Raw genomic sequence first — 70,937 nt, 5'->3', positions numbered from 1 at the left:
GGTACTCTTCCAAGCTCCACCCACAAAATAAACTCCACCCACACAACACACCATTCACAGTATAGTGTGTAGATGTTCAAAATATGATTATACATGTTCTCTGGGTTTAGCTTCCCCTAATGCGGTCTGCATACATCCATGGGTTCTGGGGACTCCTCAGGCTTAGTTACCTCTTGGGGAGGCTTGAATGCCTTAATAGGCTTCTTGACATTGGCTCCCATTTAGCGGCTTCAGATGCCTCACTGGGCTCTTGCTAGGTTCCTTAGACTCAGCATCTTTTTTGGCTGGGAGAGGTGGAAGTGGTGGTATCTCCATCATAGAGTTGTAGTGTAGACACTTACTACAGCAATGGAAGGGTTTTTTCTGGCTCTAGTAAATCAACCCCTCAAGAGGCAGTAGCTAGGCTGACAAGAATTTTTCCATTGACCAAGCTGTGTCTACAGAAGGGGTTATGTTGACCTAACTATGCTGCACAGGGTGTGTCATTTTTCACAGCCCCGAGGGATGTAGCTATGTCTACATAAGTTTTAGGTTTTTAGCCTGTTAACTTGTCATGCCAAAATGAGTTTTCATGCAGATCAGATTATGCAGAACTTCATATTATGATCCTTCCACACCTTTCTACCATGCCTTGATGAGCAGTGAAATAGTTAATACTTTAAATATCAACATTGTTATCATTTGGCATATCAGCTGGCCCACATTCAGATGAATAGGACAGTTCACACCTTTTGGAGTTATTGTTTCGATTCTGGAAATGCAGGCAGATATCAATGCAACAGTTACACTAGGTTCATATTTTCAAGGCAATCTCAGCAACCGTAACACCTAGAGACCTACTTTTTTTCTACTTTAGCACATACCTACCAAATCCAAGCCCTATCAGGAAGATAAGTTTCTTTTGAGAAAAGCTGGGTATGTGAGTGTGTGAAAATAAGCCTTAAAATAGGAACCAACTCCATGAGAGCTCCAGAGCTCAAGCATCCATGGAAACAAATAGGGGGTGCTCAGCACCCACCAGCCACAGTGGATGGCCCGGGGCTGGCCGTTGATGAGCTGTGTCCTTCCTGGTCATCTGTGATGTTTATAGTAGGCTAAACTATTGCAATGCACTCTAGAGATAGGCCAAATTCCTAGATAAGTTGATATTAATGAAACAGAAAGCATCTCTGGGGAAAAGTTGGTAAACATGTTTTCTTTCATAATTTCAATGTCCTGAATTGAAAATTATGTTTACCAAGCTGAATTTTGAACTTTAAGGCAAATAAAAAGAAAAGAGATAATGGCTACCATTAGTAACTTAAAAAAATCAATAGAAAGTAAAGGCAAGGTACTAAATATGTAATATCTTCCAAATCTGGAATACTGTGCTATCACAAAATGCAAGGAGCAATCTCTGTCGAAGATCATACTCTGTGATTCCTCTAGTCACATGATGATGCACGCTTGAATTTTGTTGGTTTTGTAGTAAGGATAACATTTAAAATTAAGTAAACTAACTGCTTGTCAGGTATTTTTTATATGTGAAAATTAAATGCACTGCTGTGCGTTACACAAATATCATACAACATAGTATGATTAGTTTTATTCTGTAAGTTCTACTATTTCAAATATATAAATTATTAGCTAACTATTAGCCCTAACCACTAACCTAACCTAAAGCTGATATTTGCTAATAGTGTAAGTGAGTTGAGTATTGATTTGGATAATTAAAAAATTAATTGTGATTAATTTCATGATTAAAAAAAATAATTTGTTAAATAACAGAATACCATTGATTTAAATATTTGTGGATGTTTTCCACATTTTCAAATAGATTGATTTCAATTACAACACAGGATACAAAGTATACAGTGCTCACTTTATATTTATTTTTATTTTAAATATTTGTACTGTAAAAAACAAAATAAATTGTCTTTTCAATTTAACCAAATACAAGTACTGTAGTGCAATCTCTTTATCATGAAAGTTGAACTTACAAATGTAGAATTATGTACAAAAAACCCTGCATTCAATAAAACAATGTAAAACTTTAGAGCCTACAAGTCCAATCAGTCCTACTTCTTGTTCTGCCAATCGCTCAGACAAACAAGTCTGTTTATATTTGCAGGAGATAATGCTGCCCGCTTCTTGTTTACAGTGTCACATGAAAGTGAAAACAGGAGTTCTCATGGAACTGTTTTAGTCGGCGTTGCAAGATATTTATGTGCCAGATGCACTAAAGATTCATATGTCCTGTCATGATTCAACTACCATTCCAGAGGACATGCTTCCATGCTGATGACAGGTTCTCCTTGATAGCAATCCAAAGCAGTGCAGACTGACAAATGTTCATTTTCATTATCCAAGTCAGATGCTACCAGCAGAAGGTTGCTTTTCATTTCTGGTAGTTTGGGTTCTATAGTTTCCGCATCAGGTGTTGCTCTTTTAAGACTTCGGAAAGCATGCTCCACACCTCATCCCTTTCAGATTTTGGAAGGCACTTCAGATTCTTAAATCTTGGGTTGAGTGCTATAGTTATCTCTAGAAATCTCACATTGGTACTGTGACGTTGCACTTCATATTTTTATAAAAAATATGTTTATAAGTAGATATGATGTAACTGGAATATGCTTTATGCAAAAGGTCTCATTAAAAAGCTTATAATCTACTCAGTGTGGTTATCCTATTTGTATGAATGTATCATTCTTGTATCTAAAACTAGGAATATGAAATATAACTCTGAGGTCGTATTATAATTATGCCAAGTGTGCACCATTAATGGTGGTTTGAAATCTTAATGGCTCCCATTATCCAGGACAACTGGTTGTAAATGGCTCTGCTTACTTCTAAGACTTCCTGTATACATGGGTGCCAGTGCGTGGGTAATGTAGTCTCACAGGGTGTCACCTGAACTGGAATTCATCTTTAACCTGGTGTTTTTCCATTTAGATGGAGGGGTGGGAACCCAGAGAGACACAAAGGATCCTCCCCTTGTGCCAAAGCTATTAAAGGGGGTGGAACAGAACAAAGGGCTCCCAGTCATGTGAAATCCCTGCTTTCACCTAAAATGGCTGCTGGAACTAACAAGGTCTGTACGAGGGGAAAGGATTGGGCCCAGACTAGGAAGGAGTCTAGTCTGTGAAAGAAGCTTATTAGAACATCTCTAAGGGTGAGATTTACCTGTATTCAACTTCTTAGGGTATGTCTACACTACGGGATTATTCCGATTTTACAGAAACCGTTTTTTTAAAACAGATTGTATAAAGTCGAGTGCACGCGGCCACACTAAGCACATTAATTCGGTGGTATGCATCCATGTACCGAGGCTAGCATCGATTTCCAGAGCGTTGCACTATGGGTAGCTATCCCATAGTTCCCGCAGTCTCCCCCGCCCATTGGAATTCTGGGTTGAGATCACAATGCATGATGGAGCAAAAACAGTGTCGCAGGTGATTCTGGGTAAATGTCGTCACTCAATCCTTCCTCCGTGAAAGCAATGGCAGACAATCATTTCTCGCCCTTTTTCTCTGGATTGCCCTGGCAGATGCCATAGCATGGTAACCATGGAGCCCATTTAGCCTTTTTTCACTGTCACCGTATGTGTACTGGATGCTGCTGACATACGCAGTACTGCAGTGCTACACAGCAGCATTCATTTCCTTTGCAAGGTAGCAGAGACGGTTATCAGCCCTATTGCACGTCTGCTGCTTTGGAAATTGGCGATGATGGTTACCAGTCACATTGTACCGTCTGCTGCTGTCATGGGTGCTCCTGGCTGGCCTCACTGAGGTTGGCCGGGGGCGCATGGACAAAAATGGGAATGACTTCCCAGGTCATTCCCTTCTTTATGTTTTGTCTAAAAATAGAGTCAGTCCTGCCTAGAATATGGGGCACGTCTAATAGAGAACCAGAGAGCACAGCCGCTCCGTGTCAGAGCCCCAGAGATCCCGCAGAAATGATGAGCTGCATGCCATTCTAGGGGGTGCCCCTGCAACAACCCCACCCGTTGCTTCCCTCCTCTCCCACCCCTCCTAGGCTACCGTGGCAGTTATCCCCCCATTTGTGTGATGAAGTAATAAAGAATGCAGGAATAAGAAACACTTACTTTTTAGTGAGATAAAATGAGGGGGAGGCAGCCTCCCACTGCTATGATAGTCCAGTATCTCCATTAGACATGAAAGGGGGGGGAGAGGAGCTCAGCCTCTAGCTGCTATGATGAGGACGGTTACCAGCCCTATTGCACCATCTGCCAGGACTGAATCTCCAGGACACAAAGCTTAAAGAAGGGAATGACCAGGAGTCATTCCCATTTTTGCCCAGACGCCCCCGGCCGACCTCACCGAGGCCAGCCAGGAGCACTCACAGGATGATGATGAGGACGGCTATCAGTCATATTGTACCAGACCGTCTGCAGGAGGGGAGGGGAGGGGAGAGGATGCTGCTGTTTAGCGCTGCAGCACCCCGTCTACCAGCAGCATCCAGTAGACATACGGTGACATTGAAAAGAGGCGAGAAATGATTTTTTTCCCCTTTCTTTGGGTGGAGGGAAGGGGGGTAAATTGACGACATATTCCCTGAACCACTGGCGACAATGTTTTTGACCCTTCAGGCATTGGGAGCTCAGCCAAGAATGCAAATGCTTTTCGGAGACTGCAGGAATTGTGGGATAGCTCGAGTCCTCAGTCCCTCCTCCCTCCCTCCATGAGCGTCCATTTGATTCTTTGGCTTTCCATTACGCTTGTCACACAGCACTGTGTTGGGTACCTGCTGTGGCCTCTGTCTATCATAGCCTGGAGATTTTTTCAAATGCTTTGTCATTTTGTCTTCTGTAACGGAGCTCTGATAGAACAGATTTGTCTCCCATACAGCGATCAGATCCAGTATCTCCTGTACGGTCCATGCTGGAGCTCTTTTTGGATTTGGGACTGCATGGCCACCTGTGCTGATCAGCGCTCCACGCTGGGCAAACAGGAAATGAAATTCAAAAGTTCGCAGGGCTTTTCCTGTCTACCTGGCCAGTGTATCCGAGATCAGATCGCTTTCCAGAGCAGTCACAATGGTGCACTGTGGGATACTGCCCGGAGGCCAATACCATCGAATTGCGGCCACACTAACCCTAATCCGACATGGCAATACCGATTTCAGCGCTACTCCCCTCGTCAGGGAGGAGTACAGAAATCGGTTTTAAGAGCCCTTTATATCAATATAAAGGGCTTCGTTGTCTGGACGGGTGCAGGGTTAATTCGGTTTAACACTGCTAAATTCGGTATAAACGCGTAGTGTAGACCAGGCCTTAATGTATTAGGCTTAGACTTGCGTGTTTTGTTTTATTTTCCATGGTAACTTACTTTGTTCTGTCTGTTATTACTTGAAACCACTTAAACCCTACTTTTTATACTTAATAAAATCACTTTTGTTTACAGATCAAAGCAAGCATATCTATCACACTGAGAAGATTTAAACTTCAAAACTCCTTATAAGAAATGAAAAGGGAGGTGGATATTTTTTGCTGTTTTTAAAATTAAATAGGCAGCTAGTATTGTTTTTAAAATTATTAGGAAGAACAAGTTTAAGCTTTGTTGTAACGTGCGTTGTTTGCCTAGATTGCTCAAGACCTGAAGGCTTGTGTAGGAGGAACTCTTTGAGTTGGTTTCTTAACTACCTTCATCAAGGAGTAGCAGATGTGAAACAGCATGAAACATAGGAGCCTTGTCTTATAACAGGCTTATTCAAAGTGATACAAGCTACAAAAGTAAGATCTTGGAAGAGTGTTGCCATTTTCATAATGTAATAAAAATACTGTAATGATAAATAATAATTAATAATAAAGTGTGTAATAAACATGCCATAAAACAAATTTTATATTTCCAAGATCACTGTTTTTATAATGTGGTAAAGGAGAAAATCCCTGGAAATATTCCTTTTAAGGAGGAGGTTTGCCCCTCTTGACATTTTAGTGAAAAGGGTTCACAGGTTGTTAAAGTTTGGGAACCACTGATCTAGAATGAGAATACGGTATCTTCACCATCCGGGTCCAAAATGGGGTAAATGCACACAAGGCAGACTTTTAATAATCATTGGACAATACAAAGCCAACTCCCTCCTCCATGCAAGTTCTGCTGGTTGGATGTGAAGATACAAAGGTGGGGTTGCAGTTGTGGAGGTGATGTTTTATAAACATGCTCCTGGAAGACCAATAAACAGCCACTTCCTAGGGGAATCCAAAGAGACTAGGTTTCATTTGGGACACCTTCCAGAAAGCAGCTAAGGAGAGAGGCGCTACAGCTGCCTTGGGAACATGTACTTCCAACAGATTCTCTACCACCCAACTGGGAAAAGTCTCCATGTATGTCAAAGATGGGACAGCTTACGGGCCGAAACATCAAATTCCTGGAAGCTGAGAGTGAGAAGTTCACCCCTTGGTGAAACTACTCGGATTACCAGACAATGGCAGGATTAACTGCCTCAAGTACCATGTCACTAATCCAGCATGCCAGGGACATCACAGAGTGCAAAGGCAAAGGCAGTGGTTTATGAGCAGCTGTTTTGCTTGACCTAGATACAGAATTCTGGTTTTGCCTGGGAGGGGAAGGAACAACAGATTCTTAAAGCGCTGCAGCTTTAAGCACCAGAGAGGCAAAGGGTTCCTCAGATTTTCAGCCTTCAGTAAGATGTGGCAGCCCTTACAGAGACAAGCAAGAAACTGCCTGGAGACACAGAATGACTACCCTGAAGTCACAAACCTTTGCTGACCTGTCACCAGCTGCTGGCGAAGGAAGCTGCACACGCTGCAGTGCTCCTGGTCTGGCCACACAAACGCACTTGGCATCATCCCTGAGTCAAGACAGCACTTGCCAGATGTTCTGGCTCCCTTGAAAGTACTGCAAGGACCAGCTTTACAGACATGCATGTGGGGCAGTGTCCCAGGAAGGCAAATCTGAGGTGTTTTTTTGGGGGTGGGGGTGCAACAGCCTCCAAACTCAAAGAACGGGAGGAGATGGACGAATGACTCAGCTGAACTGAAGCCTGTGGGCTGCACTTCCGCACATGTATCTTTTTTTTTTTTTTTTAAAGCTGCAGTTCCAAAGGAATGTTTTTGGGGAAGTTCTGGATTATACAGGCAGTCAGACAAAATTCTAAGGCCAGAAGGGATCGTTGTGGTCTATGACCCTTGCTTGCCGGCATCCCTACATTCAGGGTACGTCTACACTACAAGACTATTTCGAATCTACTTAACTCGAATTTGTGGAATCGACCTTATGAAGTCGAATTTGTGTATCCACACTAAGTACACTAATTCGACTGTCTGAGTCCACAGTAACGGGGCCAGCGTCGACTTTGGAAGCGGTGCACTGTGGGAAGCTATCCCACAGTTCCCACAGTCCCCGCTGCCCATTGGAATGCTGGGTAGAGCCCCCAATGCCTGCTGGGGGAAAAAATGTGTCGAGGGTGGTTTTGGGTAACTGTCATCATTGAACCGTCAATCACGCCCTCCCTCCCTGAAAGCGCCGGCGGGAAATCTGTTCGCGCCCTTCTCTGGTCGGTTACAGCTCGGACGCCACAGCACTGCGAGCATGGAGCCCGCTGCGATCATCGCTGCACTTATGGCCGTTGTCAACTCCTCGCACCTTATCGTCCACCTCTTCCACAGTCAGCTGCTGAGAAATCGGGCGAGGAGGCTCCGTCAGCGCAGTGAGGACAGGAAGTCACAGAGTGGCGCAGACCTCTCACAAAGCAGGGTATGCCGTGCAGTGGAGATCATGGTGGCAATGGGTCAAGTTCATGGTGTGGAACGGCGATTCTGGGCCCGGGAAACAAGCACGGACTGGTGGGACCGCATAGTGCTGCAGGTCTGGGATGAATCACAGTGGCTGCGAAACTTCAGGATGCGTAAGGGCACTTTCCTTGAACTCTGTGACTTGCTGTCCCCTGCCCTGAAGCGCCAGGACACCTGGATGCGAGCAGCCCTGACTGTGCAGAAGCGAGTGGCCATAGCCCTCTGGAAACTTGCAACGCCAGACAGCTACCGGTCAGTAGCGAACCACTTTGGCATGGGCAAATCTACCGTAGGGCTTGCTGTGATTCAAGTAGCCCACGCAATCGTTGAGCAATTGCTCTCAAAGGTAGTGACTCTAGGAAACGTCCAGGTCGTCATAGATGGCTTCGGCACGATGGGATTCCCAAACTGCGGTGGGGCTATAGATGGGACTCACATCCCTATCCTGGGACCGGCCCACCAGGCCAGCCAGTACATTAACCGAAAGGGCTACTTTTCTATGGTGCTGCAAGCACTGGTGGACCATAAGGGACGTTTTACCAACATCTACGTCGGGTGGCCGGGCAAGGTTCATGACGCGCGTGTGTTCAGGAACTCTGGTCTGTTTAAACGCCTCCAGGCAGGTACTTTCTTCCCGGACCACAAAATAACGGTTGGGGATGTGCAGATGCCTACAGTGATCCTCGGGGACCCAGCCTACCCGCTAATGCCCTGGCTCATGAAGCCCTATACAGGCGCCTTGGACAGTGAGAAGGAACTCTTCAACTACCGGCTGAGCAAGTGCAGAATGGTGGTGGAGTGTGCTTTCGGACGTCTCAAGGGAAGATGGCGGAGCTTACTGACTCGCTCGGACCTCAGCGAAAAAAATATCCCCGTTGTTATTGCTGCTTGCTGTGTGCTCCACAATCTCTGTGAGAGCAAGGGGGAGACCTTTATGGCGGGATGGGAGGTTGAGGCAAATCGCCTGGCTGTTGATTACGCTCAGCCAGACAGCCGTGCCGATAGAAGATCCCAGCGGGAAGCGCTGTGCATCTGGGAGGCTTTGAAAGCTAGGTTCCTCGGAGAGCAGGGTAACCTATGACTCTCCAGTTGATTTACAGAGAAGCTGAACCTGAGCCTGTTTCAGTGACTGTTGACTTCGATCTGCGGTTACATACCCCATTCTCCAGGTTTCCCCCCTTCCAACACACGTTTTTAAATAAATTTAATGGAACACTGATTATTAATAAAGTTTTCTTTAATTATGAATTCCTGTTCAAGGGTTGAAACATGGACGCAGACTGTGGTGGGTACGGTGTGCACTGATGTACAGACCGCTTCTACACTAGAGGAATGACAGGCTCCTGCTCCTACAGCGGTCTCTGGGGGGAGGACGGTTGCAGGTGGGTATGCAGGAAGGGGTGGGTTTGCAGGAAGGGGTGAGGGGTGGCGTCTTTGGGACGGAGTTTGCATGCAGGCTCTGGGCTGGGGGTTGGGGCGTAGGAAGGGGTGAGGGGTGTGTGGGAAGGGTGAGTATGTGTCCGTGGATGAGGGCTCTTGCTGGGGCTCAGGGCATCGGAGAGGCTCGTGGCTAGGGTGGAAGGGCATGGTAAGGGCAGCCTGCCTTGCCATTTGTGGATGGCAGGCGCTAGGACCCTGGGGCAGCATACACCTCACAGACTGACCCGGGGCAGCATACACCTCACAGACTGACCCTGGTGCCTAGTGACTGCAGTCTGTGTGTGTCCTGCTGTTGATCCTGCCCCCAAGTCTGTACCCTGGTAATGGAGGCTGTCCTATGCAATTAAAAAAACCCTCCCCCCTTCACACAAAGTCTTCTGACAAGGAAAACGTGACGGAAACAGTGAATAACAACAAACTACTCTTAATACTCAACTACACAGTGGGGGGATGAAACTTGGATTTGGGACTGGGTGATCCAGGAAGGGAAGCACTTCTCAAAATTTATGGCATGAGAGCTGTTTGGTACATGAGCCCTCTGCTGGGGTGGAGTGACAGTTTTCACAGCCCCTAGCGCCCCTCCTTCTTGTGATTTTGGGTGAGGGGGGGACAGGACTTTGTGGCGGGGGAAGGCGGTTGCAGATACAGTTCAGGGGGGCTCTCTGCTCCTGCCTGCGGTCCTGCAGAACATCTACAAGGCGCCAGAGCGTGTCCGTTTGCTCCCTCATTAGCCCAAGCAGCGTTTGAGTCGCCTGCTGGTCTTCCTGCCACCACCTGTCCTCCCGTTCGCTGTGTGAGCGCTGGTGCTGACATAGGGTCTCCCTCCACTGTCTCTGCTCGGCCGCCTCGGCTCTGGAGCAGGCCATCAGTTCCGAGAACATGTCGTCCCTAGTCTTTTTCTTTCGCCGCCTAATCTGCGCCAGCCTCTGTGAGAGGGATGCCGGGGCAGTTCGTGAAAGAGCCGCAGCTGTGTGATGGGAAAAAGGAAGTGATTTCCTTGAAAAGATACATGTTTGCGAACACTGAACACAGTCTACTCAGTTTCTGTGAACAAGACCATACAGGGCACCTAGTCTCACGAGCTCTCAGGACAAGTTCGAGATTTCGGAATACGCTTTCATTGGCTGCGGTCTTGCACAGGAGATCGGACAAGCGGGGCGGTACAGCTGAATCCGTGTAGCAGCCAGGCCAGGTAAGCACTACAGTATAGGCTGCTTAACAGTTAATGGATAGCTGTGCCCTCCCGCTGAAGGCAATCTGGAAAGCATAAAGTCTGACCCTGTTCCAGCCCCTCGCGGCTGTGCCCGGGAAAGATCACTGTTTGCTTTTCCTCTGCGGCCTCCAACACGTGGCTGTTAAACGAAGGTCATTGCTATGCAAAGTAAAAGTCAAGCATTCACAATAGTAACCGTACACTAATTGCCCTAATTAGATGCAGCAGTCGCCGAACGAGATTACCCTGAGGCGGGTCACTCGGAGAGAGAGAGAGAGGATGCTGCGAGAATCCCTGCACAGACCAGGACCGTATGCTGCCATGCTGGTCGAGGCAATGATTCCGCTGTACGTTAGGATGGCCTGGCGCGGAAGAGTGTGCTTCCACGGAGCACCAAATAAGGCACCTCTCCCCAGGAACCTCCTGCGGAGACTTTTCGAGCTCCTCTACGAGAGCTTCGTGGAAGTGTCCCAAGAGGATTTCTGTTCCATCCCTATATGTGTGGACCTTCTTTTTATATAGTTTTATATGGAAAAGTTTTTATATAGTTTTTATATAGATTTTATTCCTGTTTTTTAAAAAATAAATGTTTTCATGTTTATAGCACTTACCGACTGATCCTTCCCCTGATTCTGAGTCCGGGTTAACGGCCGGGGAGGGTTGGTAGGGGATCTCTGTGAGGGTGATGAAGAGATCCTGGCTGTCGGGGAAAGCGGTATTGTAAGCGCTGTCGCCTGCGTCGTCCTCCACAAACCCTTCCTCATCTTCCCCATCGGCGAACATCGCCGAGGAACTGCCCGTCGACACTATGCCATCCTCAGAGTCCACGGTCACTGGTGGGGCACTGGTGACAGACGCACCTAGAATGGCATGCAGTGCCTCGTAGAAGCAGCATGTCTGGGGCTGGGCTCCGGAGCGTCCGTTTGCCGCTCTGACTTTTTGGTTGCCTTGTCTCAGGTCCTTGATTTTCATGCGGCACTGTGTTGTATCCCGGCTGTATCCTCTGAGTGCCATGGCTTTGGAGACCTTCTCGTAGGTCTTTGCATTCCGTTTGTTGGAGTGCAGCTCCGAAAGCACAGACTCATCGCCCCACACAGCGATCAGATTCAGGACTTCCCGGTCTGTCCATGCTGGGGACCTCTTTCTATTCTGGGATTGCATGGACTCCTCTGCTGGAGAGCTCTGCATCGTTGCAGGTGCTGCTGAGCTCGCCCCGATGTCCAACCAGGACATCAGATTCAAAGTGCCCAGACAGGAAAAGGAATTCAAATTTTCCCGGGTCGTTTCCTGTGTGGCTGGTCAGAGAATCCAAGCTTGGACTACTGTCCAGAGCGTCAACAGAGTGGTGCACTGTGGGATAGCTCCTGGCGCTACTAAGTTCGATTTGCATCCACACATAGCCTAATTCGAGATAGCCATGTCGAATTTAGCGCTACTCCCCTCGTCGGGGTGGAGTACCGAATTCGAACTAAAGAGCCCTCTAGGTCGAATTAAACGGCTTCCTGGTGTGGACGGTTGAGCGGTTAATTCGAATTAACGCTGCTAAATTCGATTTAAAGTCCTAGTGTAGACCAGGCCTCAGAGTCCAAAAGGGAAGAGTTCAAAGGGAGGCTCAAAGCACTATTGAAAACCAATCAGACGGGCTCTCCAGTAACTTAGAGCACCTTCAGACATTGCCACTATTTGCATCTCTCGGGTCCCCCATTCATTATTAATGGACTTGCAGTCTGTATTCAGTGCTCCTTAGCATGTGGCTTTGGATGCCCAATGACAGCTGGCTGAGCTTTTCTGGTAGTTCCACCTGTGTATTTATACAACCCAATTACCTCATGGGGCTTCCTCACTCAACGGGAAGAGACAGAAAGCAGGGAAGAAAAACTATTAAACTGTTCCACAAAATACTGAACCATATAAAGTGCAATGTTACCATTGAGGCTAAAAAAATTCAGCGTTCACATCAGGGTGGCTGGGTGTTTAGTGGCCCTAAACACCATGACTGTGGATGTGATAGACCTCAACCTCGAAGCACTGGATGTAGGCAAAGGGAGTGCTGAAGACAGCTCTAAATCAACAAAGAATCAGGCTAAAGACAACTGTTAATGTGTTAAGGAACCAAAAAGGATTGATTTGTTATTTAACAGCCCTGCTGCTAACAAGACGGAGGGGGGGATTTTTTTTTGACATTTCCACTGGCTGGGAAATTGTATTACCCCATTTCCCAGTCTGATTCAAGACTGCCGATTTCCTGTAAAAACTGAAATTAAGAACTTAACTCAAGGGATGGGTCAACCCCTTCACCCAGCAGCTTTAGTGGAACTGAAGTTTACAGGGCTGATGATAACTCCCTTTGGTAAACAGTGTAATAAATGTCTCCATAGGTCTGTTTGTAGGTACTAACTCTCAAGCCACCTGGTACTATGGTACACAAGAAGCTGGTACAGTTATGCTAACACATCAAGCATACTTCCTTTAATCAAAAAAAATTGACAATATGTACATTTATTTACAAAAAGGAAGGGGAACATGTTAAAATTGTGTTGTTTCTGCTGTGTGTGCATATGTGTGTGAAAAGCTGGTGCATGGCACTAGGAGAGACCAGTAAAGAAGCAGGTACAAAACAATCCCACTGGCACTAGAAAGGACAGACCAATCTGAACTGGTTGAATCAGGAGTTGACTCAGGAGTCCAGCAGGGTGAAGGAGGGAGGAGTCACGGGTCAGATCCAGGAGACAGTGTTCTCGACAGCCGGACTGCAGAGCTGGGTGACCCCGGGTGAGATCCTGGCAAACCTGCAGCAACCTAACAGAGGAGAATCCAGTTGTGATAGGCACCTCTGGGTTTCACGACATATCTGAGCATGTAACTTTAAATGCACCACTCTGGTCAGGATGTATGCAACATTCAGTTCTCTTCCCTTGAAGCTCAGGCCATTGAGGAGTCTCAAAACTGCTGGCGTGTACGAGTTAGCTGCATTTCCCTAGGATCACTCAGTTCTGAAAAGGGTCCTTCCCTCCACAGTGCACGCTGAAGTCAGAAGCCTGTTGGCAACAGTTCCAGCTTAGGTTTGTAGAGATCCATTTTTCTAAACCGAATCCCACTGGTGACAGGCTGTACCAGCTGCACACTAGTCAACTGGCCATGTTACGGAGATACACAGTGAAGGGAGAAAGGCATCTTCCTTGTTTCCTTGATATATACACACACACACACACACATGATCTTGCCTCATTCAGGGACTTTACGGTGTCTTGAATATTGTGCCATATTTGAGATGGCACTTGTTAATGCTCACAAAGTGCAGAGTCTCTGTATCACAGGTAGTGGTACAGGACACTAAAGCCTCCAACTTTTCTCCCATTAGCCACTTGTTTGTCTCAGCTGCCATTTCATGGGTCACATGTTCCTTGGTCCATTTGTCCACCCAGGCTTGGAACCGCTGGTGCGGCTGCTTGCTCACTCTTTCATGGGACTACAGAAACGGGAGAGACAAAATAAATAAATAAATAAAAGGCTACAGCCACCAACATTCAAGATCACGAAACACTTAAAAAGTGAAAACAAATCCACTTCCCTAGGCCAACAGATTTGGGATGTTTAGCTCTGCTGGGGAACTGGCAATACAAACTCTGACCTTGCCGACTGACCAAGGGAAAGCCTCAGTAAATTGGAGGCAGTGTCTGAACAAGCAGGCACAGCCATCCTTATTCCCCAACTGGAAATCCCCAAAAGCCTCATGTTAATGAAAATTAAGTCTGTGAAATCAAGTGCTCAGAAGTCATCAAATTAAAAAATCATCAAATGTTTGTTGAACTCTGAACTGAAAAGAAGACAATCTCCTAAATTACCTAGGCTAACCAACTGTACCATACTTTTGAAACTTGACCTCAAAAGTTAGATGCTTTCCCTGACTCTTTCTTTATATAGAAAAGAAGCCTTTAATTCAAAGTGTTGTGTTTTTGTTTTTGTTTTTTTGTTTGTTTGTTTGCTTGGTTGGTTGGTTTTTGTTTTTTTTAGAGAGGGTCATCGATTCAGCATATTTATTTGTTATTTAAATATCTTTTTATAATCTTCTAACTATTTTTTATTAAATTCTGATTTCATTTTAAACTGGCTCATTTTTAAAAAGAAAAACTTATAAGTAACAAGAAATTTTAAAAAGGAATTTTATTTAATTTTTAAAAAAAGCCTTCCAATTTTTATCCACCTTGGACCTTTCTGTAATTATGACATCACTGCGGCTACCCTAGTCACAGACCCAGCGCTTTCAAGCAGCTGGTACATTTGTTTGCAGTGCTCCGCTGCCCGGGAGCAACCCTGACTCCCACTCTCAGTGACTGCAGGGACAAGGCACAGTTCCTTGATGAGATGAGCTTGGAGGGCCATGTCAGAGCACGTGTCAGCTTTTCAGCATTTTAGTTCTTTGCTATCCCCCTTTTTAGGCCCACCCTGACAAGGGGATTAGCAACCAATGTGAGGTGCCCCTAGGCAAGGAACCAACGAGTAAAAGGATGCTAACAGCTGCCTACTCTAACAGGAGAGTTTGGGAAATGGAGGGGGAGGAAAGGGAGGGTTACATCTCAGAAACAGTCAGAGGAAGTTTACAGCGTCCAGTGGACTAAACCGTGTCGTGTCCTGTCCTCAAAGTAATATGACGAGTGCTAAATGTTACAGGAGAACAACCCCCCTCCCACCCCGGAAACTTTATCTGACTCTCCCTAGACGCCCTTTGGGAGCAAGAGATTCAGGGAAACACCAGCTGCTCATCCCATTCCTTTCACTCAACTCCTACCTGCTGAGCACGCAGAGCGGACCTCCTGTACATATAATCCTCCGATTTGATCACATACACCAGCTTATAGGAGTTCAGTTTGAATTTACACTCCAGTTTATCCAAGCTCTTCACATTCTCCATGGACTTCTTACTGTTTCTTACTGTTTCCCTCCTTCCCTTCCTTCTCCTGCTGCTGCCGACCACGCTGACACTTACGGATCCGCCTCAGGTTCCTGTAAACCAGAGAATCCCTGCTGGGATTAGTGCTCATCCTCTGTCCACTAGGCTGGACATATCTGGTGGCTCCAGGCCAGCCCTTCGGAACCCAAAGTATTGCTCAGAGTGGAATGGTCTCAAATTAAAGTCATTTAGGCTCATGTGCCTACCATGAGCCAACCCACTGATCTCAGCTGTTTACAGAGAGTGGGGGCCTTTCACAGCTATTTCGCAACCAACTCTCTGCTAGTGAAAAGCACTGACTCAGCACCTCCCGCACTCAGCTAGACGGCTTCTGTCAGCAAAGGCAGGATTGCCAAAAACTGGGGCTGGTGACTCCCCAAACCTCTGACCTTCCTGCTGCCTGTGGTGGCCTATGCCCTCTCTCAGTCACTGGAGAGCAGGAGCCCAGGGTGGGCTCTTGGAATAAACAGCAGCACTGTGTCTCTATATGCTACTCCCAGGTTAATGTCTTCTGAAGTGGCAGAGTACTAAAAACAAACAAGAGACTGCAACAGCCAACACTGTGATGGAGTAAGATTTTCTCCCTCTGCTGACATGGGTACTTATGGCTTGTGTATCACTTTTCACAGCCACAGCTTGTTCACTCACCTTGGCAGGAAAACCGGCTTCTGGGCCAGGTGTTCCCGAAGTTCATGAGAGGTAGAATCAGAGTTGACGTACCGCTCTACGTAGTCTGACCAACGCTGAAATTGGGCACAGAACACAAGGGGTTAACCAACATCTGCCAAATCAAACAATTCAAACCCAACTCTGAAGGGGTTTGGTTGGAAGTGGATGAAAGAAAAGCAATCTTTGGAGACTCCATATATTTCACACAGGTCCCACTCACTCTTCCCCCATGGACGGACATGCACCTGTACTGTCTGGTTTTTGAAATTGTTAATAAGAGATGCAAACAAGCCTTGTTCAACCCAATTCACTGAGTGCACTGTGTCACATAATGAATGTGCCCTGAAGGACTAGAAGCAGCTCATAAACTATAGCATCTGAAACACTGACAGCTCTGCCATCTTCATCCAGTTATACCCCTGTTTAAACTTTACATGCTTAATAGCTGCAGCTGAACTCCGAGGACAATCGGCTCTTACCTCTGCCTCTACAGGGTCATCTGAATTCTCCCCTTCGGTGTCCAGCAGCTCGATGGTTAATTGGTCCTGGCCCCTGCTCTGAATGAACATCAGCTACAAAGCAGAATGCGGAAGGGGACTTAGTAACAAATGATTCAGAAAAATAAATCCCTTTCCACCAGGGAAAAGGGGAGTATCCTATGAACTTCATGCAACTATCCAGCATAATCCTGTGCCTTCCTCTTTGCTGGGAACAACGGGAGGTTACTAGCCCCAATTACACAATCTGAACACAGAAGGAGTTTTGACAATGAGTGGAAAGTTCTAGATCACTAAGGAGCTAATCTAACAGAGGGTAAAAGGATGAAGAAATTATTCTACTTATATGGGCAGAAGAGAATTCCTGGATAGAGAACCATGACATGCTTAAAGAGAGTTGGAAGAAAAAAGCATGAACTGCTGCAGTGAACAGTTGGTCTTTTATTAACGATCGGACAAAATCTCTCTGTTACCCACAAAGTTTGCTCGAAATTGGGATGTTTATAAAGGCAAAGCAAGGAGCTGGACCTCTTTTAGCAGCATGCTGTTTTCTGATCAATTTATGCAGTTTCAATTCTTTGCTTCCCTGCTTATTTTGAGACTCTCAGTGGGAACACAGAGACACCCTATAAATGTCAAAGCCATTATCAATGAATTCCACTAGTTAAAGATGGGACCAGCCACTTCTGATTTCACAGTGACGGAAAGTATTAATTTGATTTGAACTGTGAGTCTGGTTTATTTAATGTATAGGTGACAAATATTAGTAAGAGACTGTTACAGTCTACAATGGATGAGATGGAGAAAAAGGTGGAAAGCTTCAGTCACTCACCCCGGGGCATGGAGGAGGAGAGAGAGAGAGAGATTAAAAGCCCAGTGACGGCAATCAAGCAATACAGTATTACTCTGGCTTTGGGACACTGAGAAACATAGGGAGAAATCCCAGCTTTACTTCAGGATATGAATTTTTCCATCTTCCTTGCAAATGTCCCATTTCCGAGGAGCTCTTTCTAGAAATATTTATCTGTTTTTTCTGTTCGTTCTACAGTTCCTGTCTGGATTTATGCAAGCCCCGCCAAGGGCTATATTCAGACCAACAGTCACAGAGCAGGTACTTGGCAGCTCCTCCAGGCTAGAATGGACAATCAGGTCGCCCTGTCAAGCTCTAGGACAGCTGGGGAGCACACAGGTGTCCAGAGGTCCTTGGCATATTTGGATAGTCACGTAAAATGAAAAGCTGATCCCATTCTCCTTTCTCAACGAGCCTTCGTACTTCCCCTCCTCTCTCAACAAGCTCCTCCAGGAGTCCTCCTCCAAGCGTCAGTGCAGGCAGATATGGTTCTTACCTTGAAACAGTTCTCGTCTGACATGAGCTGCTCAGCTTTGCGCTGGTACGTGGCCTCCACAAGGGCCCAAGATGACTGTGAGGACAGCAGGCCTCCGGTAGCTCTGTTGCTATTCTCTGACAGGTGAAGGTCTGTCACCTGCACATAGATCTCACTATGTGCTGAAGCTGGGAGCAGGAAGGACACAGAGAAGAGGACTTAGGGAAGAGGGTTTTAAATGCCTCTGGACTCAGTGCACTGTATACTGCAGTAGCACCCTTTCCCCAACCCAAGTCAGTCAGAGGGCTTTGCACTAGTGTGAAGTATGGACAGCCTGCCTTCTGCAGTCAGGCCATAGACAAAACAGAACACTAAGAAAGTCTCCAAAATAAACTTCTCCATGTGGCATAAAGCAGAGTTTGACATTGATCAAAACAAGCATGGCTGAGCCTTCATCATTTGCCTGCACTTCTAGACTTGAATGTTTGCATGCAAACACTTATGTCAAAAGCTATAATTGATGAGAGGGAAACTATTTTATCTCCCCTGCATACATACACGCTGTGGCAGAATTGGTCAGATTTCCAGTTCTTCTCCATTATGCACCATGCAAGTCTCAGAACCAGCTAAAGAATATGTCCAGCAATGCAGATTAGAAATGAACATACCCTTAAAAATTGCTGCTTCAAACCTCTGTCTGGTCAAACCACAGCAAAAAAAATTCTAGCCATCTAAGTATTAAAACTAAAAACTAATTATTTAGGTTACGAACATGGTAGCCTCTTCTATTGTGAATTACTACTACACCCATTGAAAAACATCATGTCCTTTAAAATAAATAATGATGCAGGCAAAGTACAGTTACACATACCAAGTAACTACGGATTAATAACCGTTAAGTGAGCATTATGAAGGAAATGCCTGACAGCTGGCAAAGATTTAGACCATCGAGGTACATGGGAAGGGCTTGTTAGGCAGTTCTCTTGCCATGAAATCGCTACATTAAATCCAAAAGTTGATTAGCTGATTGTTTGTGGAGGGTAAATTAAAAATAATTAAATCCAATTCTAATTATTAATTATATTCCAAAATTTAAATAAAGAGCCAGTTGGCTGCCAATTCCCTATCAAAACTGAAACTAAGAACTTGTTTTTAGCCCTGTCTTCATACTCCAATGTGTGTTTAACAATTCTCCATAGAAATGGGATCATCAAGGTAGCAAGCATGTGAGAGTGAGCTTACACAGTTCAAAGTGACAACTAGCAGCTGCTGCAAGAGGCAAGCTACTGGAGTGGACTGACACAGAATGATTTTACACCTTGTGGTTGAATCTCTTTTTCTCATGACACATTATACAGACAGGGTTTGTGGGGAGGCCCCGGGGCTCCATTAGATTAAAATTCCCAACAAAAGCCAAGAGCAATGCTCCCTTAATCCAGCCTGGGGGATGCAAACCCCAAGGGCCCTAGCCAGACAGCCCCAGCCCACCTTGCCTCTGTGATGTCAGCAGTGGCCCTGTGTCACAAAGGGGGTAGGCCCTGTGTCACAAAGGGGTAGGCCCTGTGTCACCAAGGGGGTAGGCAGCCTGTGGCTCAGTGTGCTCTGGGAGCTGGAGGAGGGAGCACACGGCTGTCTGGGCTCTGCTTTTCAGACAGTTGGGAGCAATTTTTCAAGCGTTTCGCACCTGTTTATACAGAACTCACGGAGGAATCCACATCCTCACTGTCATCTGCGATTATATGTGAGACATCAACATTCTTCTGTGGCTCGACCATCCCAGCACAGAGGTGAGGGACTTTCCTAGCGTATCCTCAGGGTTAGGAAAGAGAAGGACGAAATTATACCAAGCTCTGACAATCAGCCTTTCTTTAGGTAAATATCTAAACAGCAAAAATGAAAAACAAGGTTAAAATCACTGATTTAAATCAAGATTTCTTGTGCTTGCTGATTTAAATCACAGTGAAAATAATTGATTTGACTCGCTCTGATTTAAACCAGTCCATGCTGCCGTGAACTCGGTGTGGGGTGGAAAGGGGTCATTTTAAATTGTGTTGGATGTCAAGTAATTTTATCCCAAAACTTAGTAAAAATATTTAGTTTAGAGAAACAAGCAATGCCAGGCTAGCTCTTCCTATCTCTTTTTCTGACCATTCAGGGGGTGACTCCACTGTTTTAGTCACAGGGGCTCTTTTACATACCTTAGGGGACACCAGGATTAAAGCCAAGCAAAAGAATCTCTGTGAGTAACCATGGCTATTTGATTATTAAAGAAAAGAAAATACTAAACAAAACAACAAAAGACTGAACACAAATGAGAAAAGGCTGATTTCTGTTCAGTCTCATCTGTGTGCTTCTCTCTGGAGCGCTTTTAACAGATGACACCTTTGTGAGCAGCCCTGCCTTTGATTGGGCACTTTTCTTTTGGAAAGTTGAAACCAAGGTCTTATTTCCCAAAATTATTGTGAGTCAGACATACTAAGACTGTTTATGGATGGGCAAAATAATTTTAAGAGCAGGCAGATCCTATTAATAACTAGACTGTTTATCTAGATGGGCAAAGTAAGCAATTTTAACTAAATCCTCGGAAATAGAAGAAAATAGTAAAAGTACTGAGTTAGAAGAAAGCATTTAAGGAGCTATCTTAAATTACAACAGTATTTCTATATCATGACCAAACTGTTACAAGAGTTTATAACTCTAATCCCTTGGCCCTAGCCAGACAGCCCCAGTCCACCTTGCCTCTGTGATGTCGGCAGTGGCCCTGTGTCACCAAGGGGGTAGGCAGCCTGTGGCAGGGTTATAGTTAACTTCTCTTACCAACACATGCTGAAGTTTTGGGGAGGTTGCCTTGGGCTGGTTTCTTCCCGAGGCTTCTCTCTTCTGTCTGTGTCAGCTTGCTTGTAGCGAGGGAGAGGACGAGTTGAGTTTGAGCAGGGTCGCAGAGCATGTGCAGGGAGCTCACTTAGAGATTTTATACTCGCCTCTTCCCTATTTCCGTGTAATGTTAGAAAAACACACCTCTCTCGCCCTTTCCTTGGCTCCGTACATTCATGGAGCCTCTTCATCTTATGCGTAGGTAGTTTGTTAATGGGTATATGGGTTGGGGCTGTAAGTCTTTCTTGGCAGTTCTATTTCCTTTGTTTATGTGGGGGAGATTCTCGGAACAGCTTCAAATTTAGCCTTTTAACTCTTCTTATTCAGTTCATTTTCTGAGATATTTCTTCAGTTTCATTAGGGTTCAGCAGGAAATGAAATGCCATTTTTAAAATGTCCAAACATGCCTGTTCTTTGTGTGAAGGTTTTTAGTTCTTGAAGCAGTCTTTTAAAATCAAATCATTCTTAGTAAGTCTTTAGCTTAAATAGTGATTGAAGAAGTTGTTGATTCTTTAGAACAATTGTTGGAGAGATGATTCTTCTCATGTTTCTGAGTTGGGAGAAGGAGTGGCTGGAGCTCTGCTAGTAATGAATTAATTCCCCATTAATATAATAAATAGTCTAGACTTAAATGTCTTCTTATATTGGTAATCAGCTGAGCAAGGTCATTTGATTTCATGTTAGTACATAATGCATTTTACCACACGTAGCAATGATATTAGAAAACCACATTAGATGCTTTTCATTCCGTTAAAATACTTTGCAAATATGCCCTCCAAAACAGTTTGCCATTTCAATATTTTAGAAATCAGCTAAGGTTTTCTACAAAACTTTTTCTCAACTACACACATTTTTCTCTAAAGTTTGAAGGACCCAAGCAGAGGGTTTTGTTGCAAAGAGGGGCTGGTAGAGTGCACTTTACAGCCTAGATTTATTGTTCTAACGTATATGGAGATATACCTATCTCATAGAACTGGAAGGGACCCTGAATGGTCATGGAGTCCAGCCCCTTGCTTTCACTAGCAGGACCAAGTCTTGATTTTTGCCCCAGATCCCTAAGTAGGACCCTCAAGGAGTAACCTCACAACCCTGGGTTTAGCAGGCCAATAGCTCAAACCACTGAGCTATTCCTCCCCCACAACCCAGCTCTAAATTCCTTTTGAGAATATTCAACATAAATAACATCCTCACCTTCTACAGGGTCAGATCTTTCCTAAAATATTTTTCTTTCTAACATGTGTTTTACTGAGATAAAGGATTAGATCTATACTAAACTGGCAGTTTATAGAAGAGGGAGGTTTTCTAGTGTAGATAAAACATTCTTTTGGGTGCTTTGATTCTTGACCCAAGTTCCTTACAGTTACAAGTGGTTTGTTATAGCAATTAAACTTCTATTCAATATTTTGTACAAAGCCCAAATGCCAATAATCAACACCTATTTTAAACAGAGCACAAAAAGAAAATAGTATAAAAGTTAAAGCAAATTAAAATGAGGACAGTTGCCTTTGAATGTTTGTACAGATACTTGTGCGGGACATAAACAGTTTTATGGTTAAGGAGATGTTATTTTCTGGACATTTGCTTGTTTCTGGATGACAAAAAGCTGAAGCCTCCTGCAATTTCTTTGATTAGCATGAACATTTCATAACCTAGCTAACTAAAACTGGGCTACTCTTCTATTTTCAAGCATCCTGGTGATATTATACTTATAGGTATATTTGAATGTTCAGTAAAGGCACAAACATGTTTGTAATGACCTAACATTATAAACATAAGTTATAATAATGCTATTCATAAAATGTTTACATCAATATTGAGGTCTCGCCACCTCATAGCGGTCTTGTTTCTCCAGCCAGGCAGGCAGCAAAAAAACTAAGTCTGGGTCTCCTTGGCCCATCTAGAAGCATGTGTGAGTATGGTGGGGTCTGTGTCATGGGAAGGAAGCCCCAGGGACTCATTCGTGTTGGTTCTTGTCTTAGGAACCAATATGGATCTTTATGGCTACCTCCGCCGACTGCTGGTCCTGTCTGGAGGTGAGTAGGAATTCTCCCCAGAAATGGACCCTCCTTTCCCCCCATTGCTGTCCTCTCCAGAGCTATCTGCAGGGGACTGCTGGGAATCTGCATGGAATCTCCATGTGCTTGGGGAGTCAGGGTCTCCTGATGGAGGAGGTTTGTTTTCTCCAAGGTTCCTTGGAGCATTTTAGCTTTATTTAAACCCCCAAACATTTCTAGCCCTTCTGGACTGGCAGGAAATTCTCTGATGGGACCCCAATGCAGCACTGCCATCCCGGCCTTGTCTGCACTCTCCTTGTCTCCTGAGGGAGATCTCTTATTAACTAGAGTAGCGGGGACAAGCAGAGCTGGGGAAGTTCTGGCCTCTAATGGAATCCTGCTGGTTAGGAAAGAATTTGGGGCAGATTCTCCACAAATTTCCCCCGTCCCCTATTGCCGCTACCCATGTTATCTCAGCTCCCTACCTGTGGGGTGAGATGTTTGTCAAATGCCTTGGAGATGGGTGTGCAATATAAATGCTCTGGGCTGTGACTGGTGGCAGTCCCTCTCCAGAGGTGCCCTGCAGTGTCATTAGTTCTCCACACAGCTGTATTGTCTACCTCATCCCCTGTGACCAGGAAAGGAGAAATGAACCCCTCCTCTTTGCACTTATCCACAGCCACAGACCAGGGGAATGAGGCTACGGCAGCCACTGGGTTTTGCAGCCCTTCCCTATCTGGGCCTGCTGCTTCAGGTAAGTAGGAAACAGGGGTACAGACTTCTCAGATTCACCCCTTTCCCTGCGTAACCTTCTATAACCTTGATGCTGAAATGTTTCCAATTCATAGTAAGTTGTTACAGATATGGCTGCAACAAAACCCAGGTTCAAACATCTAGGTTGGTTACAGAAAATGTTTTTAGGTGATACTATGAATGATAAAACCAAACTTCATTCCAAAATAAAATGATTAGTTAAGCAAACAGGTGTGCAGTTATCACCTACACTGTCATCACTGAGTGTGTGTATAACTGTTGTATTGTGGATCAATGCGAGATCAGTGCACTGACAACAGCGTGAAGTAATGGGAATTGTGTGATCATGGGAGACTTTAACTTCCCAGATATAGACTGAAGGACAAGTGCTAGTAATAATAATAGGGCTCAGATTTTTCTGGATGTGATAGCTGATGGATTTCTTCACCAAGTAGTTGAAGAACCAACAAGAGGGGAAGCCATTTTAGATTTCTTTTTGGTGAGTAGTGAGGACCTCATAGAAGAAATGGTTGTGGGGGACAACCTTGGTTCGAGTGATCATGAGCTAATTCAGTTCAAACTAGATGGAAGGATAAACAAAAATAGATCTGGGACTAGGGTTTTTTATTTCAAAAGGGCTAACTTTAAAGAATTAAGGAAATTAGCTAGGGAAGTGGATTGGACTGAAGAACTTGTGGATCTAAAGGCGGAGGAGGCCTGGAATTACTTCAAGTCAAAGTTGCAGAAACTATCAGAAGTCTGCATCCCAAGAAAGGGGGGGGAAATCATAGGCAAGAGTTGTAGACCAAGCTGGATGAGCAAGCATCTCAGAGAGGTGATTAAGAAAAAGCAGAAAGCCTACAAGGAGTGGAAGATGGGCAGGATTAGCAAGGAAAGCTACCTTATTGAGGTCAGAACATGTAGGGATAAAGTGAGAAAGGCCAAAAGCCATGTAGAGTTGGACCTTGCAAAGGGAATTAAAACCAGTAGTAAAAGGTTCTATAGCCATATAAATAAGAAGAAAACAAAGAAAGAAGTGGGACCGCTAAACACTGCGGATGGAATGGAGGTTAAGGATAATCTAGGCATGGCCCAATATCTAAACAAATACTTTGTCTCAGTCTTTAATGAGGCTAATGAGGAGTTTAGGGATAATGGTAGGATGACAAATGGGAAAGAGGATATGGAGGTAGATATTACCACATCCGAGGTAGAAGCCAAACTTGAACAGCTTAATAGGACAAAATCGGAGGGCCCAGATAATCTTCATCCAAGAATATTAAAGGAACTGGCACATGAAATTGCAAGCCAATTAGCAAGAATTTTTAATGAATCAGTAAACTCAGGGGTTGTACCGTACGACTGGAGAATTGCTAACATAGTTCCTATTTTTAAGAAAGGGAAAAAAAGTGATCCGAGTAACTATAGGCCTGTTAGTTTGACATCTGTAGTATGTAAGGTCTTGGGAAAAAATTTGAAGGAGAAAGTAGTTAAGGACATTGAGGTCAATGGTAATTGGGACAAAATACAACATGGTTTTACAAAAGGTAGATTGTGCCAAACCAACCTGATCTCCTTCTTTGAGAAGGTAACAGATTTTTTAGACAAAGGAAATGCAGTGGATCTAATTTACCTCGATTTCAGTAAGGCATTTGATACGGTTCCACATGGGGAATTATTAGTTAAATTGGAAAAGATGGGGATCAATATGAAAATTGAAAGGTGGATAAGGAACTGGTTAAAGGAGAGACTACAATGGGTCTTACTGAAAGGTGAACTGTCAGGCTGGAAGGAACTGTTACAAGTGGAGTTCCTCAGAGATCAGTTTTGGGACCAATCTTATTTTATCTTTTTATTACTGACCTTGGCACAAAAAGCGGGAATGTGCTAATAAAGTTTGCGGATGACACAAAGCTGGGAGGTATTGCTAACACAGAGAAGGACTGGGATATCCTACAGGAAGATCTGGATGACCTTGTAAACTGGAGTAATAGTAACAGGATGAAATTTAATAGTGAAAAGTGCAAGGTCATGCATTTAGGGATTAATCACAAGAATTTTAGTTATAAATTGGGGACACATCAGTTGGAAGTAACAGAGGAGGAGAAGGACCTCGGAGTATTGGTTGATCACAGAATGACTATAAGCTGGCAATGTGATATGGCCATTTAAAAAGCTAATGCAGTTTTAGGATGCATCAGGTGAGGTATTTCCAGCAAAGATAAGGAGGCGTTAGTACCGTTGTACAAGGCACTGGTGAGACCTCATCTGGAATACTGTGTGCAGTTCTGGTCTCCAGTGTTTAAGAAGGATGAATTCAAACTGGAACAGGTTCAGAGATGGGCTACTAGGATGATCCGAGGAATGGAAAACCTGTCTTATGAAAGGAGACTCAAAGAGCTTGGCTTGTTTAGCCTAACCAAAAGAAGGCTGAGGGGGGATGTGATTGCTCTTTATAAATATATCAGAGGGATAACTATTAGGGAGGGAGAGGAATTATTTAAGCTTAGTACCAATGTGGACACAAGAACAAATGGATATAAACTGGACACTAGGAAGTTTAGACTTGAAATTAGATGAAGGTTTCTAACCATCAGAGGAGTGAAGTTCTGGAACCGCCTTCCAAGGGAAGAAGTGGGGGCAAAAGACATATCTGGCTTTAAGACTAAGCTTGATAAGTTTATGGAGAGGATGGTATGATGGGATAGCCTAATTTTGGCAATTAATTTGGCATTGATCTTTGATTATCAGCAGGTAAGTATGCCCAGTGGTCTGTGATGGGATGTTAGATGGGGTGGGATCTGAGTTACTACAGAGAATTCTTTCCTGGATGCTGGCTGGTGAGTCTTGCCCACGTGCTCAGGGTTTAACTGATCGCCATATTTGGGGTCGGGAGGGAATCTTCCTCCAGGGCAGATTGGCAGAGGCCCTGGAGGTTTTTTGCCTTCCTCTGCAGCATGGGGCACGGGTCACTTGCTGGAGGATTCTCTGCAGCTTGAGGTCTTCAAACCACAATTGGAGGACTTCAATAACTCAGACATAGGTTAGGGGTTTGTTATAGAAGTGGATGGGTGAGATTCTGTGGCCTGCATTGTGCAGGAGGTCAGACTAGATGATCATAATGGTCCCTTCTGACCTTAAAGTCTATGAGTCTATAAGTACAGCCTTAGAACCCTGGGACAGAACGGTACCTTGGGTTGTTAATTGGAGCGCTCACCGAATTAACAAAACAACTCCCAGTAGAAGCCATTCTCAGACTATTGAATGTGCAACTGCCCCTTACATTACTTATATTTCCATCGCCTCCTTATTGACTCTTTATATTACATGTGGTTATATTAACATCTGTACCAATATCCTTCCCACGCTATTAGTATAGATAATATTTTAATAAAACAGTCACAATTCTCAAAAAGACTCATTAAAAACCCTGCTTAAGCCAGTTATAACCAAAACCTAACAGCAGCATAACCCCGGGCCATGTCCTTGCTAACTCTTACTTTCCCATAACAGGATCTCCAACTTATCCCTAACTTTCCTCACACTAACAACTTCGGTTTTCTAAACTCTTCTACACTTCAGCTAACTTGGGCCCAAAACCTATTTTCTACTTATTTCTTAACCTAAACCATCCCATAGGTAGGCCAAATTCACAGCCATGAAAAAGTCATGCACCATGAAATCAGACCTCCCCCATGAAATCTAGTTATTGGAAAGGTGGGAAAGGGCAGGCTCCTACCATGGCCCTGGCTCCAGCTGCTAGTCCCCTCTGGGCTGGGGAGGGAGGGAACTGGGACTTCCCTGCACAGCCGCCCTCACGGGGGAGATCAGACCCCCTCCAGGTACATACCCCTGTTGCTCGAAAGGCAGTGCAGAAGTGAGGGTGGCAATCCCACAACCCCCTACAACAGTTTTGCGACTCCTCCACAACTCCCTTTTGGGGCAGAACCCCAACTACAACATTGTGACATTTCAGATGTAAACATCTGAAAACCTGAAATCGATTTTCAAATCCTATGGCCATGAAATTGATCAGAATGGACCGTAAATTTGGTAGGGCGCTACCTATAGGCTATACCTGCCCTTTGCCAACTCCCTCCAGTGGGTCGGCCCCCTCCTTCCCATTACTGAGGTTCTTCTTGTGCCTGGCATTCGACTTTTCTGGAGGCCTTGTGGTCTGCACTGCCTGAATGAGGAGGGCTCCGGGAGTCTCCATCTCCCTGCAGTTCTCCCTCCCCAGGCACTGCACATGCAAGATTTCTAAATCCTCCAAGCTGTGTTTGCTGCAAGCTGAGACCCCATCGCGCACTGTGTGGGAGTCGGGGGCTGTGATTGTTGGCACCAACCTGTGACAGTGAGAAGGAGAACTGGGGTGGCTTTGCCTCTGGTTAGAGAATCGCTCCTTTCTGGGTCACACAGGTGTTCTCTGTAACCGAGAAAGTTCTTTGGTGACCCAGGTGTGACTGTATTTGTTACTCAGTGAAATCAGGTTCATTGAAGTGTCACAAGAGGACTGGAACCTGCTGCTTTGGGTACCGAAAACTCCCCTCCCTTTAGCACTATCATTCACATCATTCCCCTGGGCGTTCAACCAGAGACCTTTAATGGAGAAATTTAACCCTTCTCTTCTATTGACAGACACAGCAGTACAAGAGACTGCAGTGTCAGCCAGAGATGGCACAGAGTCTTCTGGTCCAGGTAGGCAGAAAGCGGCGTGATACACAGCCAGAATTCCTTTCCGAGGCCAAAGTTGCTGTTCATCTGCAATGTCTTTTACAGAATCAACATAATGTTTAGTATCAGGGGGTAGCCATGTTAGTCTGTATCCACAAAAACAACAAGGAGTCCTGTTAAAGATTAACAGATTTATTTAGGCGTAAGCTTTCATGGGTAAAAAAACACTTCTTCAGATGCATGGAGTGAAAATTACAGATGCAGGCATTATATAATGACACATAAACTAACATTATGTTTAGTTCTAGCTTGTGCAAACAGTATAATTCCCATGGGATCCTTCTGGGTGAACAATGGTATATTAACACGGGGTGCTATAGTAGAGAATCACAACTGTTATTATGAGAGTAAATGTCTCATTAGGCTCAGAATTCAGAAGGATGCCCACAACTGCTTATTAACTTGTGTGCACGGTTGCAGCAATTATCCAAGCAGTTGCAGTGACTGCTTGTGCAAACGATCATTGTGATCGGTAACTGGTTGACTGTGTGTCAAGCGACCACTGCTATGGCTGAAACTGTGTGTGCTACTGGGCCACACGCATTCCATTCCTGGAAACAGACGCCAGTGCATTTGTCATGACTGAGATGCCCATGTTTTTCATATGTATATTACAAATGGCTTTGTGAGTCATGATCAGATGCTGTCTCAAGCACTGCTGGTTTGGTGGCTGTGCAGTGAGGTGGGCCACTTCTTGGTAACTTCTTGGTCAGAACACACCTCATAAGCTCAAATATCTCATGGAACCAAATGTTCTAGGTGATAGAGCCGCCTTGCTGAATCCCAAGGAAGAGGAGAGGTACCACAAAGGTTTTATCCCCAAGGAAGGGGGATCCCACATTTCAGTGCTGCAGCTCTGTGCATCTACCTCCAGCCGAGCCTCGCTATGTCCCTGGCTCCTTGGGGTTCTCCGGCTCATGAGTTACGTCCTTCTGGCTTAGGGGAACCCAGTGGAATCCCCTTCAAAGCCCCTAGTCAAGCAGAGAGCCTCCTCATGTCAATGGAGGTTCCCCACACCTGGAGCAATTCCAGCCATCTTGGGAGCCGCAGACCAGCACAAAGAATTGAGCTTGGGTCTCATTCCACATGGCAGTGCAGAGCACCGGGCACCAGAGCACTAGCTTGGCCTCCCAAGAGTGAGGTGTGAATGTTAGGGTGACCAGATGTCCCGATTTTATAGGGACAGTCCCGATTTTGGGGTCTTTTTCTTGTATAGGCTCCTATTACCCCGCACCTCCTGTCCCGATTTTTCACATTTGCTGTCTGGTCACCCTAGTGAATGTTCTGAGGTCTGTGCAGTAGAAGAGAAATTCCTGTGATCTGTTTACATTGGTTCTTGTCTTAGGAGTCAATATGGGGCTTTTGGACCGTCTATACCGAAGACTTACTCACACTATTGGTGAGTAGGAATTCTGCCTGGGAGCATCCCCCACGATACAGATTTACCCCAGTTCCCCTCTGATTCCTATTACCCTGACATTGAACCAGTCACATGACACCTCACCCCACCACTGCCCTTCCGAATTACAGGATGGACACCTTTCCAAACAGACAGGACAAATCTGGACTCCAGCCAGCCAGGCCCCACTGACTCTTCTGTCCCAGGTAGGAGTCAACAGCATTTCTCTGTGACAAATCACCACATTTCTATTGCTGTCCCATCAGGAAGTTCCATCCCAGTGCACACAGGATCATTCAGTGCCTCAGTTTTCCTAGCTTCATAATGGGGCTAACAAGACTCACAACCTCCACTGGGGTCTGGAAGGTGTGGGTAATGTTTGTAAAGGAACTAGAAGGGGAAATGCCCGATCTCAGTGTTAAGTAACATGACACCGTCCGGGCAGTGATTGGTGGAAATCCCTCGCCAGGGGTTCCATAAGGTGCAGAAAGTTCCCACACAGCTGTATGTCCCTGTCGCCCCAGGGCATTCTATCAGTGACCATGACTGCGGGAAATTAACCCACCGTCTGCCTGTATTCACAGACACAGAGGAGCAGAAGGTGGCCCAAAAACAAGACCCGGCGCCACAAACCCTGGCTGCAGGAGCGGGCAGCCACTCCAGCACTTTCTGTGCTGAGCCCCGTGATCCAGGTAGGCCCATGCCCAGGATTGAGTGCCAGGAATAAAGGGGTGGGAGGGGAAAGCAGCCACAGTGACAGCAAAACCCCAGGGCTGAGAGGGCAAGAAGAGACTCCACCCAGGCTCTGTGCCCTGCTCTGCACATGCACATAAGCCACTGCCCTGTGCTCCACCTTACACGCCAGCCTCCGTGCCACCCCACGCTGGGCTAAAGCCCTGCTGCCATAGGGCAGCACTGGAATCACCACCGGGCAGCCTGGGTGCCAGTAAAGGGGGAACTGACCCACCAGGCAGCTCCCTCTACCAGCTCAGCTCCCCAGTGGCTCCTCATAAGAACATAAGAATGGCCATGCTGGGTCAGACCAATGGTCCCTCTAGCCCGATACCCTGTCTTCTGGCAGTGGCCAATGCCAGGTGCTTCAGAGGAATGAACAGAACAGAGCAATTATCAAGGGATCCATCCCCTGTCATCCAGTTCCAACTTCTGGCCATCAGAGGTTTAGGCACACCCAGAGCATGGGGTTGCATCCCTGACCATCTTGGCCAATAGCCATTAGTGGACCTATCCTCCTTGAATTTACCTAGTTCTTTTTAAACCCAATTATACTTTTGGCCTTCACAACATCCCCTGGCAATGAGTTCCACAGGTTGATTGTGCATTGTGTGAAGAAATACTTCCCTTTGTTTGTTTTAAACCCACTGCCTATTAATTTCATTGGCTGACCCCTGGTTCATGTGTTATGTCAAAGGGTAAATAACACTTCCCTAGTCATTTTCTCCACACCATTCATGATTTTATAGACCTTTATCATGCCTCCCCTTAGTTGTCTCTTGTCTAAGATGAGCAGTCCCAGTCTTTTGAATCTCCCCTCGTATGGAAGCTGCTCCATCCCGTTCATCATTTTTGTTGCCCTTCTCTGTATCTTTTCCATTTCTAATATATCTTTTCGGAGATAGGGTGACCAGAACTGCACATGGCATTCAAGATGTGGGTGTACCATGGATTTATATAGAGGCAATAGGATATTATCTGTCTTATTATTTATCCCTTTCCTAATGATTCCCAACATTCTGTTAGCTCTTTTGACTGCCGCTACACATTGAGTGGATGTTTACGAAGAACTATCCACAATGACTCCAAGATCTCGTTCTTGGGTGGTAACAGCTAATTTAGACCCCATCATTTGTATCTGGGATTATGTTTTCCAATGTGCGTTACTTTGCACTCATCAACACTGAATTTCATCTGCCATTTTGTTGCCCAGTCACCCAGTTTAGTGAGATCTCTTTGGAACTCTTTGCAGTCTGCCTGGGACTTAACTATGGTGTGTAATTTTGGATCATCCACAGATTTTGCTACCTCACCATTTTACCCCTGAACAGCAAAGGCCCCAGTACAGATCTTTGGGGACTCCACAATTTACCTCATTGTGAAAATGAAAATATATTCTTACCCTTTGTTTCCTGTCTTCTAACCAGCTACAGTCCATGAGAGGACCTTCCCTCTAATCCCATGACTACTTACTTTGCTTAAGAGCAAACTTAGTTTCCTTCTGTTCATTTTAGGCACCAAGCGAAAGGCCTATTTGTCACCCAGGGGACAGCTCGCCCCAATCAGCAAGGAGGAGGAGGAGGAGGACAGGCCAAGGAAGACCAGAGTGAGTGAGAAGAGAGCGGTAAATCCACAGCACACTGGGAAAGTGCCCACCGCACAGACGGTACAAGATTCCCTTCATCACCAACTCAGCCTGGACTCCCGCCCCCCTACTGCCTTCCCCACAACACACTGACCCTCTAAGGCTCTGACCCCTTTTCCCCATCCGCTTGCTCCCAGATTCACTGCCATTCTCTGGCCTTAGAGAACATGCTCTGACCCTCCTTGCCAGGGCAGGTGTTGCAGACGGGAAGAGAGAGGCGACTCCATTCCTAGAACTTGGCTCTGCTTTCTTTCTGCTTTGCTGGCTGGTCAGCACTGGGCTGCATTAGGGAACCAGGGAGAGAAATAATAACCATCGTCCTGAGCTTCACCTCTCCCCAGAGTGTCCCACGCACTCAGCTCTCCCTGGGCCCATGGCAGGGTTAGCTGTTAGCCCAGCCTAGACCTGCGGAGAGCAAGGCTCCGGGAGGGGAAGTGGCTGGCCCAAGGCCAGAAAGCAGGAGTATCCATCCCTGGTACACTCTGGAAGTGACCATTGGAGGAGGTGAGCAGGCAGAAACAATGGGCCAGATCCTTGGCCCCTGGTAAGGCCGCATGAAGGGACATGAAACTCTCCCTTACAAGCTCCCGCGTGGTTTCCTCACCCCAGCACGGGGGCAGGGAGGAGCCCTTGGATGCTGTCTCCCCATCCCTGACCTGCCTGTGGGTCTCTAGACGGTCAGCCCTTCAGGACACAGATTGTCTCTGTCTGCGTTGTGCTGCACCCAGTGCAACAGGGCCTGACCCTGACTGCAGCCTCTGGGCGCTGCCGTAACATCAGTAGTGATAAGTAATCAGGGCAGGCCCCGCTCTTCCAAACCGGGCCCCGCCATCCCTGCCCTCCTCTCAGCACACACCACCCCTGCTGGCGCCAGGGACAACTGTCCTGTTGACCCAACCATCAGTGATACTAGGCTAGTGCAAACAAAGGGGTCAAATGCCCCTCCCAGAGAAGGGAGAGTCCAGGACCAGCTGGGAGCTGCTCTCCACCAGGGCCATAACTTTATTCCTTCCAAGTCTGGGTTGTGGTTACCCAGCTGCTGATGGAGATTCTACAGATTGGGGCTTGTCTGCCTGACACGTCATTGCCATGTCCTGTGTCTCTTCTCTTGCACAGGGCCTTGCTTGCGTGAGGGACATGGATGAGGCTGCCCTGAGGAAGGACATTGGCACCCTCTTCCCAGCACTCCACTCCATGGTAAGAGATGCTGGCATCACTCAGGGAAAATGCCAGGGCCTGTTGGCTTAAACTGGGTAGGCTGTGGGAAGAGCTGTCCCTGCCTCATCCTGTTCCCATTGGGGGATGGATCCTGGAGAACTCTCCTTTGGTTTCTTTTCCTTCCACCCACCCCAACCCCTTTGACCAGGAACATCAGCATCCCGCACCTTGTTCCAACGCTCCACATCTTTGGTTCCTGACCCATCAAACTCTGCTTCTACATGAGCCTCGGCGTCACTCATAGACTGATCCAGCTTGCTGGCCTGTTCTTTAGATGGGAATTAGAATCTGCCTCTCCACCCTCATCCCTTCACTCTGCCATCCGAGGGCTTGGCCTGAGAGACACTGGATCTAGTTTACCTTTGCTGGTGTTGCTTTCTTCCCTTAGGTGTGTCATCTCCCCAGAGAACACCTGGAGGAACGGAGAGAGGCCCTGGACTCTCTGGTCCATCTGGGTAAGAAACCCATTCACCTTTCCCAGAGAAGGAGATCCCAGCCTGTGGAATTTCAGAGCCCAGGCATAGAACTATATTCCCTTCCCCTTTACGATTCACCCCATTATGATTCACTCCTCTTCCTGCAGCTCGCTTGTTCCTGGTGGAGCTGCTTGTATTCCTGTTCAGAAGGCTGAACAAGGATGAGGAAGAGGAGACCTGTGCCAGTCTCTGCATTCTGGACCAGATAGTCCGATCCAACAGTAAGTGACCCCACAGCGAGGCCTCGTCTTTTGATGTGTTATGGCCTCTTGTCCAATTAGCAGCGCTTAGCACTGGGCCTCATTGAGCTCATTTGTACCTGTCTGCAGTAGACAAGCCAAGTCCTGCAGCCCCTCAGCCGATGCTGCGGCAATGAGAAAGGACAATCACTGCTGGAACTGCAAGCGTGGGCAGATGTAGCTGGTTACCCAAGAGGGTAACCTGCCAGGAGGGTGATGTAGGGACACTGAGGTTGCTCTAAGGTTCCTGAAATCTCAGGTCCCTGCACACCCTGGTTTAACATCAGCCCTGTCAAGCCCATGTGTCTGTGTCTCTTACAGTTTCCGAGATGACACAGCACACAGAGCAGCTGTTCTTAGCCCTGGGGCCAGTCCTGCAGAGCACAAGCATACGGGTGAGTCTGGAACCATGGCCAATGCGGCCAAAGCTAGTGAATGTCTGCCTGTCAGTGCAGAGCATGCTGGGACCCTGTGCATCGAAACACATGACCCATCAGTGCTCCATAGTGTAGGGCAGAAGGTGGGGGAAAGAATCCCAGCAGGGCTCTGCCTGCATTTCCATCTCTGGGCTGCCTAGCAGTATTTCACCAAACACCCTGCTGAGAAAGGATCCCAGCCTGGACCGGGAGGGGACAAGGTCCCTCCACACTGTGTGCAAATCATTTCTGTTTCTGTCTGGGTCTGGCAGGTCAGAGAAGCCCTTGCTTATTTGATACGCACAATGGGGATGCATGGGCTCTTGGAGAAACCTGATTCAAGACCCTTAATTGACTTCTTGGTGTGTCAGTGCACCCTACCCCTCGACAGCACGGTAAGAATCTGCAGAGATCTTAGTGATGGGGGTCCGTGAACAGGGCAGAACATGGGGTCAAGGGATAGGGAAGGAGTGGCAGCTGCAGATGGGGAGGGGCAGGAGACGGGCAGCAAATAGGGCTTGGGAAGCAGATGGAACTGGGGACGGCACCCTCTGTCTACTGATGGAAGATGATGACAACTAGAAGACAGTGTTTTTTCCTCCCAGCCCATTCTCTCTGATCCCTCTCCCAGCTGCCATCCGGGCTCTGTCCCTCGCACTGGGAGGGCAGGACCCCTGGCTTCCTCCTTCTCTCGCCCCACCGTGATCATCCAACCTACAGGAGACTAAGCCATGATGGGTCTGGTTTTCACCACGCAGGGGATGGAGCCTAGAACTGGCTCCACACAGACCCTGGGCTGGTTATGGCACAGTCGCAGCCAGGGTTGTGCCTTTTCCCTTCAAGCCCCATTTTCACCCCCTGCCGTGCCCACTATAGGTGCCGTGCCACGGAGGTCTCCACTGAATCTAAATCTCCCTGGTGTCTCCTTTATTTCTCACCACCAGGAGGCAGCAGACGGGAGGCACACCATGGAGCTCGAGGTCCGCCAGCTCTGCTCCAGCACCCTGCAGTCCCTGGGTGATTCCCCCAGAATGGCCAATGTAAGTGACCCTGCCCCTCTCCATTGGACACAGGCCTCTCTGAGTCTGAGCTTTTCCATGAGACAGGCCCCAACCAGACTTATTTACCTGAGCCTCCCCGCTCCAGAACATCATGGGGTTGGGTAAAATGGAACCAGATATGATTCTTTGGAACAGGGAACACTCACCAGCTGAGTGCCCCTGCTTGCCAGGTTTTAGTGTCACAAGGGCTCTTCCGCTCTAGCATCCCCTGTGGTCAGTCATGCTGCTTCTGCAGCTTCCATAGCTCAGTCCCTTTTCATTGGCCCCTCTGTTAACTTTTTCCTGGCTGTTACAGGGTGGGGTCTATACAGCCCATCACATTCTTCTTTTGCAAAAGCCAACCCTAGCCCAGGACTTCTTGCCTCTCACCCACACTACCCTGGTGCCTAAGGGAGAATCCACTGAGCTGGGAGACACTACATCCAAATCTCATCTCTGCTGACTACCGCTTAGGTTTCCACACTGCACAGACCTGAGTACTGACCCAGGCCTCAGAACGCAAACCTAAGCAGTCAAGTATTAGCCAGCCCCGACCCACACTGAACAAATTAACAGCCACGTTGTGCAAGGTCACGTCAGGTAGAGCTGAGACTTGAAGCCAAATTTCTAAGAAGGCAGACCCAAGTATTGTGCCCTCAGCTACACTGTCGTTCAGACTGAGCTTGCCAAATATACGTGTTTTAGTTACTACAGGTGGGGATGGACCCCCGGGGGTTCCTGCTCTCCACTATTCTATACTGTCCAGCAAAGAGTTGTGTAACCCTCTGGCACAGTGTGTGTAAAGTCCCCCTCTTGTCCACACAGCAGACAGCAATTGCATCTGTGGTTCAAGTGGCGCAGGCCTGTGTGGGGATGTGAAGGTCAGAGCTCAAACCTCCCTGAGCGCCTGTCATGGTTTCACTTGATGGTATTGGTTTTCCTAGTCTCCTCTTTATTGATCAAGCTGGTGTATTGCGCTCACGCCGTGAGAACACGGCCTTTCCAAGTGGGACTGGAGTTAGGAAATACGGTGCTGTCAATGATGACGCTCCACTCAACAAAAGGCGGGGCTCAGTCATGTGTCACTTGATTTGGTGCTGGAGGCAGACACTGACAGGTGTGAAGGGGGAGGGGGCGGGGATCGCTGCATGGTTCAGGCTGGGTAGAGAGATCTGGCTGGCGGTGGCGAGGCCAGGGGTCCCGTCTAGTGTAGGAAAGAGGGAGCTGGTGCAGGAAGAGGATATTTCCATACTGAGATGGCTTTTCTCTGCTCTGCAGGTTTTATGGCCTGGGCTGCTCCTTCAGCTGAGCCCAGCAGCCCATGGGCCAGCCCTGCCTCTCCTCCTGCAGACCTCGGTCGGGGTGGTAAAGAGGCTGCAGGAGGAAGGCAGGCTGCCCTTGGCCAGGAGGAGCGGCAAGGCGAACAGAGGTGAGGCCTAGTATTTTATCCACCCGCTCTTAGTCCTTCTCTAGCGAGAGGCGTCTGCCCCCAGGTGGGGGTGGGGATCAGCTCTCAGCTCTGGTTCCGGCTCACTGCAAGGACACAGCCAGCCATCAAGGCACAGGTAGAGCTCAGAGACGAATGCAAAAGATCCCTCCAGAGCCTGATGGGGTGTCTCCCCTTTCTGTTCACAGGGTGTCGGTCAAGCCCCAGGACCACTCTACCCCAGGAGCTGCTGGCTCGGCTGCTGGTGAGTAACCTGCAGTCAGGAGGTTTCCTTATGCTCAATGGGAAGGGGCCACTCTTGGAGCTGGCTAGCAATGCATAGTGGTGGTTCTTCTCCCCGCAGCCCCCAGAGGAGCTGGCTCATCACATTCCTCGCGGTCATTGCACATCGACCCAGTGCCTCTCGGCATTTAACAGAACCAGCCAGCTCTCTGAGCCAGCCACCTTCCTGGCTCCCCTGATCCTGGGCTGGACCAGGGCCCCCAGCACAAGTTAGTGCAGCCCTCGGACGGCTCCAATAGAAGCCAACTGGAATGAGCCCTTAGGGACTGTTGTGCAGGCCCCCTCCTGCCCCCTGGCCTCCAGCATCCTCCCTTCCATGGGGCAGCTGGGGATTCCCTTTATGGCCCAGCTGCCTCTTTCGGGCTGCTTCAAGCTCCCCATTGTGCTGCTCTAACCTAGGCCCAGGATCTGACCCAGCAGCTGCCTGACGGCCTCTGGATAAGCCTGTCTCCTTTCAGCTGAGCTAGAGCCAGCCCAGGAGTGAGAGGATGGAAGGAGCCAAGAGCTGGTCCATGGAGTGTCCCTGATCAACTGAAATATCCATCTCAGTCCTGTCCTGGTTGTCAGCTCCACCTCCCTGCTGTCTCCTTCCCTCCACCACTGAGCTCTCCCCCTGCACCTGTAGGGAGGTCCCTTCTCACACTGCCTTGCAAGGGAGGGCTACAGCCACCTCTGCCTCTTTGTCCGCCAGGTGCTCGGTGCGTCTTCATGCATGACGGTGCAGGTCAGAAGGGCAGCTATGTTCCTCCTCTTCCAGCTGATGAGCATGTTCCAGGCCGGCTCGGGCCGATTCTGGAATAACTACACGACGGAAATGCTCCTCTACGTGGAAGGTGATGGGGGAGTGTCTCCCCTTGCAGGAGCGAAGGGTGGGAACACTGTGGTGCTGGGCTCAGAGAGGGAGAGGCCAGGGCCTCTCTCTGAATCCAGGAAAATATGATAATAGGTCTTGGCAAGCAGAACTCCTGGGTATTTCACATTAAGGGATCTGGGTCTGAGGAGCATTGTTGTCCATCAGCAATTTGCAAAGAGCCATGGATCCCCTGGGGGCCCATGAGTCGGCAGCTCCTCCCCACCCCCCGCCAAACAAGAGCCACATTGCAGGCTGCTCCCCAGTAGAAGGGTCTAAACACAAAGGAAACTGACCTGCCCATCTCTTCCAGATGACAAGACCTGCTTCTGCCAGAGGGAGTGGGAGCAGCAGCTGCTGCAGGTAAGGGTCAGAGAAATGGAGGGCTGGAAAGGAACTCAAGAGGTCATCTAGTCCAGCCCCCGCCACGCTGAGGCAGGATTAAGAGGCCTCTCAGCACCACTGCATTGGGGGACAGAGGAAGCGGCTGAGTCCAGCAGATACAATTGGAGAAGCACCAGGGGCAGCTCACAAGGATTCACGAGCATTATGAGAGATGTGGGGGGTGACAGTGCACGCTCCCTCTTCCCCTCCCCTCCCAGCTGTGGTGGGTTCCTGGCTGGAGCTATTGAGAGGACCAGTTTCTTGGCCCCTCTTGCTTCTAACTGGCTCTTCTTTCCCTGGCAGTTCCTGGAAGACCTTCTCTTCCTCATCTCGGACCATACCTGGCTGGGCTGTTTCATCACCAGTATCAGGCGCCAGCTGGCCCACAGCGATAAGCGGCCCAGTGACAAGGTCAGTGTCCTGGAAGGAATTGGGGTTCAGTGCCTAGTTCACAACAGCAGTCGCTACCCAGGGGCAGCTTGGGGCCAGTGAAGCCGACAGCTATACCCAATGGGCTCTGTGCATGCCAGGCCATGCCCAATGCATCCAGCATGATGGTGTCTCTTTCGCAGAGCTTTCTCTACAAGTGCTGGGGCACCGGGCTGATGTTATCTCCAGAAGAGAGCATCAAGCCCCAGCTATGGCGCCTGATGGAGCTGGTCAATTTCAGAGAAGAAGAGGAAAGGGAGGTGAGGTCTTTGCTCCTCCGCTGTCAAGTGATCCCTCATTCCTTGTCAATCCCCTGATGCTACATGGGTATGTTCTGCCTTGGACAAGGTCCAGTGGATTGAAAAGATCTTCCTTATACCCATGCCCATGGCAATGACTTTGAGAGCCCATCCTGGCCCCTAGGCTTCTTGCTTAGCATTTCTAACCGCCATCTTTCTGTCTCTCAGGGATTCGCCCGAGCGCTTGGGCTGTGTGCCAGGAAACACCTCTATGAGATTTTTGCCATCCTGGAGCACTGGGAAGAGGTTGTCAGCAGGGTGCAGCTCCAGCCTTCTGCTGCTGGCTCTCTGGAGGTACGGTCCCACCTAGCATCTCTGCTCTTCCATCCATCCCTTCACCAGCCTTTGCAGGTAAAGGGACCTGCCAGGGAGGACCCTGCTTCCCAGAAGCCTGTTCAGCAAAGAGCTGAATTTCCAAGCCGTGGCTCAGCCTCCGTGGAGGGAGCCCTTTCCTTACTCCTCCGTGGAGCTGTGGAGCAGCACTATGGGGTGGATCCAGGGGGGAAGGTGGGTGCTGTTGTATAAACTCTCCAGGGTATCTCCTGGGGAGCTCAGACATGCTCCATGCAGCCTCATAAAGAAGGCTCAGAGAGGGCCCAAAAGACACTGCCATGCCATCAGCTCCAGCTGACACATTTCTCAGCAGAACAGACCCTTGGTCTTCCCCTGAACTGGGCTATTTCACAGACCTTCCTAGCAGACTCACTGGGGCTGGCATGTCTGACATTCCCCCTCCCCTCCCCTCCCGCACCACCACCACCACCACCACCACCTTCCCAGTAACTCTCTGGGCCAGTGCAGTCCACTGTAGTCCCAGTGACATCTCTGGAGCTAGGCTGAATTAAAGCAGCTGCTAGTGCGTCCCCTTTGGCTGCCAGGTCACCTCAACCACCCAATCCTGGGGAGCTGGGAAGGGCCTCGGAGTCCAGGCAATTCAGCTCAGCAGAGCCGCCTTTGGTTGCTAAGCCAGCTGGGTGAAAAATCCTTCCCTGACCCCATTTGTGAGTTAGGAGCTGCTGGAGGCCATCCCTTCTCCTCACTCTTTCCTTTGCAATTCTCAGGAGCCAGCTTCCATCGAGCAGCTGAGAAGCCTCCTGCTCCTCACCTATGGGCACGTGGTCCACTCAGTCCCCACAGACCTCATCCTAGAGACCATAGGATACAAGATCCTGTCTCCCATGCAGAAACACTATTTTCTGAGCCCACACGTAAGTCAGAGCCCTCCCCTGACCGCCCATGCAGCACCTCCCCGGGCTGTGCACAGCAGCACAGAGCTGTGTCTTTGCATTAACTCAGCTCCCAGGGCTGGCCCTTTGCCCCAGGAGGGGCAGGAGACATGAGAACAGCACCATTCTCTGTGACTCCTCCATCTCGATTAGCTTCTTCTCTGATTCCAGGCGTATGGAAGCTAATGGAAGGACTCCCACCTGGGCCTTGTTAGAGAGTAACTGAGCATCACTTGGTGCTGTTGTCCCAGAGACGACTGTACCCTGTTTGGTACCTCTAGGCTTGTGCTGCACTCAGGGATGAGAAGAGAAAGATTTAGGGTGTTTCCCCACACGCTGCAGTCGAGGGGGTAGCTGGGCACAAATGGCTCACTGAGGGATTCAGGCCCCTAGCCCAGTTGACAGGTTCTGGTGCTGAAGGGGGATTTTTGAGATAACTCTAGGTTGCTTTCTTGCCATGGGAGGTTTGAGGCCGACGTTCAGTCCTACACCCAATGCCCATATGTGCGTCCCAGTGAAAAGGAGAGGGGATGCTAGTTTGGTTTAACTGAATGTTTTCCTTGGAGAATGGACGCCTTGGTAGGGAGAGCCCAGCCAACTGCAGAGAGCAGCAGATTCCTGTTCCAGATCAGACAATTACGACCTGATTGTCAGGGGAGCTGAGCAGCCGCAGGGCCCATTGACAGCTCTGGGAACTGCAAGTGCTCAGCACCTCTGGAAATCAGCCCATTCCTTGCACCCATCTCCAGAGATGTTCCCCTAGGGACTGCAAAGATGTTCCACTCGGCAAGCCAGGTCCTTTCCCTTAGGCGTGAGGGCAATCCAGCCTAGCACAGCAGCTCCCTTGTAGAGACTTGCCCTGTAGCCTTGTGTCTCAGCTCTCTATTGTCTGTGGCTGTTTCCTCATTGTTCTCTCCCCCTCCTGCCTGCGAGCCCAGGACCCGTTGGTGAGATCTGCATTTGTGAGAAGCCTCGTGCTGGTGGGTGAAGCTGTCACCCAAGTGAGCAGGATTCCCTTGGTGAGCCAGGACACATACACCGTGCTGTCCCCCGTGCTGGTGAGTGAGCACGCTGGGGCCCTGGGAGGAGACTCTGGGACATGATTCTGAGGAGTTAACAGGAGCAGCCCTCCCTTGGTTTGCAGGAAAATATTTGACCTCAGCTATTCAGGACACTAATGCTCCCGTCACAAAATCACCTCCACCCAGATCCCCCTTCCCTGCTCTGTGGCAGATGCTGAAGTTTCCAGATGTGCCACCAGGAATGGTGAAATAGGCGCATTCTGGCCACATGGCAGCTCCCAGGCCATCTTCCCAGCTCCGTGCCCCAGTGCACTGCACGCTGGGCTGAGGGTCAGTGGGGGCATCAAACAGCGTTTGGAGATTCCATGTCTTGCTGAGTAACCGGGCTCCCCCAAATTCTTTTTCCTTTGACTCTCTGCTTTGCGCTGCAGGAGATTCTCAGAGGCAAGGACCGGGCCCGGCTGCAGAGCCCCGACCACAAGTGTGCCCTGCTGGCCATCTCATACATAGGGTACGTCCATGGGGCCTGACTGACCTGCGGAGCCCAGCAGCCGGGGAGGGGCAGATGGAGGGAGAGGAAGTGGGGGAGGGACGAGCTGCAATAAGAACCAGAGGATGCTTCTCCCTGGTGTCTCCCTAATGGGCTATATCCTCCTCGGCCTCCGGGTCACTTTATCCAGCCCCCATCTCTGTGTATTGCCTGGAAAGAGGGAGCCCCTCCCGTCAGCATGAAGTGCTGTGAATGGGTGCAGCCACAGAGCAGGGCCCAGGATCATCCCCAGAGAGCAGCTTCCCCAGCAGAGCCCCTGCTGGGCCCAGAGGGCATAGGCATCTCCAGACAGGACCATTCCCTAGGTGGTGGCTCTGCTGGAGATGCCTCCTGGAGCTCTGCTGCTTAGGGTGGGAGCTGTCCCTCCTGCCATCAAACTCAACCTGACTCATGCCGGGACCTGTCTCCATTCTAATGGCCCCGTCTGCTCCATTCCTTCCAATCAGGAAATTCCAGCCTCGCCTGTCTAAGGAGCAGGTGACTGAGACCATCAGCACTTGTGTCACCAGCGCCATGATTCAGCGTCCAACCCTGGCGAAGCTGAGAGGGACTGAGGTGGCAGAAAGCTCTGCTATCCGGGCAGAGGTTAGTGAGGCATAGACAAAGCTGCAACTTCCACCTGAATCCTTGGCTGGGAAACTCAGCCACCCCTCTGCTGAGTAGCTGGACCCTGGCCCGATGCAGAGAGCTGCGTGTCCAGCCGAATCCAGCCCCTCGGTTTATTTTCCAAAGGGCTGGTGCCAGGTGGCTATGCAGTTGGTTTGGCAGGGAGGACACCTGTAGAGGGGAGTGTCTGTGAGAATTACCCTGGCTTCTTGGCACAGGGAGCTAGAACCTACACTCAGCTGAGGTTCTGGCCCAGAGCGTTAAATAGCATTTGGTGCAGAGGGAGCAAAGCATGGATTTGGGACAGCCACACGGCCAGGCCATGACTCGCCCTGCCACAGAAACAGAGATTGGCTGGAGCAGGGATGAACAGCTCAGCCCTTGGCGAGCCAGTGGAGTGTTGGGGACAGCTGGGATCCCTCCAGAGGAGGAGGCCTTCCCTCCAGAGCCCAGCACAGTACATGTGTTGGTTGGGGAGCCCGGGTGGGAAGAAGGATTCTTTGGGAAAGGGCAGCCCATGGTCCAGGTGAGACCCATGTCTATGTGCAGGGGGATCAGTATCACCTAGGTAAAGGGATCCCAAATACCAACAGCACTTGGCTCCAGACAGGGGGGATCCACTCGTCCCCCTGCCTCGTGCATCCCACCTCCCTTGCTATTTACTTCCCTGCTTCTCTCTGCTCCAGTCTCTCCAAGAACTGCCCTGGGAGGGCCTGGACCATGTGCTGCAGACATTCCTGGAACAGCACCTGACCCCCACCACGCTACTGCATCTGTTTCTGGTATGATAGGGAGGGGCAAGGGCGAGGGGCCCATTTGCACTGGCCATCTGGGGATGGGCCGGCTGCTCAGGTTCTACCCGAACCACAAGAGGGAAGGCTCCAATTGATCCCGGGGGGGCTGAGCAGGCCTCCCAGCTGCTGTGAACTAGCCAGTCCCACGGGGCATACACCCGACCCTGGGATCAAGCAAGACAATCCTAGTCTTGCTACAGGGGGTGTCACTTTGGCCTCCTAAATTTGGGTTGGTGCCCCTGTGCCCCTGAAGGAACAGCCCCGAGACCCCACAGGATCAATGGGAAGAATCCTCAAAGCGCTGAGCCCAAGACCCTCAGACCTGTCCCAATGCCCCCCAGACAGGAGAGGAGCGCTGAGTTCCAGTGTCCGGAAGCGGAGGAGAAGGGGTTAAATGCTCCGTGTCCTCTCCCTGCTGGGGCGGGAAGCAGGTTCTGGGGGTCACCCCAGCACTGCTGCCACTCACCCGGCTTTCTCCCTGCTCCCCAGCACTTGCAGCCATGGATCTGCTCCCCCCGGGCCCAGGAGAGGACCCGAGCTGTGAGAGCCAGCGCCCGGCTCTTCATGTTTTATCGATTCAAGGCCATCACCGAGGTGAGCAGCACAGACCCTGCTGCCCCGCACAGCACTCACGGGGGTGGGGAGTGTGATATAGACAGAGCTGGGCTCGCCCCAACCCATGCCCTAATTTTCTGTTCGGTGGCCCATTAGGACCTGAAACCCATGGCGGAGCAGGGCTACATGGCCGGGCTGCTGACAAGCCAGGCCTTCGATACTGAGGAGACCACCCGATACTGGACATCTCAGGCTCTCTACTGGCTCTTCACGCCTTGCACAGGTAAGATGGAGCGCAAGCAGTCGCCACTTCTCAGCCTTCACAGCCCCGGCTGTTACCTAGCAAGCAGAGCTGCAGAGAGAACATGGCGCCTTCATCGCAGCCCTGACCAGGGGGGACACAGAGCAGAAGTGGGTTGGTACCTACTGGGCTGACCTGGTATCTGCCCTTCACCAGATGCCTGGGATCATCTGGGACCTCCCCTGATCTCACCCCACCCCAACACACCTTCTAGGGGGGGCAGTTGGCCCAGGAGCCAGCTGAGAGCTCACCCCAGCTGCGCCCAGAGTCTGGCTCTTTGGCACCTCTGACCTGGCTCGACGGGAAGGGGGAAGAATCTGGCCTGAGAGCTCTGCCTGAGCGCTGCTGGTTTCTCGTGCAGCCGTCGTGTACAGCAAGACAGGGGCGGTGGTGACCGTGCTGAGCAAGGCGCAGAAGGATGCCAGCTGCAGAGAGAGCCCTGCCCATGTTGCTATGGTGAGTAAAAGAGACTGTGGCTGGAGAGATAGACCCGCACATGGGAAAGGGGGGTTATTGTCTCCTTCCCTCGATGAGGAGCCGGCAGATGGAAATTCCTGGGTATGAGCATCCAATGCCCACTCACATAGACCTGGGCACAGGCTGCCAGTGCCTCTGTCCCCGTTCCCTGAAGAGCAAACCCACCTCCCCGGGCCGGGGCTCGCTGCTCACATTCGGCCTGTGCCTTTCCCTGCAGCTCATCGCGGAACACCTGCAGTCCCGTGACCTCATGCCCTTCAGCTTCACCCTGCTGGTGGGCCTGCTGGAGAAGGGGGAGTGTGCTGAGCAGCTGGTGGGCGTCATGGAGGCGGTGCTGAGACAGCAAAAATCAGAGCTACAGGGCCAAGTAATGGCTGGGCATTGGACATCTCGGGCAGCTCCATCTTGCCCCGTGCCTAGAATTCCTGGGGCCTGAGGGAGGATGTGGAGGGGAGACGTCCGTTCTCACCACCACTGATCAATGGGACCCATCCATGCCCTGTCTGCTGGGCGGACGCTAGGCACGGCCTGTAATCCTTTGCAGGCTTCGATCCCAGGAGTCTGGCTTGGCCGGCTCACTCCCTGGAAAATGTGCCCTATTTCCAGACCCATCCCTCAGCTGGAGAAACAGAGCCTGCAGTGGCGTCCCCAGTGTCACTGACTCTTTGCCCAGTGGACACAGATTGACGTAAGGCATGGAAATGCATCCCAGACGCTTAGATCCCACTCTGGTGCTGAAGCAGCCCAGGTGTGCTGTCACAAGGGGAGGTACAGCCGGGATATCCGGGGGGTGGGGTGTCACTGGACAGCAGGATTGGGACTGTAGCAATGTGGGTTCACCCCATGGCACCTCCTGCTGGTCATTGTCAGGAAGTAGCTCTCCAGCCATCAGAGCACGCTCTGCAGGCCAGTGATCTGCCTTACCGCTGGCCCTGTGCCCCTCCCAGGACCCCAGTGCCTCTTTAACTAGGGTGCTGCCCCCTGGCAGTACACCCCTCAGTCTCAGAGTCTCCCCTCCCCAGGGAACCCCCACCCTCACCTCAGTCATAGGCTACTGCTGGTCCCCAACCAGCCCCCGCACCCTAGGGCAGACTGCAGTGTGAGCCACGCATCATAAGCAAGGTTGGGTCTGGACCTGCTGCCTCTCCCTGCACCCCAGGGAGTTGCCAGCCTAGAGCTCCCCAGCCTTGCCTCACTCTAGGTATCCTGAGCTTCCCAGCAGCCAGGCCCCCTCTCTCTGAAGAGAGAGGGAGACTGTACCAGCTCCTGGCTCAGTGGCCTTTTATAGGGCCAGCTGGATCCTGATTGGGGCGTGGCCCCCAGCTGAGGCTGCTTCCCCCAATCAGCCCAGCAGCTGCTTTCTCCTGCCACAGCCCTTTCCTAGGGCTGTTTTAAGCCCCTCAGAGCAGGAGCTGGTGTCCATCCTGTTACAGGGACCCTTAGTGATATGGAGCTGGATCACAGAGGAGGGTTTCAAGGTACCAAATGCAGAACCTAATTGGCTCAGTCACTTGCTAGGAGAGTTTATCCATGGCCTCTGCCAGGCCATGTGACTGCTGACTTGTTTCTGAGCCTGCCCAGCTCCTCCTGGCCCTTGCCTGCCAGCCACCCACAGCGGGGATAAGGTCTCAGCCCCTGCTTTGCTTCCACAGGTGCAGGATCTCCAAGCCGCTCTTTCCTACACACTGAGCCCACCCCGGGGAGGGCGGCTGAGTGATGGGACAAGAGACATCCTCCACCTACTGGCCAGGCAACACACCAAGACCGCGGTCAGCATCCTCCTGAAGATGCCCTGGCCTTACAAACAGTGAGTGCCGGCCCTGGGGAAAGGATAGAATACCCCCCTCCAGCCTCCGAGCCCCCCTTAATGGGGTCACTCCACAGCACCATGGTTACACACAGCACAGACCCTCCCCTTGCACACAGGCCTCCAGGGAACAGCCCTGCCCTGGGGTCACCATTAGCCTCCCTGTCTCTTGGAGGGCTCCGTGTGCTCTGGGACCCCTGGCTCAGGGCTCCCCAAGCTGAGCTATTCCTAACACAGCTGTCACCTTCCCCCACTTGGTTCTGTGCACTGCTGACCAGTCCACCCCCTCCCGGTTCAGCTGTGCAATGGCTTGGCTGGCTGGAGGCCAGAACAGTTTTCCAGGGCCCCTCATCACAACACAGACCAGGAGAGACCCCATGTGAGCAGGCTCACCCCCTCTGTCAGCATGGCCCCCTGCTCCCGGCAGGGCATTCCTCCAGGCTGAGGCAGGAGAGGGGCCAGCCTAACTACATCGCTCCCCACAGATGCCCCTACACTGAGCATGTCCCCACAGGGGCACCCCCTCCCCCCAGCTGGGAAATGCCCTCTCCCCCCCCAAAATCCCAGCCTCGTCCCTTCCCCATCCCCTCACACTTTTAGACACCTCATCCCACCCCTAGAGGCTGGTCTTCCCCAATTCACCAGCCTGCCAGGTTCCCCAGGGCCAGCAGCGCCTTCCCTGCATCCTGCCCAGAGCCGACAAGCACGGAGCCCATTTACAGCCTTCTCCAAACCCCCCACCCCAGAGCCATGGCGTGGCCAGAACTGGAGCCTTGTTCCTCCTGAACCCCCTGCCCCATGGGGAAGGAGCTCCTGCTCTCCTTTCCTGCAGCACCCACTCTCTGCCCCCTCAGCTCAGGAGATCCAGCCCAGCACCTAGCCCGAGCCCCCCTCCCCCCGCCCAAGGATGGGCACCTCCTCACACCAGCCCCCACCCCTGAGCCTGGAGTCACTGCTTTCCCCCATGGGGGCTCTAACCCCAGCCCCTCTGGTTCCCATCAGGAGAAGGGAGAGAGGGAGCCCCACAGCTGGGAGAAGTGAGTCTGGCCACCTCCGCCCAGCCCTTGCTGTGACCCAGCGCCCCCTGGCAGTGCCCAGGCAGGAGGGTATGAACCCCTTAGGGCTGGCCAGGGCCTGAAGGGCCTTGAGGTCAGCCACCAGCAGGCTCAACCTGCTGCTTCTGGCCCATCGCCCCTCAGAGGGCGTCATCCCCAGTGTGTCCCAGCTGGGCCCATCCTCTGTGTTAATTCCTTACCTGCCGTCCCCCTGTCCGTCACAGCCACATCAAGGCCATCTGGAGGTTCCTGGGTGCAGACCCCATGCTGACCAGGGAGGTACTCCACATCCTGCTGGACGACAGCCCGGAGAAGGGCTGGGCTAACCCTGGACAGACCCAGGACAGGAGCTGCCCCCAGCCAGACCGGCTGCCCCCGGCGGTAAGTTCCCATCGCTGGCATTCAGCCCCCTTTCCTGGCTCCATTCTGCGCACGGCCACGGTCTTCTGACTGTATCTTTTCCCTTCCAGACCACATACGGCCTGTGGGAGCTGATTGGGGCCTTGGGGCAAGGGGACACCCTGGAGGGACGCGAGGACGACCTGTTCGCCTCTTGCTTCCTCGCCATCGCCAGCCCCCCAGCACAACACCTCTTAGGAGTCCAGCAGGACCGGCCCAGTGACACCAGTCCACGCAGGTAATGTGTGGGGCTGATGGATCCCAGCACTCACGTAGTGTCTGTGCTAGCCCCTAGGAGAGGGAAGCTTCCTGCTTGGACCCTCATTGTCCAGGGACCCCCAACGCCTTCGGGGGACCGAGGGTTCAGATCAGTCAGGTTTCTTGTGCTGAGGAGCAGGCAGAGCTGCCCCTGGGTACTCAGGGAGCCAGAGAGCTCCTCAGAGTGAGCAGCTCAGCAGGGTGATGAGGGAACTGAGCCGGGGGGCGGGGGGAGCAGAGCTGGGGAGCAGGGCAGAGCTGGCTGCTGTCTCTATTTACTGTCTGCTTTGAAGGCTTTGGACAGGCCGGACCTGTCACTGAGCCACTTCACCCCTTTTCTGCAATGGGCCCTGGGGGGCAGGGCTCAGGAGAGCAGGGGGCACTGCCTGTACTTTTCTCCCCAGGGTCAGTATCCTGGGGGGAGGGGCAATTTTCACATCTTTGGAGGAGAGCGAAGGTCACATCTACAGACACGCCCCCCTGCCCCCACAGTTTCGGGGGGAGAACCAAAGGCAGAAGTGGGGCAGCATCTATTCTCACCCTGGTCCCTTCAGTGCTGCAGCAAGGGAGTCCTGCCCCCCCCCCCGCCTGTCCAGAGAGCAGGCATCCCCGCATCACCATCTCCTGCCTCCTTCTCTTCCCAGCATGGCCGTGCAGGCCCTGGCGCGGGTGCTGCGCCTCAGGGGCAGTCAGCCAGCTGTGGAACTAATGGACCAGGAGCAAGGCTGGCAGCTGCTGGAGGAGGCCCAGCCCGAGGGGTTCACTCTCCTTAGCAGGTGAGGACAGAGGCTGGAGGAGTCACGTTCTCGCAGTGGGGCAGAGATGGGAGGGGGTGGCCAGGACCGGGCCAGATTCCGGCATGTGCAGGGCTGTCATGCACACATCAACATGAGCTCTTGTTCTCTCCCAGAGCCATAGTGAGCCACCCAAACCTGGTCCTGAAGAGCATCCCACAGCTTCTCCTTCCCAGCCTGCAGGCCAGCCAGGAGGGTGAACGCATGGCCTGCACCGCCCTGTTTGCAGAGGTGAGCCTGGAGGACCAGGGGGGAGGGTTAACCAGGCCCAGAAGCTGATGGAACAGGCGGCCAATAGCTGGTTAGCCAATGAGGGATGGTCCTGGTGGTGTATTGCTTGTAAATTAATCCCTCTGCTGGGGGATCTGTGGTGGGGTTTGGGAGCACCCCACTGGAACCAGAGGGAGCGCTCTGCCCTGCACATATCACTTCCATTAAGCTCAGCTGAAGCCAGCCCCCCGTGAACAGCAGTCGGTACGGATCTAAGTCACCTCCTGGGCCCTGATCATACTCCCTTGCCCTTGCTCCTGCCACTGGCCTCGCCCAGCCCTCTCTGACAGCTCCTTTCCTTCCCTTTAGTTCCTCGGCAGCCCCCTGCTGATGGAGAATGAGCCCAAGGCCATGCGGAAGCAGGTGCTGAAGGCCATGCTGCAGCAGTCGCAGGACAGCAACATCCACATTCGTGGCAGAGCCCTGCATGGCCTCAGGAACGCAGTGACCGCGTTCCCGGACAAGGTGGGTCTGGAATGGCAGGATACTAGGCGGAGAGGGCTGGGTAGGAAGCTCCTGGTTCCCCTTCTCCTCAGCTTATGGCTCCTATGGAGAAGATTGGGCTGTAGGCTGACTTGACCGGACTGTGGTTACACTCAGGCTGACAGATCGTTACTCACCGAGCAGCGTCCAACCCCTTGTCTGCAGGTCAGGAAGAAGAGAGACCAGATTCTGGCGAGCTTTGTCCACGGCGTATGCCAATCCTGCGACCCCTGCGCCATTCTGGACGCGACGGAAGGGCTCTGCTGGATGCTGCGGGACCCCAAGGCGCCTCTGAAGGCGCATGTTGCCGTTCCGCTGGCCATGCAGGCGAGAACATTCTTTGAGGATGTAAGTACCAAGCAGGGTAGGCCCCAGGGTGCTATAGGACACCCCACAGGGAGAGATGGTCAGGACCTGCCCTCACACGGAGGGGGCTCAGTGTCCGAGGCAGGCACATTCCTGGATTTGTGGGGCAGCTCAGCTCCTCTGCCAGGGGAGGCAGGGATAGAACCATTCTTGGGCCCTGGGCCCACAATTGTTCGGCATCCTGGGGCCCAGCAGGAAGGAGAGGCGTTTGCATAGAATTGTCCTGTCGTTTGAACTAGCCGAAACCTCTCCGGGCTCTGCAGCTGCCAGGCTGATTCCCAAAGCATGTGAGGGCCTCAGCCTGTCCCCTCCAACCACTCTGAAACCCCTGTCTGCAGGAGAACAGCAGCCTGAGGTGGGCCTCCATAGAGCTCTTTGGCCAGCTCACCAAATTTGTTTCCAAGAGGTCATCCCGCTTTGGGGCTGAGGTGGAGAAGAGCATGGGGACGCTGCTCATCCACCTACAAGACGGGGACCACCAGGTGGCCCAGGTGAGTGCAGCTGAGGGCTCATACGGGCAGGGGTGGCTGCTGGGGGCATTCTAACAACTTGGCAAGGGTGGTGCAAACTCCCTCCTCCAAGCCCCAGATCTCTTCAGTGCTGCCCTGTGGCACCCAGGACCCCCCACTAATCCAGCCCTCCCCCACCCCCCACAGAGCTCTGCCAGCCCTCAGTGTGTAGCTGTGGGGTAGATCTGTGAGGTTTCCTGCTCCTCCTCCATTCCCCACAAGCGCCTCCAGCCTCCCTGCCCAGCCAGCCTCTCCGAGGCCGTGGCTCCATTTTACAGCCTGCCCTGTTTAGTGGCCAGGCCCAGGTCTATCTCTGGCCCCTAGCAAGTGACCTAACCCAAGCAGGGCCTCAGGGAAGGGCAGGTCGCTGAGACCAACTGAGTCTCCACTGCTGCTGCCCTGCCCTCACCTGTGTGCTAGCTCCTGCCTGGGAATGACCAGCCTCCTGCAGCAATCTCCCCTCCGCCGAGTAGCAGCCCCCAGTAGTGCCTGGGACTGAGGGGAGGCCAAGTACGTTGGTCACCGGGCAGTGCTGTTAACCACTTAACAGGGACCCCCAGGGAATGGCCCCTTCCCTGCTCCAGGAGTGTCCCTCTCCGGCCCCAGCACTCGGGCCTGGCTCCTCTCAACCCGGCCAAGCTGGAGATGGGGGCTGTGGGGGTCTGGGGAACAACCGCCAGGCCAGAGGAGGTTCTGCAAAGAGCTGGCTCCTTGCTGCTCCGGCACAGCGGAGTCTCCCCAAGCCATGCAGAGCCTGCGAGTTGGCAGCCCGTTCTGCTCAGGGAAACTCACCCAGCTCCCTTCTCGCCCTCTCCGGCAGGCGTGCAGGGTGGCATTGCTGCACTGCGCACCCTTCCTGAGCTACCAGCCCCTGCGCACGCTCGTGCGGAGCCAGCTGGCCGAGGGAGCGGCCCCCGCCATCCCCACCTTCCTGAGCGAAGCCTGCAGGACCCTGGTGAGTGAGCTCTGGGGCGTGGGCCCTGCAGGACTGGGCGGTGGGAGGACCTAGGCACAGAGGATTTCCCTGCTCCAGGCAGGGCCGGCTCTAACTTTTTTACTGCCCCAAGCAAAAAAAAGAGCGCCGCCCCCCGAAACACCCTCCCCCAAGCGCCACGTCCCCAAAACAAAAACAACAAAAAACCTCTCCCCTACTGAACCAAAAAACCCAAAAAAACCCGAGCGCTCCCCGCCCACCCCAAGAATGGCCACCCCTTACAAGGTGCTGCCCCCCATTGACTCAGCCCTCCCCCACCCTTGCGGATGGCTCCCCTACAAGTCAGCTCTGTCCCATGGGAGGAGTCAAGGGGGAGAGGGCTCTGGCAGCCAGGGGTTCCTCACCTCCCTAGCAGGCAGCTCCCCTCAGCCTGGGGAGGATGTGTGGCTTGGGACTAACTGGGTTCTTGGCTTCCCAGCTCCAGGACTGCCCAGGGAGGCTGAGCAAGAAGGCTGCCCTGAGAGCAGCAGCTGCCCAACAGCTGATCGGTAAGAAAAGAGCTGGAGCTCTACTTCCTATGATCCCTCCCTGCCCCATGAGCCCGGGGCCCAGTGCCACATGCACACTGCCAACGGGGGGAGGGGCTGGCCGCCTCTGCCTGCACACACACACACCCGCCTCCCCCCGCACACCTTCCCACCTCCCTGGGACAAAGTGGGGACCAAGACTCCCTGCAGCCAGATGCGGGAGGGCTCTGTGGCCACAGGGTCTCTCCGTCCTGGCCCTGGACAAGCCCAGAACCTGCAGCAGGAGCAGGCCCGAGGGAGAGATCCTCCCTCGCAAAGGTCTCACCCTGGTCCCCACCCCCCCCACCCCCGAGGCACTGGCCCCAGCCAGGTCCCCCTGCAGCCTGTACAGGGAGGGCAGAGATTCACAGGAAGCCCCAGCTCTGTCCACCCCAGCTACCACCAGCCATGCAGGCAAAGAGCCAGGACAGCAGCTCTGCCACACTGTGCTTCATGCCAAGTCTCAGTGGGGCTTGTGTGCACAACACCTCTCTCCTGGCCTTTGTGGGGCACGAGGCCAAAGGCAAAATGATCCCAATAATCTTGGGGACTGACTCTCCACCCAGCTCCTTCCCCTCCTCTGCCCGGATGGATTGGGGGCCGGGGACACCTTGAAGGACAGAAATACAAATGGTGGCTGGTGCCCTGCATGCTGTTAAATAACCAGGCCCACCTGCCTCCCTTAGGATACATGATGGAGAATTGAAGCCAGAGAAGAGCAGCAGGCTTGGACCACCCGCCCTGCTGTAAGTCCCAGCTGAGAGGTAGTGCTGTGCTGGGAGGAGGGGCGGGGGGAAATCGGGGAGGGATTCTAGGGGCAGGGGGCAGCAGCCACATCGCATGGTGGCTGGGAGCCAGAACCCAGTTGGAGTGACCTGGAGAGTGTAGGAGCAGGGAGAAAACCCTCGGGGCCGGTTCTGGGGTATCCTCTCCCCAGCCATAGTGTGAACCTCCCTGCCCCGTGAGGTGTTGCCATCCTGGCCCAGGCAGGAGCCATGGCTGGTCAGCAGGGTCTGGAAGTCAGAAGTGAGTCGTTCCTGGCAGGCTGGGGGCAGTGGCAAGCAGGGAGGGGGTGGACTCCACAAGAAGGAGGAAAACAACCTCCCATGGGAGACCCGGCTGCTGGAGGAGACTTTCCCCCTACTCCCTCACGAGCTGCGGTGCCACTGGCAGGACTCTGAGCCGCCCCAGCCAAGGGCGAGGCTGGGGGTTGATCCGAGCCTTATTTGGTGCTAACTCTGCAGAACCCAGACTGGCATATGCCAGGAAGTCACGTTGCAGACCCAGTACTAACCATCTTTCCCAAGGATTGCTGCCAGCCCCCTGCAAGTGGCAGCTCCAAGAGCTCCTACACCCACAGAGCAGCTGACCCCCACCCCACCCCAGCCCCAGCTATGCTCATGGACATTAGTTCTGTCAGAGGCTGACCCTGCCAGCTGCTCACTAGGCAGAACCCAGCCAGGTGCTGAGCAGGTATCCTAGGCCTGGTGCTTAAATACCTGTAGAGGCAGCAGTCAGCCCAAGAAGCCTCATTACGTCCCTGTCAGTAAACACCACATCGACACCATCACCACTGAAAAAAAGACAGATCAGAACAGACGCGTCTCATTTAGCTTCGGCAAGGTGATCGTCAAGATGCATCTGCATCCGCAGAGAGAGCGAGGTTTCTAAAAAGCAAAATGCTATTCTGGCGATCTTAAAAAATTACGACCACCCCACCATCTACAGGAACTATTACAAAGCCCAGACTGGATACACCCTTCCTGGATATCACGGGGCTCCCGTGATGTATGGGGCTGGTGTGGGTGGAATATTTCGTAGTCTCTTTTGAAAGGCCGTACCGCTTTTGAGGAGGGGGCTAGAGATTATTAAACCCCACGTAAAAACCGCTGCTCAAAACATAGCTAAAGGTGTGGTTGGTAGGTCATGTCTGCCACGCTGTTCTGGAGAAAGTGGGGAATATAGCCTCACAGGAAGGATCGGGGATGATGTACATTAAAAGGAGGAAGAGAAAGAGAAATGCCTCATACCCGTGACACACAGGTCCCTCAAAACCCTTTTAAAGAAGGGCTTTGACACGCAGGGCCGTCCATAAGCGAAAGTCCAAGTGGAAGCCTGGGTGAAAGAGGAGATGGTCTCTGCCTGGTAAAAGAGAGAGATTTTAATCAACATGGCTTTTGTTCGCTGCGGGTCTGAAGAGTGTATCAAATCTGAACTAGACTTGTACCAAATAGCCCCTGCGCAGACCAGAATCGAGAAAAGCATCTACACTGTGGTGCCGCCTCTATTGGCCGTTTATGGAGTCTGCCCCCATTAACTTTTTTATAGCAGGGAATGGCATAGATGATATGGATTTAAACAACACACTGCTGTACCTGTGTTGCAAGATTGTAAAAGGAGACGGAACTGAACTCGCCAAGGACGCCGCGGTGGGCCTGGTGAATTACCCCGTGGCCTCTATTTTCAATCAGTTGGATGTCACGCTGGGAGACTGCCTCATAAGCCAAAGCAACAACTGTTACCCTTACAGGGCCTTTCTAGGATCGGTGCTCAATTACAGCGATGACATTCTCGCCACGCAATTTTCCGCCGGCCTGTTTTACAAAGACACAGCCGGACAACACCAAGAAATGGACTTGGATGGAGGGAATCTAGGGCTGGATGAAGCAGCACTTTCAAGCTGCATCTCCTTCTATGCCCCTGGGCTCCATGGACTGGGTCAAGCAGCACTTTCAAACTGTTACCCTTGTGTCCCAGATTCAGCACATCCCTATCCCCACTCTCACATCACAATTGTCCTTGCAGTAAGCTACTTGATGAGCAAACCCCACAGTATTTTGAGCGCTGCAGGGGTCTTTAGCTTAGGTAAAAGACGTGTTGCTGTAGAGTGAATGGGGGAAGCTAATAACATAAAAGAAAGAGGGGGAAAAGCTCTTCTTGACCTGCTGCTCACAAACAGGGAAGAAATAGTAGAGGAAGCAATAGTGGATGGGAACCTGGGAGGCAGTGACCATGAGATGGTCGAGTTCAGGATCCTGACACAAGGAAAAAGGGAAAGCAGTAGAACAGAGACCCTGGACTTCAGAAAAGCAGACTTCGACTCCCTCAGGGAACTGATGGGCAAGGTCCCCTGGGAGAATAACATGACGGGGAAAGGAGTCGAAGAAAGCTGGCTGTATTTCAAAGAAACCTTATTGAGGTTGCAGGAACAAACCATCCCGATGTGTAGGAAGAAAAGTAAATATGGCAGGCGACCAGCTTGGCTTAACAGTGAAATCCTTGCTCGTCTTAAACACAAAAGAACAGCTTACAAGAAGTGGAAGATTGGACAAATAACCAGGGAGGAGTATAAAAGTATTGTTCAGGCATGCAGGAGTGAAATCAGGAAGGCCAAATCACACTTGGAGTTGCAGCTAGCCGGAGATGTTAGGAGTAACAAGAAGGGTTTCTTTAGGTATGTTAGCAACAGGAAGAAAGTCAAGGAAAGTGTGGGCCCCTTGCTGAATGAGGGAGGGAACCTAGTGACAGAGGATGTGGAGAAAGCTAGTGTACTCAGGGGCATTTCACAGACAAGGTCAGCTCCCAGACAGCTGCACTCTGCAGCACGGTATGGGGAGGAGGTGACCAGCTCTCTGTGGAGAAAGAAGTAGTTCGGGGCTATTTAGGAAAGCTGGACAAGCACAAGTCCATGGGGCCGGATGCGCTGCATCCGAGGGTGCTAAAGGAGTTGGCCGATGAGATTGCAGAGCCATTGGCCATTATCTTTGAAAAATCATGGCGATCGGGGGAGGTCCCGGATGACTGGAAAAAAGCTAATGTAGTGCCCATCTTTAAAAAAGGGAAGAAGGAAGATCCAGGGAACTACAGGCCAGTCAGTCTCACCTCAGTCCCTGGAAAAATCATGGAACAGGTCCTCAAGGAATCAATCCTGAACCACTTAAAGGAAGGGAAAGTGATCAGGAACAGTCAGCATGGATTCACCAAGGGCAAGTCATGCCTGACTAACCTAATTGCCTTCTATGACGAGATAACCGGCTCTGTGGATGAGGGGAAAGCAGTGGATGTACTATTTCTGGACTTTAGCAAAGCTTTTGATACAGTCTCCCACAGTATTCTTGCCAGCAAGTTAAAGAAGTATGGGCTGGATGAATGGACAGTAAGGTGGATAGAAAACTGGCTAGATGGTCGGGCTCAACGGGTAGTGATCAATGGTTCCATGTCTAGTTGGCAGCCGGTATCAAGTGGAGTGCCCCAAGGGTCGGTGCTGGGGCTGGTTTTATTCAATATCTTCATTAACGATCTGGAGGATGGTGTGGACTGCACCCTTAGCAAGTTTGCAGATGACACTAAACTGGGAGGAGTGGTTGATACGCTGGAGGGTAGGGCTAGGATACAGAGGGACCTAGACAAATTAGAGGATTGGGCCAAAAGAAATATGATGAGGTTCAACAAGGACAAGTGCAGAATCCTGCACTTAGGACGGAAGAATCCCATGCACTGCTACAGACTAGGGACCGAATGGCTGGGCAGCAGTTCTGCAGAAAAGGACCTAGGGGTTACGGTGGACGAAAAGCTGAATATGAGTCAACAGTGTGCCCTTGTTGCCAAGAAGGCTAATGGCATTTTGGGTTGTATAAGTAGGGGCATTTCCAGCAGATCGAGGGATGTGATCATTCCCCTCTACTCAGCACTGGTGAGGCCTCATTTGGAGTACTGTGTCCAGTTTTGGTCCCCACACTACAAGAAGGATGTGGATAAATTGGAGAGAGTCCAGCGGAGGGCAACAAAAATGGTTAGGGGGCTGGAACACATGACTTATGAGGAGAGGCTGAGGGAACTGGGATTGTTTAGTCTGCAGAAGAGAAGAATGAGGGGGGATTTGATTGCTGCTTTCAACTACCTGAAAGGGGGTTCCAAAGAGGATGGATCTAGACTGTTCTCAGTGGTAGAAGATGACAGAACAAGGAGTAATGGTCTCAAGTTGCAGAGGGGGAGGTTTAGGCTGGATATTAGGAAAAACTTTTTCACTAGTAGGGTGGTGAAGAACTGGAATGGGTTACCTAGGGAGGTAGTGGAATCTCCTTCCTTAGAGGTTTTTAAGGTCAGGCTTGACAAAGCCCTGGCTGGGATGATTTAGTTGGGTTTGGTCCTGCTTTGAGCAGGGGGTTGGACTAGATGACCTCCTGAGGTCCCTTCCAACCCTGAGATTCTATGATTCTATGATTCTAAGAGAGAGAAGCAACCAGCTTAACCATACAAGTTATTTATTGAATAATAGATATCACTACACAAGGAGGGCTAAAGCAACATAACATACATAATTAAAGGTTAATACCTAAGGTAGAGAGGAAAAGAGAGAGAGAGAAGGGGATCTCACCACTCCCTGAAGCTGGAACTGGTCGGGGTTCCCAGGTGATGGTGGTAGTTCAGGGTCCTGAGGGCAGGAGACAGGCAGAGCCCCCAGCACGATCAGTCAGGAGATGGAGTCCCAGTGGAACTGTTGCAGAGCTTGGGTCTATGCATCAGAACACTTGCTGGAGGGTGAGTAGGGGTTTTTGTAGAGAAAATACAATGGTTCAAGGGAATACACTAGATTTGTTTCTAGGTAAAGTGATGATTCAAGGGTTTTCTTTAGGCTAGACCAGGGGTAGGCAACCTATGGCACACGTGCCAAAGTCAGCACGTGAGCTGATTTTCAGTGGCACTCACACTGCCCAGGTCCTGGCCACTGCTCTGGGGGGCTCTGCATTTTAATTTAATTTTAAATGAAGCTTCTTAAACATTTTAAAAACCTTATTTACTTTACATACAACAATAGTTTAGTTATATATTATAGATTTATAGAAAGAGACCTTCTAAAAACATTAAGATGTATTACTGGCACACAAAACCTTAAATTAGAGTGAATAAATGAAGACTCAACACACCACTTCTGACAGGTTGCCGACCCCTGGGCTAGACAATAGGAGCTGATCACTCTTGGCTATGGGTGATGTTTTCTTCCAGGGAGCTCACAATGCAACTAGGCTGCTTCAGTATTTTGGACATCAGTCAAGGATTCCTTACTAGAATTGGTCTGATGACTGCTGAGCTGGGTGTGGGCAGGCATAGGTTCATTAACATCTGGAGCAGAGATTCCCATGATGCAGTGCGTCCCTGCTTTTTCTGGTCCCAGAGTTCAGTGCGGTTCTCTGTTCTCCATTCTGTATGCAAATTGAGATGTCTCCCTGTCCCATCTTTCATGCAGATGAGGCTAAGGGTCTTGTCTCTGTTCTTCATTCTGTATGCTAATGGCAATGTCTTAGTCTTGTCACCTGTGTCAGGAGGGGGTCTAGGTGTGTCTCCCGTACACCCTTCACTGCTCTCTGCAAGTTTTTTCCTCTGATGGGTTTTGGTTTAAGCAGAGACCGGTGGAGGAGTGTGTGTGTGTCTTTCATGAGTCAGGCTGGATACTGCCCCTGGTTCCCCAAGAACACAGAGCTGACTGGTATCAAGTCCCCCTGTTGATGGGGTGCTTGTGCTGAGCGAGTATCCCCATCACAGCCTTACGCCGTGGTACCGGCTCTGATCTTCCATCCATTGCAGCTGCCGCATCAGTCGTTGTATCCAATAAATCAGCAGAACCAGACCAATCGCTTGTATAATTTGGAAACCAGTGATCACCACAATGGGGTGAAGCATGAGATTCAAAAGACCTGTTGCACTGGGGCTCCACCCAAGCAAAGTCTCCCACCAGGAGTGATGGCCTGTGTTCTTACCTTCATGGCAATGAGACCCACTCCCAGTGAAATGGGGGAAACCTCCTTGTAGAGCTCAGGATCGGCATTTAAATGTTGTACAGTCCATATAGGCACAGTAAACTTAATATCACAGCTACCAATGGTGGTTACATTACACAAACAGCAATTAATGTAAGGCACTGTGGTTTGGATCCAATGTCCATTAATCAACACAATATTACATCTTGTCCTTACACACACACACAGGCTTTACCAACATAGACAATAACAGACCCCTCTTCCTGGATAACAGTGAGGAACAGCGAGACTTATCCCCAGGTTACCCATTCATCCCAACCCTTATGGCTAGTTCCAATCAAGGGAGCGCTTAGAGGTTCAATGTGAGAGATATTCATGCCCTCTAAGTGGATTTGAACCTCCTTCAGAGAAGTCTGAGGTTGAAGAACCAAATGTTCTTGTTGATCGAATTTCAACACATGGGGTCCTGAAACTGGGGCTCTTAAATGTCGGAGGGAAGCAAGGTTTGTAATCAGAGGGTCGAAATTTAAAACTGTTTTTTTGTTATTGGCCCAATTCCACTCTGTACAAACTGGGCTCATGAAATCCCCCAAAACAGCAATATGCCCATAGAATATAAACCAAATTGCTGGCATGAGCTTGTCACAATGTGTGCCCTTTAATGGAACTACCCAGTCTGGGGAACCTTGCTGAATCAAGTCATGTCCAGCTAAAGTCCAGTTCAGCGGTTCCCAGTTTCCAAGGAACCGTGTGATATTGTTGCCTGCTGGCATGATCAGAGACAGCTGCAGTTCACCTCTGGGTAATGGAACGGAAGTGTCTGAGTTCCAATGACAATGATGTCAAGGCTCGTATACGGGACCTGTGAGGGGGCAGAGGAGAGAGAGAAACTTCACACACTCCCCCACTATCTACTGGGAGAATCTGGGACCAATATTGCAGGGTGAAGGACTTTTCTGGCCTTTTCCTGTCTTGACGTCGGGGTAGGCACTGACCAGCCCACTCGATGTGTATTTTCCAATGGTTCAAAGCTGTTCCTTCTTGCTGGCCAAGAAGGGTGGCCAACAGGATAGAGAAGACAGTCTTGCGGGTCAGGTGGTTTATCCTTCCAGTCTTTGAGCTGTGAAGAATGAAACCATTTCCACCAGTGTTTTTCATTTTTCCCGTTTAGGATTTCTACCTGACAAACACTGGGGCTGGCCCGATTCACAATAGAGTAGCGGCCATCCCAGGTGTGTGTAAAGAGCTGCTTAGCAGTGACAGAGGCAGTGTTGGTTTTAGTCGGGATGGCTTCCACCCTGGCTCTTTCTAAAATAAAGTCAGTGGATTTATACACAGTTGAGAAACTTTGGTCTCTAGAAACTGAACTAAATTTCTCAGCACCTACCCTGTTGCTTGCTACAGGCAATGATTCATTCTGAGCTAACTTCGGTAACTCACTTCCACACCCTTCAGTTGCAGCAAACTGCTTGCAAAAGCTAGCATGAGGGTTTATTCCTTCAGGGGCACTTTTAGGCAACAATTCGTTTTCCCCAGAAATTTTGTCCTTTCCCTTTGTAGTTAGGGGTTGCTCTACAGAAACATCTTACTGGGTTTCACTTGAGTCCAGAACGACTTCTGAGACAACTGACATATCCTTAATCAGCATAAGCCGAGAGGCACATTCTGTCTGCTCCTCAGACAGAAGATTGGAGACAAACTCTCCCCCAACAGATAAACTGCCATTCTTAACATTCACAAAGTTTGGAATTTCCTCCCCTTTGTTCCCAGACAAACGTTTGGAGATTGGGGTAGCTCCCTCTATAGGCAAGTCATTACCCCCAACAGACACAGGCTTAGGAACACTTCCTTCCTGGGTTTTAGTTGAGTTCAGAACCACATCTGGCACAACTGACAAATCCTCCATCAGCATAAACTGAGAGGTACTTTCTGCCTACTCCACAGACAGAAGATTGGAGACATTTTCTCCCCCAGCAGTTAAACTGCTTTTCTGACTAGACAGTTTCACCTTCCCTTCTCCTTGTCACAGACCACATGACTGTTCACAGACAAACACTGGGAGATTGGGATGGCTTTTCTAACAGGGAAATGACCACTTCCCAGAGACAAACCATACCCGTTGAGCTGAACTGAGGAAACTACAATGCATTGGTGACCTTCCAGAAAACACCATCCTAGCCACCATGGATGTAGAGGCTCTCTACACAAACATCCCACACACTGATGGAATACAAGCTGTCAGGAACAGTATCCCTGATGATGCCACAGCACAACTGGTTGCTGAGCTCTGTGCCTTTATCCTCACACACAACTATTTCAAATTTAATGACAATATATATCTCCAGATCAGTGGCACCGCTATGGGCACCCGCATGGCCCAACAATATGCCAATATTTTTATGGCCGACCTGGAACAACGCTTCCTCAGCTCCCGTCCACTCACGCCCCTTCTCTACCTATGCTACATTGATGACATCTTCATCATCTGGACCCATGGGAAGGAGTCTCTGGAAAAATTCCACCATGATTTCAACAGCTTCCACCCCTCCATCAACCTCAGCCTGGACCTATCTACACGGGAGGTCCACTTCCTAGACACCACGGTGCAAATAAGTGGTAGTCACATTAACACCACCCTATACCGAAAACCTACCGACCGCTATGCCTACCTTCATGCCTCCAGCTTCCATCCCGGGCACACCACAAGATCCATTGTCTACAGCCAAGCACTGAGGTACAACCGTATCTGCTCTAACCCCGCAGACAGAGACCAACACCTAGAAAATCTCCACCAAGCATTCTCAAGACTACAGTACCCACACGAGGAAATAAGGAAACAGATCAACAGAGCCAGATGTGTACCCAGAAGCCTCCTACTGCAAGACAAACCCAAGAAAGAAACCAACAGGACTCCACTGGCCATCACATACAGTCCCCAGCTCAAACCCCTCCAACGCATCATCAGGGATCTACAACCCATCCTGGACAATGATCCCACACTTTCACAGGCCTTGGGTGGCAGGCCAGTCCTCGCCCACAGACAACCTGCCAACCTGAAGCATATTCTCACCAACAACTGCACACCGCACCATAGTAACTCTAGCTCAGGAACCAACCCATACAACAAAGCTCGATGCCAACTCTGCCCACATATCTACACCAGCAACACCATCACAGGACCTAACCAGATCAGCCACACCATCACCGGTTCATTCACCTGCATGTCCACCAATGTAATATATGCCATCATATGCCAGCAATGCCCCTCTGCTATGTACATCGGCCAAACTGGACAGTCTCTAAGGAAAAGGATAAATGGACACAAATCAGACATTAGGAATGGCAATATACAAAAACCTGTAGGAGAACACTTCAACCTCCCTGGCCACACAATAGCAGATTTTAAGGTGGCCATCCTACAGCAAAAAAACTTTAGGACCAGACTTCAAAGAGAAACTGCTGAGCTCCAGTTCATCTGCAAATTTAACACCATCAGTTTAGGACTAAACAAAGACTGTGAATGGCTTGCCAATTACAGAACCAGTTTCTCCTCCCTTGGTTTTCACACCTCAGCTGCTGGAACAGGGCCTCATCCTCCCTGATTGATCTAACCTCGTTATCTCTAGCTTGCTTCTTGCTTGCTTATATATACACACCTGCCCCTGGAAATTTCCACTGCTTGCATCCGAAGAAGTGGGTATTCACCCACGAAAGCTCATGCTGCAAAACGTCTGTTAGTCTATAAGGTGCCACAGGATTCTTTGCTGCTTCTACAGAACCAGACTAACCCGGCTACCCCTCTGATACATGTTCCTAAGGGTCTCCTTGGGTCGGCACTGCCCAGGGTTGTCGGAGATAGGGGAATTAAGATTGGGAGGGTGCCCAGCAGAGTGAGGACCATTATTTGTAAATGTGATAGCCTGCATGGGCTCTGAGGTAGTCTTTTTGCTGACTTGTCTTTTTAATCCTATTTGTATGCATGTACCATTTTTGTATTCAAAGTTATGAATGTTATGAACATTGGCTGTGTACTGGCTTGATTTCTAAATAACCTTAGTAGAGCATTTGGTCAGTTCCTGGAGAAAGGAATGTTGAAATTAAGTACCCAATTAAGAAACATTTAAAGGACAATGGATCTTGGAATGCTCCAAGCCACATAAGAAGTCTACTTGAGGACGTTCAAGGTAGCATGTAAACAATGGATGCTACCTGTACAAACTGTGAGTCATGCATGGACATGTGACTTGCCCAGGTGACTCCAAAACTCCATCTTGAGCTGGACTTTGCATAGGAGGGAGGAGGGGGGTCTCCACCCACAAGAGAAAGTCTATTTAAACCCCTGGGAGATCCCTCCATACCATGTTGTCTTCAGCTGGCTAAAGAGAGAGCCTCTCCACCCCCCAGGATACTTGAAAGAAACTGGAACAAAGGACAGTGTGCAAGGGGTGTGAGTGATTGCTGGACCCAAGCTAAAAGGAGATTAGTCCGTAACAGGGGGCATTCTGCAACTGGTAAGGATCTTATCTGTATTCGGTTTGTTTAGACATAGATTTGCGCATTTTATTTTATTTTGCTTGGTGACTGACTTTGTTCTGTCTGTTACTACTTGGAACCAGTTAAATCCTACTTTCTGTATTTAATAAAATCACTTTTTACTTATTAATTAACTCAGAGTATGTATTAATACCTGGGGGAGCAAACAACTGTGCATCTCTCTCTATCGGTGTTATGGAGGGCAAACAATTTATGAGTTTACCCTGTATAAGCTTTATACAGGGTAAAACAGATTTATTTGGGTTTGGACTCCATTGGGAGTTGGGCATCTGAGTGTTAAAGACAGGAACACTTCTGTGAGCTGCTTTCAGGTAAACCTGCAGCTTTGGGGCAAGTAATTCAGACCCTGGGTCTTTGCTGGAGCAGACGGGAGAGTCTGGCTCAGCAAGACAGCGTGCTGGAGTCCTGAGCTGGCAGAGAAAGCAGGGCTAGAAGTAGTCTGGGCACATCAGGTGGCAGCTCCCAGGGGGTTTCTGTGATCCAAACCGTCACACCTGCACAGATCCCCTATCGCACACACACACACACACACAAAACCCCAGCAGCTTTATAAACACACCAAACCAAGTTTGCAACCAAATACTTTTTAATAAACCCACATGCATTTAAAACGCACATGGTTGTTCTGCTTCCCCCCATGTTTGTTTGGGCCTTCAGGTTAAAGAACAAGCAAAAATGTTATTAGTATTACCCCCAAATCCCTGTACAACCTGTGTAATACCTGAAGTGGTTTTTCTGTTTGTTTGTTTGTTTGTTTTTGTTTTTTAATTTAACAGTATGAAGCACAACTATAGTGAAAAATGTTTTTTTACCTTGGCCTAGTTGTGAAATGCAGCTTCAAGTTACTGGTTCCATGCTAAACAGATCACACTGCAATAAAGATAGGCACCATTATTTAGTAAGACAGCAAGGCCAAAGAGTGGCATTATATAATATATATTGTCAGAGTTAAAAACAGGGAACAAAGCTCCTCCTCTTACAGTCCAGCAGCAATTCAAGAGAGTTTCTGTTGAAAAAGACAGTCTCCAAAATACCTGAGGTTTTTATACCGTCCTAACACTTTGTTTCAAACATATTTCAAAATAGTAGTTAGCAGGTTAATTTAAATCACCCCAGCTCAGAAATAATAGATATTTAAGGACTTTAGGCAGCCCTCCCCTCGCATTCCCTTTTGCAATCTGGGGTGGGGGACTCAAGTTGTCTGCACAACTGGGCTTTTTTTTCTTTTAGTTAAAATACGTTTTTCTGTAGGGCCTTCTTACAGTATTAAACATTTCCAAGTGGGGGCCCTTTGCAGATATCAATGAATGTCTTGGGGCTTGTTTTTTTAAAAACATGTTTCTTTCATGTTTAAAGTTTGGCGGGGGGGGTGGGTTCTAGAAAGAATGACCCATAGCATTCCACCAGCTCCTGGGCCATATTTAAACTGTCCAATAGCATCTGTGAATTCCTGAGGTTTTCTTTCATTTCATATTAATCAGAATTCACCATCCTCACCCACCCACCCCCTTACCGTGGGTGCACACCCATCAAATTTAACCCTATGACAACAAAAGTGAGTAATCACAGTCACCCTGGCTAATTCAGTGGGGGTGTGGTTAAAACCATTCAGTTCAACAGGATAAGTCAGCTCTATTGTACTCAAATACATGTCTGAACCATCCCTGGGTTTTTTTTGTTTTGTTCTGGGGTTCTTTTGTTTTTTGTTTTATTGTAAACACATTTTTAGGATTTTTCCCTCCCACAACATACAGTTCAGGTTTTTGCTGTAAACAGTTCTCTTTTACACAAAAACACAAGAGCTACATTCTCACAAACTACTGTATTGTTCCAAGTATAGGCTGCTCCTGATTATAAGCCGCACCCTTAAAGTTTGGTGCTATTTTTAAAAAATTAAATTTTTAACTTTTTTTAACTTAAAGAAAATATACACATTAGTAGAACAGTAAAACAGTATTTTATTTAATGAATAGGAAGACATGTACCAGTATTTTTAACACTTTTAACACTTTTGGTAGTCCTGCTTTTGACGGCATATGCTATATACTCAGAAATATTGAAAACTATTTTGTAGTTATACTGTAAATAAAGAAGGGAAAAGGAATGGACAACAAGGAGACTGATGGGAACAGTTCTCACCCTCTCCCCTGCACAACAATCAACAACATTAGCAAATGTTCTTAAGTCATCCCTCTGAGAAATTTTAGTCACTTTCACTGCCTGTCTCTCCATCAATACCGGTATCTGCTCAGGTTTTCATCACTACTTCCAGTGCTTTCTACATCACTCCCACTGTTTTCTTCATTATTCTCCTGATCCACTTCTTTCTGATCTTCCCACAATACATCATCTTCACTACCATCCAATGCATTTGACAGGCAACATTTTCTGAATCCTTTGATGATTTATTCTGAAGATATCATTGCCCACGCAGAAATAATCCATTGACACAGCAAAGCCACTGATGGTTTCTTAATTTTGCCGCTTGGTGTGAGGGCATGATCTCCAGCCACAAGCCATTCAGAATACTGCTGCCGTAGATGGTCTTTAAATGGCTTGTTGACAACAACATCAAGCACTTGGAGTTGGGATGTCAGACCCCCTGGTATTACTACCAGATCTGATTTCAAGGATGCAATCTTACTTTTTACATCAGGTGTTAAATGTCCTTTAAATGCATCCAATACCAGCATTGCTTTTTTTGCAAGAAGAGCACCAGGCCTACTCTTCCTAACAACTGATAGCCAATCATTCATCATCTTCTTGCTCATCCATCCCTTTTCATGACATCTGACAATTAAGCCTCTTGGAAGACTTTCCTTTGGCATAGTTTTCCTTTTAAGTATCACATAAGGTGTCAGCTTATGACCATCAGCTGTAACAGCTAACATTGCTGTGATACGTAATTTTTCATTGCTTGTGGTTCTCATAAGAATGGATTTTGCTCCTTTTTGATCCACGGTTGTATTACTTGGCATATCAAAGAAAACGGGAGTTTCATCGGCATTTCCAATTTGTCTCAATGGATAGTTGTGCTTTTTCCTGAGCTCTATGACATACCGTTGGAATGCAAGCAGCTTTTCATTGAAGTCAGCAGGTAGTCTTTGTGCAAGTGTTGTCCTGCGTCTTAGAGAGAGGCCATTTCTGAGCATAAATCTACGGCACCATCCAAGGCTTGCTTTAAATTCATGTCTGGGAATTTTTAATTCACTGGCAATTTCTAATGCCTTCAATTGTATGATTTTTCGGGTGACAGGCATTCCATTTTTTCTTTGCTCTTGAATGAAGGGAAGCACTGCTGCATCAACTTCACAATACCTGCCTTGTGGTAGGCCCTCTGAACGATTTCCTCGTAGAAGCCGAGTTTTCTAGTTTCTTCTGCATCAGCTTCCATCTACGTACATTTTTCTCATCTACGTCGTATTTTCTGACAGCTTCCCTATTGCTTGTTTGTTCAGCATATTTTAAGACTTTTATCTTAAAGTTTGAATCGTAACTTCGCCTTTTCCCTTGGCTGGTTGAATTTCAAATCTCCACATGATCAGCCATATTGGTATTTTAATTAGCCCCTGTACAAAAAAACAACAACCTCATCCTCAACTCTCAGCCCCCTCACCCTCTTAGCCCCCTCTCCTTTACACGGCCCTTCCTTACCCTCTTAGCCACCTCCTTATTCTCTCAGCCTACCTCTCCCTCTCCCTCACACAGTGCCCACTACTCACCCTATTAACAACCTCCCCTCAGCCCCCTTCTTCATCACACAACCCCCTCCTCACCACTTATCTCACGTTGTGTCACAGCCGATAACCCGCTCTCAACTTAAGCCCCTCCCACTCCCTTTATTCACCCCCACAGTGAACTGCTCACAAGTGTGGTAAATACCGGTACCATAAATACAAGAATCATAAAAACCAAAGACTCATAGAATCATCTGATCTAATATCGACCGCTGGAAATACCGGTACCTGTATACCATATACCGTACCCTCCCGAGATAATACTGGTAAAAGTAAACAAATGCCCTCGGCTCCCAAGTCAGCGTGCAGAGCTACGGATGCCTCACAGGGACGTAATGCTCCAAACTCAGCATGGGGAGCTACGGATGCCTCACAGGGACGTCATACCAGTAACTTGTGGGCTTCTCCAGCCAGGGCAGGCTCCAGGCACCAGCTGAGCAAGCTGGTACTTGGGGCAGCAGATTCTAGGGGGCGGCATTCCGCCCAATCCTAGGGCGGCACGGACGCTTTTTTTTTTGGTTTTGTTTGCTGCTCTGGCTGCCCTGTAGGGTGTGGAGGAGGGGAGCGCCCTGCAGCAAACTCCGCAGGGCAGCCCGCGTTCTTCCCTCCCTGCCGACCGGAGCAGCACGGAGCCCTCCCGGAAGACAGCACGGCAGTTGGGGCCGTGGGGTGAGCTCCCCGCTGAAGCGCTGGCCGCCCCCCTTCTCTCCCCCCCCCCCCGCTCCCTCTCCCTCCCCCCCACTAGACCAGGCGCGCACTCTGTAGCACAGGGAGTCCCCCTGCACCCTGGGTCCGGCCGCCCTGTAGGGTTTTTTGTTTTGTTTTTTCCCCTGCTTTGCCAGCCGCACTGTTGTCCCCCTCGTCCCCCCCCCTTTGCTGCTCCAGCCGTGGTGTTTTTTTTCTCCCCCCTGCTTTACTGCTCCGGCTGTGCTGCAGGTTTTTTTTCTCCCCTGCTTTGCCGTTCCAGCTGCACCGTTTTTTTCCCCCCGACCCTGCTTTGCCGCTCTGGCTATGCTATTTTTTGTGTGTGTCCCCCCCCCCGCTTTACCGCTCCGGCTGTGCTGCCGCTTTGTTTTTTTTTTTTCACCTGCCGCTTCAGCTGCACTGTTTTTGTTTTTGTCCCCCCCCCCCCCCCCCCGCCGCCGCTTTACTGTTCCGGCCGCACCGAGTTTTTTTGTTGTTGTTTTTTTCCCCCCGCTTTGCAGTTTCAGCCGCGCCGTTTTTTGTCGTCCCCCCTCCCCCCGCTCTAGCCGCGCTGTGTTTTTTATTTTTTTCCCCTGCTTTGCCGCTCTGGCAACCCCCCCCCCCTCCCGATTGTAGGCCGCATCCCTAGTTTAAAGACTTACATTAGGGGAAAAAAGTGTGGCCTATACTCGGGACAATACGGTATTTATTTTTTATTTAAAAGACATACAGCTCCTTGAAAACAAACTAAGACGCTTCATTAAAACTTTTAGCTCACTTAAGGGCCAGAGACCTTCTAACAGAAACACAGATAGTCACAAAGTCCTTTCAATTTTTTTTTTTTTTAATTTACAGCTACCCTCACCATTCTCTAAGTTAATCTTTTTAGATTTCTTACAAATAGTCTTTTTCTTAAGCAGGGTTCTGTAACTTTTTGTGCAAACTAGACTGTCAATATAACGCTGTAAGCAGCCATCTTCCAGTTTGGTCATTTTCTTTAAAACACCGTCAGTGTCTCCACTGAATTGCACAGCATTTAACAAGGTCACCCCTTGCGCTAAATGTTCTTGGGTCAGGCACAGACATTGCATAGCATAACCGATGGCAATAACAGTGTTTAATAAGCTTTCCAAACACAGCTCAGCACACAGGCCCCAGAGCTTGCAGTTTATATCCACTGAAGTCCAAGTCACACCGTCATGGTGCCACTGGGCTGGCGCATCTATGACACAGCCCTCACAATCTTCAAAAAGCTTTTCCCTATGGCAGTGTTTAAGGAGAGCATAAACAGCAGCCTGTACAATAGTCCACATGACTTTTTTACGCTCACAACGTAGCACTGGTTCAGATAGTTCCATGCCACGCCTCCTGTTAAACACATAGCTGTCATCCTCGGAGTCCTCTTCAACAATTTGTATTGGCGTTGAGCAAAAACAAGGTGGGCCCAGTTCATCTTTGCTGCTTGATGCAATGCTGTCCAGGGCCTCTAGAAAGCTCTTGAGAGATTTTCAGACAAGAAACAAGTTCCCACTGCTTGTTTTTCAGATTCACACAACCCCTGGTTCCTAACCCATTACACCCCATCATCATCCGTCACTTCCTAATCATTCATTTACCTGTGCAACGTCTTTTCCGTTCACCTCACCTTCCTCTTCCGGGGGGGTGTCTCACAAGCAGTTGGGTTTCGGGTTTGGGTTTGGGTTCCGGCGTATCCATTAACGGCGTATCCTCGGTCACTCCCACCTCCGCCTCGGAACTGTCGCTGATGTAGCGCTTTCTCCATGGCTGGTCGAAGACTCTCGGGGCTAAAACAAAGTCCGAAGTTCTCAGAGGGGTGGTGAAGGAGTCCATGTTTCCACGATTTCTAAAACACACGTTCTTGGTAAAAGATGGCCTCTTCTGCCTGACACTGGGACTTATGGGGTGATGGTTCTGTGCTCTGATTGGCAGAGGGCACTGGGAGGAGTTCTTCGAGGAGTCACACCACCCTCTTCTGGGCAGTTCACCCAGTCCCAGAACCTGCCCTGTTTTGGTCAAAGCTGCTCTTGGGGTGGACCTATGTGTCCAAAACCTATCACAATTGATAGAGGGTGATGGGAGGAGTTCTTAGAGGGATCACACGAACCACTTCCGGACGGATCACCCACCCCGGACTTCTTCCTCGTTGGTCAAATCTCCTCTTGGGGGTGGTCCCAACAGCTGAAACCCGACCTGATTGGTAGAGGGTGGTGAGAGGAGTTCTTAGAGGGGTCACAAGAACCATTTCCGGATGGGTCACCCTGCCCTGAACTCCCCCTGATTGGTTAAATCTCCTCTCGGGGTGGTCCTATGGCGGTGAAACCCATCCTGATTGGTAGAAGGCAGTGGAAGGAGCTCTTAGAGGGGTCACATGGGGCAGGACTTCTGGTGATAGGTGGGCAGGGTTTAAGGGGTCAAGGGGTGGGGTTAGGCTTTGACTGACAGTAGCGCCTTTGTACTACTAAGAGCAGGATGAAGTCCAGCTCAAAGAAGTGGGAGCGGAGGTTACTTTGTAAATTATCAGCTTGGTCTGGGACCGCCTCTGCTGCTCTCTCAAGCCCCGATGGTACCTCTGTAAATAGAAGAGAACCGGTCTGGGACAGATCTCTGTCCAACAGTTTCTGTGATAAAGGCAGAAGATGAACACACAAAAATATTAGCTTCTCAGCAATGTCCTTGTCATCTTTAATTGCTCACAGGCTTCTGATCTCCATAAAGTGTTTTTAGTGTTTGTCTATATCCCTTCAGTTACTTGCTCTTCACAAGCCATCTCAGCACTTCTACTTTCCCGCTTACATGCTACCTGCTGCAATTTAGGCTTCTGTTTACTCCCCACCCTGCCTCTTTTAAAGAATTTGTTCAGTTCAAATAAACTCTTGCCTCTTGCTTTATTAGTGACCTTGCTGGTTAGGAGCTCGCTTCACTACAGAGCCAATGTAAGGAGCTCAAACTCCCCCTCCCTAAGCAAGAGCTGACCCCCGCAGTTTGTCCTCGGCAGTGATGGGGGGAGGGGAGAATCGGTTTTTAAAGGGAGCTGGGGAGTTTTCTGACAGCCAAAGTCACATGTTGGGTGAGCCCAGGCCCTGCAGCCAGAGTGAAGGAAATTCTGGCTGCAGCCAGGGCCACCCAGAGGGTGGGCAAGAGGGGCA

General features: G+C 49.7%; 1 protein-coding gene and 1 pseudogene across 1 annotated transcript; one reads left to right on the top strand and one right to left on the bottom strand.

Moving 5' to 3' along the window:
- Window positions 1-12,870: 12,870 nt before the first annotated feature.
- On the bottom strand, window positions 12,871-18,844 carry LOC123344088 (annotated as a pseudogene).
- A 627-nt stretch (window positions 18,845-19,471) lies between these two features.
- Window positions 19,472-61,006, top strand: LOC123343654 (maestro heat-like repeat-containing protein family member 1). The gene is made up of 42 exons (XM_044978884.1): window positions 19,472-19,641; window positions 22,708-22,761; window positions 23,402-23,476; window positions 28,114-28,173; window positions 29,555-29,608; window positions 29,740-29,814; window positions 30,193-30,300; window positions 31,855-31,946; window positions 33,102-33,182; window positions 33,592-33,658; window positions 33,787-33,900; window positions 34,240-34,313; window positions 34,607-34,729; window positions 35,279-35,374; window positions 36,653-36,803; window positions 37,010-37,065; window positions 37,795-37,936; window positions 38,267-38,316; window positions 38,641-38,748; window positions 38,910-39,026; window positions 39,234-39,359; window positions 40,127-40,273; window positions 41,230-41,349; window positions 41,745-41,824; window positions 42,310-42,448; window positions 43,156-43,251; window positions 43,753-43,857; window positions 43,975-44,101; window positions 44,481-44,575; window positions 44,814-44,963; window positions 46,249-46,403; window positions 47,683-47,839; window positions 47,929-48,095; window positions 48,760-48,891; window positions 49,026-49,140; window positions 49,489-49,644; window positions 49,828-50,010; window positions 50,367-50,519; window positions 51,358-51,492; window positions 51,950-52,019; window positions 52,724-52,783; window positions 60,740-61,006. The coding sequence occupies exons 2-41, from the start codon at window positions 22,716-22,718 to the stop codon at window positions 52,741-52,743; spliced, it is 4,317 nt and encodes a 1,438-aa protein (XP_044834819.1). The 5' UTR covers window positions 19,472-19,641; window positions 22,708-22,715; the 3' UTR covers window positions 52,744-52,783; window positions 60,740-61,006.
- Window positions 61,007-70,937: the final 9,931 nt, after the last annotated feature.

Source organism: Mauremys mutica, chromosome 11 (assembly GCF_020497125.1).
Source record: "Mauremys mutica isolate MM-2020 ecotype Southern chromosome 11, ASM2049712v1, whole genome shotgun sequence".
Lineage (NCBI taxonomy): Eukaryota > Metazoa > Chordata > Testudines > Geoemydidae > Mauremys > Mauremys mutica.
Note: the sequence above shows the minus strand (reverse complement) of the source record. Positions and strands in the feature narration are given on the sequence as shown.

What these genes read in the sequence shown, in the direction of transcription:
- LOC123343654 (XM_044978884.1), top strand. Translation starts at nt 22,716, where the DNA reads ATGGATCTTTATGGCTACCTCCGCCGACTGCTGGTCCTGTCTGGAG. An exon ending in GAGAAGAAGAGGAAAGGGAG is followed by an intron (nt 39,027 to 39,233) that starts GTGAGGTCTTTG and finishes TCTGTCTCTCAG; the next exon opens with GGATTCGCCCGAGCGCTTGG. An exon ending in GCGAAGCCTGCAGGACCCTG is followed by an intron (nt 51,493 to 51,949) that starts GTGAGTGAGCTC and finishes TTGGCTTCCCAG; the next exon opens with CTCCAGGACTGCCCAGGGAG.